Source organism: Hippopotamus amphibius, chromosome 13 (genome assembly GCF_030028045.1).
Source record: "Hippopotamus amphibius kiboko isolate mHipAmp2 chromosome 13, mHipAmp2.hap2, whole genome shotgun sequence".
Taxonomy (NCBI): Eukaryota; Metazoa; Chordata; class Mammalia; order Artiodactyla; family Hippopotamidae; genus Hippopotamus; species Hippopotamus amphibius.
The window spans coordinates 1,564,531-1,623,661 of NC_080198.1; the positions used below are offsets into that span (position 1 = coordinate 1,564,531).

A 59,131-nucleotide genomic window follows, 5' to 3' on the forward strand; every position below is an offset into this window, starting at 1 on the left:
GGAGTCCGCAGTGGGATACACGCGTCTGGAGTCAGGGGAGAGACGAGGGTTGGAGATGGCTCCTTTGGAAGTCATCAGCATGCACAGGTGTTTACAGACATGGGACTGAGTGAGATCCTACCTAAGAGAGTGAGTAGACAGATGAGAGGCCTGAGGGCTGAGTCCTGGGGCCGAAGTTTAGCATTCCAGGTTAAGGAGGAGCCAGCCTCGGGCCTGAATCAGAGCAGCCAGCGACGTCCAGGAGAGGCAGAGAGAGTGGGGTTCCAGAGCTGGTGAACCTGCCCACTGAACGTAGGTGATAGATAGACAGATAGATAGATAATAGACAGATAGATGATAGATAGATGATTGATAGACAGACAGACAGATAGATGATAGATACATGATAGATATATAGATAGATCCATAGACAGATGCACTGACTTGTAGTGTTTTCCAATTTCTATGGTGAAACACTCCCACCACGGTTCATTTCCAGCTATCACTGTGGTGTCATGGAACAGGCTGTTGGCACGCAATCAACTCTTGCAAGCTGATATGAGCTGGCTCCTGCTCAGCACTGCCTGGACACCAAGTGAAGAAAGAGTCACAAGAAAGAATTAGAAGAACGGAAGAGTGATCTTCATATTAAATGCTGTTGACATGTCAAATTAGAAGAGGACTTCTGCGGTGATGTATATAACATTTTGTTACACAAAAATGTTAAACTTAATTCAGGCAAGATGCAAAGATAGCATGACCTCATACCCTGTTTTTAAAGTCCAGTTCTCCCAATGTGACTTAAAAAGCAGAGAAAGGAAGAGAAATAACTGCTTAGCTCATTTACTTTCAACCTTTCCCTTTTTCTAATCTATGTAGTAAGGCTATAATTTGCCCTCTAAGTATGGCTTTAACTGCATTCCACACATTTTTATGTTTGGTATTTTATATCTCATTCTCTCCAAATATATTTTTCAGTGCCATAGTGTTTTTTTCTTTGCCCTTATGATTTGGGGTTTGGTTTTTGCTGTTGTTTTGCTGAGTTTTTTAAGTGAAAATCACTTAATTTTCTTAAATTGAGAGACAGGAAGAGGAAGTATTCAAAGAAACAATGGTTTGACGCCAGGCTGATTCATTTTTACCTTGGCCCACTTTCTCTTTCAGTTTCTTTCTTTTTGATGGAATTACTCCTCAAATCTTGCACTTAGTTAACATCTGGAACTTTTAGTCAGATTTAAACTGACACACCCAAATACTTCTCCATATTCTTTATTTTTTTATTTTTATTTTTTAATAAATTTATTTATGTATTGGCTGTGTTGGGTCTTCATTGCTGCACTCAGGCTTTCTCTAGTTGTGGTGAGTGGGGGCTACTCTTTGTTGTGGTGTGTGGGCTTCTCACTGTGGTGGCTTTTCTTGTTGTGGAGCACGGGCTCTAGGTGTGTGGGCTTCAGTAGTTGTGGCTCTCGGCCTGTAGAGCACAGGCTCAGTAGTTGTGGTGCACCGGCTTAGTTGCTCTGAGGCATGTGGGATCTTCCCGGCCCAGAGATCGAACCTGTGTCCCCTGCACTGGCAGGAGGATTCTTAACCACTATGCCAACAGGGAAGTCCTCCACATTCTTTAGATTGTTTTAGGACATACTGTCTTATTATTGCAAACACTCTGAACTTGTCTAATGTAAACACTAATAACATTTCAATTATGTGAGTGTCTACGTAATGAATGCATAACACTTCATTTTTTTAAAGGATTTTCATTTAGTTATCTTTTAAATCATTTTCTCTAACAATTATATTGTGGTCAGAGAACACATCCTGTAAAATTCCAATTGTTTCAAACTTTTTGAGACTTGTTTCCCAGTATGAGTACATTTTTGGTAAACTTCCAACGTGTGCTTGAAAAGAGTGTTTTCTAAAGTAGTTGTGTGTTCAAAGTACTACACGTGTCCATTAGGTGAAGTTCACTGATTCTGTTATTTGAATCTTTTATATCCTTACTGAGTTTTTTCTGCTTGTTCAACACATTACTGAGAGAGGTAAGAGGTGTATTAACACCTCCCACTATCTCTGTGGATTTAACCATTACTGCTTGTCTGTTTTCTGTTCTCTCTCCTGATTTCTGTGTGTGTGGTCTTTTTCTCTGTCTGGCCTAGTTAATTTCATCGTGTGCTTGATATTACAAATTTAAACACTGTTGGTAGAAATAATTTGAGTCCTCACATGCTGTTATCTTCTCTCAGAGACGTATGTAAAGGCATCAAATACCTCCAAACAGGCTTCTTGCCAGCCTTAGACCCTAAACCCTAAATCTAGTCTTGGGGTTTGAGATTGTATGAGACTGAGCAGCAGCTCCAGCAGGGCTGGTAGAGGTCTGCCTGCAGTTCACCCTCGGTCCCAAGGTGCTGCTTCAGGGCCCTGAACCAGCTCCACCAGTCCTTCTCCTCCTCACCTCCCCACGCCCCTACCGCGCCCCAACAAAGGCACCGCTCCGCTGAAAATAGGCAAACAGCCTCAAGGAAAAGGTGGTCCCAAATGCTGAACTCACTTTTTTTGGAATTTTGACTTTATACTAGATTCTTAGCCCAGTAATTCTTCACGATGTTGTTAGCTCTCCAGTGCCTTCAAGCAGGCGTTTTGCTTAGTTTTGCTTTCTTTTGTCCAGATTTTCTAATTGTCTTCGATCACTCAGTCTTCTTTATAAAAAAAGCAAAACTCTTGCCTCATTTTTCCAACGAAAGAGTCATGGCTTCCTATCCCCCAGAAGAAGGACAGCCTTATTTTCATTCCTAAAGAGTTCTCTTCCGTGATGAGTATCTCCACTGACGAAAGTTTGAGGGAAGAGCTTTGCTAGTAAGGACTCTTAGAGGCAGACACACCACTGGCAACTACCAACCAAAATGCTAAATGCAGAATTCTGTTTCCACACACAAAGTGCTAGGCCAATATCTTCAATTCCTGCAAACCTCAGCTACCGTTAAATCCGCGTAAGTAGGCAAGATGGAAATAGCACTGCCACTTGGTGACAGCATGTCAACTACAGGAGGTCCAAAATCAAGTCACAGTTTAGGATATCACTACGGGAGGTTTGAAAGCCAAACCCCTGCCTCAAAATATAACAGTGAAGGGATGATATATTATCTAAATGTGTGTGTGTGTGTGTGTGTGTGTGTGTGTGTGTAAGATCTGTCAATAGAAGACAGATCCTGAGAAGAGAAACGCGGCACAGCCCCGGCCAGCACCTCCCCTCCCCCACACCAAGCTCGGCCCGTCTCCCCACCACCGTCACCCCTTAGCTCTCACCAAAGGGGGTGCTTTATTTGCCGCTGAAACTCTAGGATCTCGGGAGAAATCTTGGTCAATGTTTTAGCTATTTCCTTACATTCAGCCTCATTCGAGGTCTCTCTTCTGGACAGCAGAGTCCTCACCCACTTTCCCACTGATAAAAATCCATTTCTAGTTCTCGTCCTCACAACCAGAGAAACGTGGTGCTGGAACTGCTACTGGGAAATCCCTAGCGACCCTTCCTGTTAAAAAAGGAGGAGGAGGGAATTCAGAGAGCCTGCCCAGCCTGCCCAAAGTCGCAGCCGCTGAGGCAGGGCTGGGATGGGGAGCAGGGCCAGGGCTGGGGGACTCAGCCGGTGGGCGCTGGGCTGGGAACTGACTTCCCAGGGGCTCTTTAAGAAGGGTCTGCAGAGACAGGACTCGGTGCGCTGAGAGCAAAGCAGAGGGTCAGACCCCCCCTGAGCCGGTGAGGGCCTCACGCTCCCGCCAGCCCGCAGCCCGGCCCCCCGCGCCGCCTGCCAGCGCCGCAGCAGGGACGCAGCTGGACGTCAGGTGCCCAGCAGCCCAGCGACGTGAGAGTCTCGGACCGACTCCCTCTTGAGCAAGACCCTTCCAGGCAAACAAGAGCCTGGCTCCGCGTGTGACCCTGTGTGTGGGTGGCTCTGGGCGGGTGGCTTCACCCCTCTGACCCTTCCTTCCCCTCCACCCACCCGTGGGTTCTTGCGTGTCAATCGCCTGGAGCCGCGCCTGGCTCACAGTAAGTGCTCCGTGCGTGGTGGCATCACTGGTCAAGGTCAGTGTCTTTCTCTCAGGGCTGCTGCGTGTTCGCTTCCTCAACAGCCCCTGCTGGAACACGCTCCGTGACGGGGGCCACTGCCGGGCGCCCCTTTCTTGAAGCCGTGATGGATGAGGCATTGTCTTCTCCAGGAGGAATGCACCACCTGCAGCTCACTGGCCCCGGCTCTGCCATCCTGAGCCACGCAGGTGTTGCCTCCATGTGAAATAACAACAACAGCAATAATAATAATAACATAACGGCGAGGATTTTTGCGTGAGTCTGGTGCGCGGATCGCGGTGCTGCGGCCTGTGCGCGTATCATCTCACTTAGCGCTGGAACCAGCGACTGTGCCCAACCCCCCACCCCAACAAAGACAGGAAGTTCCCAATTTATGAACTAATTGTGTTCCTAAAATTCTTTCCTAGGGCTGTTGTTTGGACGGCGGAACTGCTTTCCCACACAAACAAGCTCTAAATGGCTGTGGGCGCCCAAGGAGGCCCCCGAAGCCTGGCTGACCCACCACGCCCGCCGGACCACCAGGCATTTACAGGGACAGAACAGACTCAGCCCGGTTACAGTCGCAGCCATCAAACAATGCAGGGAAAAAGGACGTCGGGGGAAAGACGTTTGTTCACCTTCAGCGTGGCTGCTCGAGGAAGCGCCGGCCTGGGAGAGCACGGATGACTTTCCCCGTCGGGAACTGGCCCCAGAGCCAGCTCTCCATCACTGAGAGATGCGCAGGCAGCCAAGCTGCGAACTTTACCCAAATGCTGGCCCGGGGGTGGGGATGCCGTGGGGTCCCAGAGGAGTCGGCTGGCCTGGCTTTGCCACATCCTGCATGTGTGGCCCTGAGCAAACTTCCTGCCACCTCGAGGGTCCTGCGTGGAAAGGGGGGCCACCACAGTCCTCCCCGGGGGCCATGTTCACACGCAACGCAAGCACCTCTGACGCCCAGCCTGCTGGGGTACCTGGGCGACTGTGCAGCTGGGAGAACCCAGGTTTGCAGTCAGCAGGTCTGCACGACTCCAGTGGGTCACCCAGCCGCCCGGGGCCTCAGTCTCCCATCTCCGTGCCGGGCACAGACGTGCTCATGTGTGTAGGGCTAATTCTGAGGACTGGTGATCACGTCTGTAAGATGCCTGCTTGGGGGCCGGCGCACAGACACTCAGTAACTGGTACTTGCAGTTGGGACTCGGGGACTGGGACAGGCCGCCCTGGTCAGCACCAAACTGAGGGATAGCTGAGAGGTCAGCCCTCTCCCGGGGGCAGCTCCCTCCCAGACAGCGTCGTCCCACGTGCACAGGTGCTTCCTGGAGGGGGAGCAGCTCTCACCAGGGACTTGGACGTGGCTTGTCACTAAAGCTCTGAAAAACGGGATGGCAGCTGTCAAGAGGAAATTCCTTCTCACCAGAGATCAGCATAGAGCTGGGAAACCCTCTCCTCTTTCTCCCCTGCAACCTGGCTCTGCCTGAGGCTCACCCCTGATGCAGCCTCTCCCAGGAAGACAAGGAGGCTCACCTGGGGTTCAGAGCCTGCTGTGTGTTTTAAGTAAATCACTTACCCTCTCTGAGTCTGGGATCCTCACCTCTAACTATGGGGAGGAAGGTGACAACCATTCATTCATTCAGGAGATTTTTACTGAGCATCTATTAGGTTGGGCCCTCTACCCAGGCATGGCGGTGGGTGGGTGGGTGGGGCCTGAAACCACAGTGAACATGATAGAAACAGCCTTGTCCTCATGGCGGACAGTCCAGCGGGAGAGTCAGGCTTTAGCCAAATCATCTGCAAATATCTAATTGCAAAACCAAACATCTAGCGTAGAAAGTTGTGGTCAGGCGAAGGTCCTTCCAACAAGGTTTTCGCAGCAGGACCCTTTGTTCAAATAACGCCTTACACAGAAAGTGGGCACGGAAAGCAGGTCACAGGGAAGCTGCTCGGAGGGCTCCGGGGCGGGGGGGGAGGTATGTCCAGGACCCCGGGCCTTCGAGGAGCACGGCCGGGCGCTGTGCTAGGTGGGCGATCGGGGGAGGAAACGTGTGCAGGTGGCCGAGCGGTCCTGGCTCGGGGCGCTCGGGGATCACTCTGGGGAGAAGAGGGCAGCACTGCAAGGCCAGTGGGGGCGGAGTGCCGGGGCAGACTCGGGCCTGGAGCCCTGCGCCGCTCAGCTGGCCGAGGGTGCGTCCCCGGCGGGGCGGCGGGGCCACGGGGCAGCGGGGGCGCGGCGATGCAGGGGCACGATGCTGGTCCAGCTCCCGGCAGCGGCCGGTTATCTGATGGAGCGCTTCCTTCATCAGCGCTAATATCCATGTAGTGAAACAATGAAAGGGTTTCCTATCAGTTCCAAATAGGACGTGAAAAACTCTCAGTGCTAAGAGCAGAGGATGCGCGAATAGGGCAATGGGAAACGCCTGAGTCACCAGAGGGCTCTTTGATTCCAACGGCCAATCGGCGAAAGGACAGAGAGAGACAGACCGGGTGCCCCTCCGTGGCCGGGGTGGGGCTGGGGGGATGGGACAGGAAGGACGGCCCTTCAAGGGGGACACCCCCCACCGCCCGCCACGAGGGCAGGGAGCGGGAGGAGCCTGGCTGTGGGGACGCCAGCTGGGGAGAGGGACGGAGCCCCAGCCTCCCCGGCCCCCCCAGCCACGCCACGGCGGCTCCAGGCTCCTGGTTCAAGGAGGAACTTCCAGGACACACCTGTCTCAGAGCACCGCTCCCCCTGGAGCTGCACGGCCACAGGGCTGACCCAGGGCGAGGAGGCCAGTCCACCCATTACCTTGTCCTGGGGCTCCGGGCAGCCCCCAGGGCCTTACCCGCAGCTCAGATTTTCTGCAGGAAAGGTGGGAGAGCTCCTCAGGCCCCATTTCTGCCCAAACCTTTAGGAATGGACCTCCCAGCTCCCTCTGGCCAGACACGGGCACCTTCTCCCCCTTCTCTAAGAAGGCACTGGGCCGTTTTTCTAGAAGAGACGAACCGTGCACGTGCCCGGCCGGGCAGAATGGCTGTTGGCCTCATGGCTGCTGCGTGCGCCCAGATCGCGCTCCTGAAGTTAACCGTGTCAAAGCCGCACGCCAGGCCTGCCTGTCAGCCTGGGAACGGACAGGGGAGCCTGGCGTGGCGCGAGCCCACGGGAACCTCAGCCTTCACTTCACCTCGAGGGGCCGTCTCCACGGAAGCTTGCTTGGCCCGAGGAAACGACACGGGCCGGAGTCTTGCTTACGCAGTGATTCTCTCAGAGAATCTCAGAGAATTCTCTCAGAGCTGACTGTCACGAGTGACTTTCCCTTCCTTGCTGGTGACGTTAGACTGCACCCACCTTTAAGCTTCCCAGTGAGGCAAGAATGTCTGCACCTGCCCATGGGCGCATCCCCCGCGTGCCTGCCTACACCTGGGTGCCAGGGCGGGGCGCCCGTAAGCCGTGCTCTGCTCCGTGTCGACCACAGGGCGTAGGAAAAAGCTGTGGGTGACCGCCGGGCTCCAGTCCTGTGCACAGCAGGGGCTTTCTGAGCGCGCCGCAGATGAACCTGAGCTGAAGGGAGCTCACGTGACACGTATCATCCAGGGTCTCCTTCCCTGGGAAGTGGCGCGACGGGAGGGCAGGCTCCTTGGGCTCTGCTGCAGGTGCAGCTGGAGGCTCCTGAGAGAAAGGGGCCCAGCCCGGCTCCGGGCTCGAACAATGAGGAGCGCCCAGCACAGGGCAGGTGTGTGTGCTGGAAACGCCTTCCTGAAGCCTCTGCGGTCAGGGGCCGGGGCCCAGCGGGCCAGCTGCCTTTATTGTCCACGGTCCCGGCTGGGACAGGAAGCACTTTCCGTTCCCGATTGCGCGAGGAGCTCCGGGTCAGCGCGCCAGCACCTGTCTTCCCGCCGAGGGGCCCGCTTCCGGACTCAGGGGCTCTCAGGAGGGGCCCCCTCTGCACAAGCACAGCCTCCCCCAGATGCCCCCGCTGGGCGCCTCTGCCGCGCTGGCCCGTGGACCACTCGGCCCCGCGGGGCTGTGGCTGAGGCCGGGGAGCTCGCGGGCCTGATTCAGCGCTGCGCTGCTCTCCGAGCCCCCCACCCGTGGGGCACAGTTCAGCCCCACGGGGGACATGCCACACTGGACCAGCACGAGCAAGGACCACCAGACCTTAGAGGGTGCGCCCCGTCCTGTCCACGGAGGACCCGCTCCCGCGCCCGGCGCTCCCCCCTTCTCACCTGGCGGGACCGTGGGTCCACTTACACACTAGGAAACCGAGGCTGCGAGAGGATACTAGCCAGGAAGTGCTGGGCTTCAAGCGCACGTCTGCCCTGGGCCCTGGGCTCCCTCGCAGACTCAGATGCCTCCAGGGTCCGGGCAAAGCCCCCCACGGGGCCGAGGTGGGCCAGGAGGCCTGCTGGGTCTTTGAAGCAAGGTGCGCCTGCGTGGCCAGGTTTCCAGGTGGAGCATCCACGCGCTGCCACGTTAGTAACGGGCGCCAGACAGCGGGTAGGTCGGAGCGAGCCCGTGAGCCGTACCAGGGACAGCAGCGCGTACCCACGGTAGGCATGGTGGTCCCTCGGGCTCTCCGTGCCCCTGTGCCGCTGCTTCCCTATTGGAAAGACAAGGAGACTGAGGCCGAAGAGGCAAACCAGCTGACCGTGGGCACCAGCCAGTCCCGGCCTGCTCACTGCATTCCTGCCTGATCCAGGTGGCATCACACCTAGAAACCGGGAAGAGTGCAGGGCTCTGGTGGAGAATGGGAAGAACGCCGACCTGTTTCTGCAGGTCATTTTCACGTTCCCGTGACGGCCCTGAGGCCGGCACCCAGAGCCCACACTAACCGCCGGCTGGTACCGCCGGCTGGTACCGCCGGACTAGCCCAACAGAAGCCGGGCTCCCCAGCTCCAGTGACCCGAGAGGGCCGCATGCTCCGGCCCGCGCCCTGGCCTCTCCCACCCGAGGCAGGGTGGGCGCCTCACGGCATGCCGGATCCTGGTCCACCAGCCCCCCCCCGAGTGCGGGGCTGCCCTTTGCGGAGGAGGAGATGAGGGGCGGGGCGGGGGGCCGCGCAGCCCTCCCCAGATGACAGGAGCCGTCAGCCCCACACGCTGCGCAGCCGGAGTGAGGGAGGCTCGACAGGCCTGGAGGGGATCCAGGGGGAGCGCGGGGTAGGGGCGCAGCCCTCAACACAAAGGCCGGGCCTGTCTCCACACCTGCGGGAGGACCGAGCAGGGCTGGGGGGGGCAGCGGGGGCCGGGGGCGCATGAATAATTCTCTCTGAAAGAAGCATGTCACAGGGAGATAGCTCAGCCCGACACTTCAAATAAAGGCAAGCAGCCGCGGTGACAGGGGACATTCTTTGCCACCGACGCGCTGCTGGGACCTAAGTGCTGGGATGTCATGAAAGGAAGGCGTCTTGAACCCTTCATAGTTATTTTTATTTAAAAAAAAATGAGAGCGAGAGAGAAAGGATGGAAAAATACCACCACGATGCAGGGATGAGCCTCAGCCCGACAAAGGCCGGGTCAGGCGTGCGGCGCCTTCGTCCTGCCATGGCTGGGACTCTCGGGCTTCGGGTAGGCCCGCGCCCACGCCGACGCCCTCCCCACCACCTGCCCAAACTTGCAGACCACCCCAGCGACCCCCTCCCTCCTGCTTTAGAAGGACCACCCCGGCCAACCACCCCGGATGCCGGCATGTGGGGCTCAGGTGTGACCCCATCCACCCGGCCGAGCCCTCACAGCAAGGATGCCTTTCTGCTCCGTGTCCCCCGTCAGAGCACGGTGTCCTGTATGCAGTGGCCACCACTAAACGTCAGCTGATGGGGACAATGACAGTGGCTTCTTTTTTCTTGGGAAAATGAGGCAATAAGGCTACAAACACATCTACTGTAGTGAAAACTGACCCTCTCAGTGTCCATTCACAGAGGAATAAGTAAGTAAACAGCTGGACCCCAACAGGGGACCCTCTGGGGCTACCACGTCATCCCGTCCGGGAGAAGCCTGACCGGGCTTCCCTTCAGGGACACCCGCGTGCTGCCGCAGCCCTCGCCGCAGGCCCTCCTCTCCGGATGGTTTCCACGCCACACATCCACCCCCGAGCGGCTGCAGTTACCTGCTGTGCTTACGGCCTCTTGCCAGTCCCTCTGGAAGGCAGGGACGGCTGTCTCCTGGGTTCACTGCCGGGTCTCTGGGACTCAGAACTGCCCGGCAGACGGAATGCATATGGGACACGCCGCAGCACATGTGGTGACCTACAGCCAGCCTCTCCCCAGCTTCGTGTCCACCGTCCTCCAGCCATGACGGCGAGGAGGCCGGGAGGCCAAGACGCTTGTCCTGAGGAGGCTCCAAGAAGCCATCCTTCTTCCCTGGTTTCCTGCCTCCCCTCCAGCCCTGCGGGATCCTCGGTCCTGAAGGACCCTGGGAGGAGGCCTGCGGGATGTCCAGAGTCCAGAGTCCAGAGTCCAGAGTCCAGCCCACACCCCTGAAGAGTTCTTGCGGGAACCCAGCGGGCCAGGCTGTGAGGTCAGGGGCCCTTTTAATTCCTTTCACAAAGGATCTCGAGTTGAGACTTTTTTATATTATCTCCAGATGAGGTTACACCTGCAGAAGCCTTTTTGCTTGGGCATTAATCGGTGTGATTTCAACAATTCGTCACATGCTGTTCTGTCTTAACTTCATTGTTAATATTCTAGAAGGCTTCCCTGCTCCTGGAGAGAGGGGCCTTGGGACAGAGGTCCCAGGGTTCCCAGAGGACGCCTGCTGCTGGTACTCAGGGGATTGTTGGGCCCCGATGCCGTGCACCTGAGGCCAGGCCTGGAGCCACCTCCCCCCCCCCCCCCCCGAGAGCTGGGAGAAATCCGAGCCCAAGTGGAATCACCCCGAGTTCTCCTTTTCGGGGGAAGCTCATCCCCAAGCCACTGTCCCTTCACAGGCCACCAGGCCTGCCCTGGACGTAGAAGATGTGGCCCAGGCCGCGGGGCTGGGCCGTCTCTTCCCTGAGCGGTGGCTGCCCCCAAGAGGACAAGCAAAGCCTGGCGTTTCTGGGGTAGGGGAAGCTGGCTGAGGGGAGGGAGGGGAAGAAGGGTTCGGGGCTGTGACAGGGACTGAGCGGGGCCCTTCGCCTCGCGTGTTTTAGCTTAACAAACTGCAGCTGTTACGGGAAAGATCACAACATGCTGCCACGGGATCACGCGGACACAAGGTAACGAGGAGACGTGCAGAACTGTGTGCAGGTGCCCCGGCGGCGCTCAAAGCAGCGAGTGCAACTGTGGAACAGAGGTACGCTGAGTGAGGGACGGCATCTTCCTCCAGGCCGGTCAGTGCGCTTCTGCAATTGTGTTCAACCTTGTTTTTGTGTGTGTTTGTTTTTAATTTTTAAATGGCTTTTTGTTTTCAGCAGTTTTAGATGCATAGTGAAATTGAGTGTAAAGCACAGAACTGTAACGCAGATGAAGCCACACGGACACATCACAGGCACCCGCGTCCACCGCTTACACGCGGGCTCACTCTCGGTGATGTGCGTTCCACGTGCTTTCATAAACCTGTGAGGACACGTGTTCACCATCGCAGTATCAGACAGAATAGTTTCCTTGCCCTAAATTCTTCCGGGCTCCACCTGTTCCTCCTTCCCTCCCTGTGACCCCGGCGACGACTCCTGACCTTTTCACTGTCTCTACAGTTTTGCATTTTCAAGAATGAAATATAGCTGAAATCACACAGTATGTAGCCTTTTCTGATTGGCTTCTTTCACTAAAGAAGTGTAGGTTCATCGATTGCAACAAATACTCCACTCTGTTTTAGTGAAATGGACCACAGTTTATATATTCATTCACCTGCCGAAGGACATCTTGGTGGCTTCTATAATTACAAAGCTGCTATAAACATCCATATGCAGAGTTCTCGTGGACATAAATTTTCAACATCTTTGGGTAAATACCAGGGAGCACGACTGCTGGATCGTATGGCAAAAGTATGTTTAGTTTTGTTTTTTTTTAAACAATCCTTTTTTTTTAGAACTTTATTTTATTTATTATTTTTTTGGGTGCTTTGGGTCTGTTGCTGCACGTGGGCCTTCTCTAGGCTCGGAGAGCAGGGGCTCTTCATTGCCGTGCACAGGCTTCTCATTGTGGTGGCTTCTCTTGTTGCAGAGCACGGGCTCTAGGCACACAGGCTTCAATAATTGGGGCACGCGGGCTCAGTAACTGTGGCGCATGGGCTTAGCTGCTCCGTGGCATGTGGGATCTTCCCAGAGCAGGGCTTGAACCCGTGTCCCCTGCATTGGCAGGCGGATTCTTAACCCCTGCACCACCAGGGAAGTCCCAAGAGTATGTTTAGTTTTCTAAGAATCTGCCAAACTGTCTTCCAAAGCAGCTGCACCGTGTTGCATCCCCACCAGCAGTGAATGAGCGTTCCTCTTGCCGCACACCTTCCCCAGCATGTGGTGCTGTCGGTGTTCTGGATTTTGACCATTCTGACAGGTGTGTAGTGCTGTCTCATTTTGGTTTGAATCTGCATTTCCCTGATAACATATCAGGTGCAGCATTTTCCGTGAGCTTATTTGCCATCTGTAGATCTTCTTTGGTGAGGTGTCTGTTCAGGTCTTTTGCCCATTTTTAAATTGAGTTGTTTGCTTTCTTATCAAGAGTTCTTTGTATATTTTGGACAACAGTCCTTTATCAGATGTGTCTTTTGCAAAGATTTTATCAGTCTGTGGCTTGTCTTCTCATCCTCTTGTGGTCTGACCTCTTTCGGGGAAAGTGCTGAAGGCCTGACCCACCCACGTGCGGTATCAGTGGGACCCCACCCTCCTCAGGCCCGTGGTCTGTGAGGGGAGGGGAGGGGCCTGTGAAGGAAAGATCAGCTGGGGGTGGGCAGGGAGGCGGGGTGGGAAGCAGAGTCCCTGTGGGGCCTCTGTCCCGCATGCCGGGGTCCTGGAGGCAGCTCCTCGCGGACTCTCCTCTGCCAGGACAGACCCTGCAGCCCGGTGGGCAGGCGTGGAGGCGGCACAGCCCTACGCTGCCACCAGGGGGCCCTTCTGAGCTGCTCCGAAACCGCGTCAAGGTGCCCTTGTCGGCTGATTCCTCTCACTAAGCCGGATGGTCCAGGCCATCCCTGGCACTTTCAACGGTCAGACCCTAAAAGGGCCCATAACCAAATGCAAGGGTCAGGTTTTGCTAGGGTCACCCATGCCATAAACCTGGACATAAACCAGAATCCAAATTCAAACCATTCCTGGGGCCCAGGTTGAGGGGTGGCACTCCAGCGCTTACATACTCCCTGACTTGACAAAACAGGCCGCTTTAAGGACGTCCATGAAATTGCTGGCATTTGATTTCCCTTCTCAAAACCCACATCACCAAAAATAATCAGAGGTAAACCTAACGCCAGGCTGGAGCCCAGCTGGTCTCTTCGGGCCTGAGCTGTTGCCAATTTCACACACACTCATCAACTGTCAAAGCAGAACTGCAGCTCTATCTCCACCACCCCAGGAAGAACAGAAGTTGTCACCAGGCCCCGATCATAAGATCTCAAATCGGAAACCTTAGCCAAAGGTCCTCAGATCCCAGGTACCTGGAAATAAACCCAATAAGGGACTAAATCCTGACAATTCTGGTTTGGGACACCCTTTTCGATTCATTGGCACCTGGAGATCCTCACAGGACCTCAGATTTGGTGCCGATCACCGGGTGGGAGGATGCGAGAAGGAGAAGCTGGAAAAAGTGACGCGCAGAAAGGAAGTCAGATAAACCGTGAAGGGCCTCTGAGTCACCAACCTGCAGATGTCACGGGCAAGAAGCACGCTGACACCCCCGACAACCGGGCAGAGACCCCTGTGCCTCCAGGCACCTGACTTCGGTGGGTATGTGGTGCACAAGGAAGAAACTGGTTATCAGAGGGTCTCCAAGAGACACTGCTCAGGGAGAAAAATCAAGGTGCAGAACCGTGGTATAGGGAGCGGGGAGAGAAATGCTCCTCAGCCACAAACGAGAAGGACCTCCTGCTGTCTGCGACAACACGGATGGACCTTGAGGGCGTCATGCGACGTCAGATAAGCTAAAGAACAGACATGATCTCACATACGTGTAAAATGTTAAAAGCAAACGAAATAAACAAAAACAAACAAACAAAAACCCTGAACTCACAGAAACAGAGATGGGTGGTTGCCAGAGGTGAGAGGTGGAGGGTGGGCAACATGGGTGAGGGGGCGTCCAAAGGGACCAACTCCCAGTTACATAATAAAGGAGTCCTGGGACTGTAACTTGGACCACGGTGACTACAGTTAACAATACTGTGTTGCATATTTTACAGCTGCTGAGAGAGGAGTGCTTAAAGAAGATCTCAAGAGAAAAAATTTTGTAACTATGTGTGCGGATGGGTGTTAAGTAGACTTACTGCCGTGATCATTTCATAACACATGTATATGTTGAACCGTTACGGTGTCCACCTGGAATGAATATAATGCCGCATGTCAACCACAGCTCATTTCAAAAAGAGGCTCTATACCCACGTGTGCCTGCCCCTGGGAAAGCTGTCTCTGGGAGTCACCAGGGGCCAGGGACGCCGGCTGCCTCTGTGGGACAGGAGGAGGGGCTTCCCTGTGTGCTCTCTTGTACCTCCTGCAGCTTAGATTACCTTTGAAAATAGATTTAGATGTCTACAGGAAGGGCATGAGAGCGCTCCATGGAGAGACACTGAGAGTGCTACAGATTCATGGTTAAGTGACAGCTGCTAACGGGGCGTCCCGGGTGCGTCAACCTGTGTTTAAAAAAAAAAAAAAGAATATTCACCTGCCTTCCTTCCTTTGGGAAATCAAACTGACGGAGCAGGATTCTGTAGTCTCGGCGGGCGCCCCTCCCACCGTTCCTACAGCCCGTTCCTTTCAAGGCGGAAACACGCAGACAGACGCAGCTGTTCACCTCAAAGCATCACCCGCGCAGCCCTTCCCACGAAAGGCGAAAGGCGTCGCTGGGGCAGCTGCGACCCGCGCCGGAGCAAAGCCCGGCGGCCCGGCCCCACGCGTGCGCGTGCCCGCCCTCCCTACTGCACCCCGACAGTGCAGCGGGGCACCGTGCTCATTGCTAAAGGCCTTTACACTGTGGCTCTTCTTACGGCGAAGACAGCTCTTGGTACCACATCTCTATCAAACATTGGAAAATAGAAAGTAAACCAAAGGACCGTGGGCATCACTTCACGGACACGAAGAACATGCACATGGAGTCGGCCTGCACGCACCGTCCTGCCCCTGCTCGCCATGTGAGCTGCCAGCTCGCCAGAGCCGCCTTCTCAGGTTGTCACGGTTGTGCACTGCTCAGTCCAGGGCCCCGTCCAGGACAGTCTGCCCGGACGGCAGCGCCTGGAGCCCGCCACCCGCACCGCTAGCAGGGCAGAGGTCCAGGTCTCGGGCCCTGTTCCCGCTCATGCGCGCAGGACTGTCGCTCTGTGTGGCCCACACGCGCCCCCTGTGGTGTGCATCTGTCGCTCACGAAACCCCAAGGCCAGGATGAGTCCGGTCATGTGGGTCTCCACCGGGCCCTGGCGCTTCCTGAGAGGGCCGCAGATAACACGGTGCAGATGACCATGGCGATAGCGGCGCCTGCGACCTCGGCACTTCCCATAGGCCTCTGAGAAGTGATCTGAGATACAGCTTCGGATCGGGGACACCCCGCATGCGGCCCCCACAGATGGCAATTCCCTTGTTTAAGGCTGGGCTTCGCACGAGAGTGGCCAAGAGCCATTTAAAAAACTTTCTGTAACTTATCCCCCTTGCCTTGTTCACCTAAGTCTAGAAATCTAGCCTCGGAAAGTCATCAAAAAGAAAAAGAGACGGGGGGAGGGAGAGAGGGAGGGAGAGAGGGCAGGGGGAGAAACATATTCATGGAAACGTCCGCTGGGCAAAAACACGTCCAATGGTCGTGACAGGCATGTAGCTTTGCAGGCAAAGATTCTGTTTATTCATTTCACGCCTGTTCCTTTGAAAACTCTCTGCAATGTTATGTTAGCTTGACAATTCAGACTAAATGGCTGCAGCCTTACAACCTGACGTCTCTTAAGGACTCCAGGCCACTGGCGGTCCCCAAGGGCAGGACTCCAGAGCTGGATGGCCTGGGCCCCTGGTGGCTCCTCCACTCCCGGGCCCAGGGTCTCCAGAAGCCCCCTGACCTCTCTTTGGCTCGGTTTCCTTATTTTCAAATGGGCACAGTAACAGTAGCTATCTTGTAAGGTTGCCACAAACATCAAATAGTTAATCAAGGTGGAGCCACCAGCTCTAAACAAGTCCTTCTCAGTTGCTATTAGTGGTGACAACAGTGGATTGTGCCATCCTTTCGGACCCCAACCCCATCACACCCCAGCACCAGCCTGCCCATCCTCCACCCCCAGGGCGGCCCAAACGTGACTCTCCCATGAAACGCCCAAAGCACTCGCCTCCAGCTCCAGGTGACGGCTGAGGAGGAAAGACCCGGGTGCCGCGGGGCTGCCCCCACCTCCTGCCGCCCCCTGCCGGCCCTCTGCCCCTCCCCACTCCCCGCACCACCTCCTCAGCTCCCCACGCCCTGCCTTCCACAGGCGTCCCCTCCTCAGAGCCACCTCTGCCTCAGCCTGTCCCCAACCTCATGACCACCGTCCCTGGAGGATGACACTAAACAGCAGAAGAAAACTTTCCTTCCTTTACTTTTTTATGCTGATGTATGTCAAAGTGAATCACAGACCTCCTATCACCCCACCTCCACATACTCCCGTACACGTATGTAAGAAATACACTAAACGTTTTTCTACATGGTCAGAATATGTTATCACTGCTAAGAAAATAATATTCCATTAATGCCATTTAAGAGCTGATTCACAGGCAGGTTCAGAGGCAGCATTTTAAATGCTGTAATGCTTTTCTCCATTTTTCCTTTCAAACTTTGTCAGACACCAGTCATGCAAGCCAACAGAGGAACAAAAGCACGCAAAGACCCTGTGTGGGCAGGGCTGGGGGCATGTCCCACCCTCGGGGGGCAGGTGGGTAGGGCGACAGGGTGACGCTGAGGAAGAGTGCAGGCACTTCTTTTGATCCAGCGAGCACACTCTCAGGAATTTATTTGGGGGTGTTTACCCTGTCAACCAAAGGTGCGCCCACGAGGGCCACCACTGCAGTACTGCCGAGACGAGATTCACTCATTCAGGGTGGGGACATGCTCTGGAGCCTTTCACAAGCCCCAGGAAAACTAAACACAGCCCCGACCCTCGACTGGGTCTGTGTCTGAAGCGGGGACATGAAATAAGGGACGTCATCAGGTTGATACGCAGAAAAGGATCACGGAGAGTAAAGTATTGTACTGTGTTGCGTTTATGTAAAAGAATATCCTTGTTTTTAGGAAATGCACATGAAAGTTTGTAAAGAGTCATGACGCATGCAACCTATTCTCAAATGGTTCCAAAAGTATATATTAGATGTGCTTAAAACGCATAATATTCTCTGCTTAGGTACACAGAGACATACACATACAGAGAGAGAGAAAGGGGAGGGGAGAAGAGAGAGGAGAAAATGACCAAGTAAAATGTAAACAATGGATGAACTGGGGTAAATGGTATACAGGTGATTTTTATACTTTTCTTATTCTTAACTCTGTTGTACATTTGAATTTATTGCTAAATCAAAAGTTTAAAAATAAAAGAATCAGGCTGATGAATACAGCCCACATTCAGAAGACTGCCTACAGCCCGGGAGAAGACATCTGCCAACAACGTGAGCGACAAGGACCCATTTACCAAACGTGAAGCCGCTCGTGCAGCTCGGCATCAGAAAGCAAACAACCCAACCAGCAAGACGGGCAGAAGACCTAAACAGACACTCCTCCAAAGAAGATATGCGGATGGCCAAAAGGCACTCATTAGAGAAATGCTAATCAAAAGTACGATGAGGTAACACCTCACACCCGTCAGAATGGCCATCTTCAAAAAGTCTACAAATAAAAAATGCTGGTGAGGGCATGGAGAAAAGGGAACGCTCCTGCACTGTTGGTGGGAATGTAGACTGGTGCAGCCACTATGGAGAACAGTATGGAGGTTCCTTAAGAAACTAAAAATAAAGCTACCATGTGATCCAGCAATTCCACTCCTGGGCACATACCTGTAAAAAACTCTAACTCAAAAAGGTACATGCGGGCTTCCCTGGTGGTGCAGTGGTTAAGAATTGGCCTGCCAATGCAGGGGACACGGGTTCGAGCCTGGAGCCAGGAAGATCTCACATGTCTCGGAGCAACTAAGCCCATGCCCCATATCTACTGAGCCCATGAGGCACAGCTACTGAAGCACATGCGCCTAGAGCCTGTGCTCTGCAACAAGAGAAGCCACCACAATGTGAAGCCCGTGCATTGCAATGAAGAGTAGCCCTGTCCGCCGCAACTAGAGAAAGCCCATGCACAGCAACAAAGACCCAACACATCCAATAAATTTTAAAAAATAAAATAAATTTAAGAAAATATTTTAAAAAAAGATACATGCACCCCTATGTTCACAGCAGCACTATTCACAATAGCCAACTGGAAACAACCTAAATGTCCATGATCACACTAAGTGAAGTAAGTCAGACAGAGACAAATATCACATGATATCACTTACATGCGGAATCTAGAATATGATACCAATGAACTTATTTACAAAATAGAAACAGACTCACAGACATAGAAAACAAACTTATGGTTACCAAAGGGGAAACGGGGGGAGGGATAAACTGGAGTTTGGGATTAACAGATACACAAAATACACCACTACACACAAAATAGATACACAACAAGGACCCACTGTATAGCACAGGGAACTATATTCAGTATCTCACAATAAGCTATAATGGAAAAGAACCTGAAAAAGAATACATATATGTAAAAAAACTGAATCACTTTGTTGTACACCTGTAACTAATACAACATTGTACATCAACTATACTTCAATAAAAAGTTGTTTGTTTTGGAAAAACTACGTATATGTAACCAACATTCACATTTTCTCCAAAATAAAGGGACGGCGCCAGCTGCTCCAGGCTGTCCTGCACACACTTGTTTGTGGAAAGACCCGTAGCCACGGAGCTGAGCCCAAGGTGCACAGGGCAGCTGGGGAAGCGCCCTGAGGGTGGGGGTGGGGGCGGGTTGGGAGAAAGGGGGTGGGGCCTAGCCTCGCCAGCCCTCTGGACTTGCCCCCAGGACAGGACCCTGGGTCTGCCGGGACCACCCTGACGTCAAACGCTGCCTCCAGCACTCCTGTCAGTGCCCCAGACGTGGCCGGCTGCGACCTCAAGCTGCCTTGCAAACCGTGTTGCCGCAGTTTGGGCATGTGGCCACGTGGCCCCCACAAGCCCTGCCCTCCCCTCAGCCCCAGGCAGAGAGCAGGGCTGGCCCGGGGCCTGGCTCCGGACCCTTGTGGCAGTCCCCGGTGCTGCAGCCCAGCCGGGGCCATGCTCCCTGGCAGTGTCTGGCTGAGCACACGGACCAGCATCCTGCACGCCTGTGGGGAGCGTGTCCTGGGCCAGCCAAGCCCAGGCCTCGCCACGCGTGGTCAGCAGGAAGCCTGCAGAGGAGGAGATGGGACGGGCCCTCCGATCCCTGCCCTGCCAGGCCCCGCTGATGGCTGGCACCTGGTGGAGGGGCCAAGCCCTATCAGAGGATTTGGGGGAGCAGGACACAGAACGGGGGCCCCCTTGCCCTGTCACTTTTCACTCCCATCAGTTGGGGCCAGAATAACAAAGAAGCTTCCTCTCGAGGGCCTAGCGTGTTGGGTGGACACCGCTGCCTGAGCGCCCTGGTGAGGAGGACTCTGGGATGCCAACCTTCGGGCCACGTCTGCATGACGTGGCATGGGAAACTGGGAGAGTACAGACCGTGCATTTCCATCTGAGAACGGGGGTCTCTCCTTTTCCCCAAGTTGTAAGCATGACCTCAGGTGGGGGGGCGGGGGGGAGCAGAATTACCGTTACTGTGACCACAGGGACTACTGTCATTAGTACCAGGATCGCCTCTCTCACGCTAACCGCTACGGGCTGTCAGCACTGCTTCCAGGCAGGCGCTGACACGCGCGTCCCCGGAACCGTCCTAAAAGCCCTGAGAGTTGACGAGGGCTGGCGACACACTGGCTCTGATCACACCCCGCTTCCAGCTGCAGCAGTGTAGACTCATAGAGCACTGGCCCGGCTCCCACCATGGCAGGGGCCGCATCCTGGAGCAGACCCCAAACCTGGACACTCCCCGCTGCTGCCGCCTCTCCCCGGCCCACCCTTCCCATCCCAGGGCCTGGCACCCCGCTGCCCCTCCTGAGCCCCCCACCCTGCGCCTGAGCCCCCTGCAGACTTGGGGGACATCTGCCTGCAGGACCTCGGGTGCCGCTGGGGGGGGGGGGGGCCGCAAGATGGGCGGGAACTCCCCACCCCCACAGGCAGTGGACGGGGCCTCCCTGCACCCGTTAGGGCCCCGGCCCCGGCTCTGCTCACCACCCAGCAGTGATAGATAGTTTGTGAAATACCCCGAGTTTGCGGTTGACCAGAATTCTGAAATAATTCCATTGAGACCGGAATTCATGCAATGCTCTGTATCCTGATGTGGTAAAGAAGGCAGCCCCGCGGGGGGGGGGCGAGGGGATGTGAAGGCCAAGGACGGTGAGGCAGCCTCCAGGCCCTGCAGCAGGGGCTCCCCCCGCCCCTCCCTCGCCCACGGGCTCCGGAAGGCCCATCTGACAGGCGCGGAACCCTGATAAGCGCCACCTGACCAGGAGGCCCCAGGCAGAGAGACTCAAGCACAAATTGTCAACAGCCTCCCCCTGCCCCTGCCACAGGGCAGCAGGGGCAGGTGGGGGGCACGCAGGGAAAGGAGAGCCAGACGGGGCCTTGGCCAGAGCAGGCGGGAGGGCGGCCCAGCCTACCCCACCCCTGGGCCTCGGCCTGGCTGCCAGGCCCGGACAGCCCGGTTCCCTGCCGAGCTGGCCCTCCCTGTGCAGGGGAAGGGGTGGGAGCCTGCGGAGACCCCCTCAGCCTGGAAGCGGCCCGTGGCTGGGTTGACACCTGAGCCTTCATGCCCAGCACCGGGGCCTCAGGCCACCAGGGGCTCCCCCAGGCCCTGCCAGCTCCTCCGCCGATGTGCTGGGAGAGGATGGGGGCTTCTCCTTGGCTGGGTTCCCCTCCCAGTGCTGAAGAACACCCCTCCACCTCGGCAGCTGGGCAAGGACCCCACGTCCGGACTTGGCAGGAGGAGGGCAGGCCCGGGGTGGCTCTGGGGTCACCACATTTGGGGCCTCCCTCACACCGGTCGACAGATTCAGGCCGGTGACACCTTCTCTCCTTGCCGGGAAAGCAGAAGCCTGAGCGCAGCCCAGTGGGTTTTCTACAAAGCAAACACATTTGCTGAACAGGCCTCCCAGTCCTCTGAGACCAGGAGCATCCCCCTCTCGAGTGGAAAAGAAAGAATAAAACCTTGTCTCTGAAGAAATGATGGTACTAGCCAATCAGACACGGCAAACTGAAGGCCCACGGGTATATTTAGCTTGCTACATGGGTAACTGGGTTTCCATCTTTAAATCTCTGAGTCCACTCTTAAGTTGTATTTCCAGCTTTGTTTGGGAAGCTCTGAGTCCCAGGCCTCACCTCAAACTTTTAGAGAATATCTTCTGACTTTTAAATGTGGAAAACGAATTCAACTTTCATAATGATAACATTCTGCAAGAAAAGAAAGCACACCTGTGGCCCTCTGCAAGGCAACGCCCCAGATGCCAGGCTACTCACAGCCACTGGTGTCGTGAGGGTGCAAAACCAGCCTGGGTGACACCTTCTGAGCATCTTCTGAGCAGCCCTGGGCACCTGCGAGGCAGGCCCCATCCCAGGCCTTGGGAGGTTAGCGTGGGATGGTGGACAGAGACAGATCATTAAAGAGCAGTGGAACAGTGCGAACATTCCTGCGCTGGTACGGAGAGCCTCCTGAGGAATTCACAAGGAATGCCTAACAAAGTTTTCTCCTGGAAGGGAGGTTGGCAACTGGGGGTTGGTAGGAAGGTGGGAGCTTCCACTTTTCCTTTCTACTCTTCTGATCTGTTTGAATGTTTACCAGGAACAGGTATTACTTTTATAGTTTTTAAAACACAGGATACATTTTTTAATGAATCTGAATGCAAACCAATGCAGTGATACTGTTACAACACTGTAGCTCAAACGTACAGAAAGTCCAGCTAGGCAGTAACGGTCTCCATCTAGGAGAGAGGAAGAGAGTGGCATTAAGCCTTGCCAGGGGCAATGCTGGCGGCTGGGTTTTAGGGAACGAAGAGGAGTTTTTCCAGGCAGACACGGAGGGAAGCGTCCCTGCAGACCAAGGAAATCAGTGGCTGCTGTGGTCAGCCACCAGATAAGGTTTTGTGGAGTTTATGGAGGGGAGGACTTCAGCTGGAGCTTGACGGATAGAGAGGATTGGAATGAGAGAGCGATCAAGCTGGTGGGCACAGCCCAAGCCTGGACACAGAGGGAGGAGTGAGCCTGGCACTCGTCAGAGGCTGTGGGCTCTACCTGCTATCTAGGAAGGCCATCTCCCGGACCACCTATTCCAGCACTGCAGGGACTGCAGCCTGAGGACTTCCCTGGGTCCCCACAGAACCTGGCCCAGAGCTGCCACCCAGAGTCCAGGAGGCCGCCTCAGGCACCCTGCCCAGGTGTGTCTGCAGGCTCTCAGGGGAGCCTGGGGTGGTGGCATTGGTTATTGCAAAGGCCTGAGTGATGTGGCATGACCAGGCCCCAACTGAGAGCCAGTCACTGGGCCTGAATCCTACTGGGACCTGTGCTCACCACTCGGGACTGTGAGCTGACTTTCCCTACCCTCCAGGTTGCAGGTAGGAGCCTCCACCCACGGGGCAGCTGTGAGGGCCCAGGGTATGAGGGTCTGAGTTCTCATCGCAGGACCTCGCTGGGGACAGGCACCCAGTAGAACTGCTGACACGTACCCGCCACCCACTCCCCTACGAGCTCCGCCACCATCAGCTCGTTCAGGCCGCACAGAGGCCTGCGCAGTAGCTCCAGTGACAATCCCAGGTGACAGGCGGGGAACCAAGGCAGACAGAGCTGCACACAGCTGGGAGTGTGAGAGAGGGCCTGGCTGTCAGCAGCTCACCTGTCGGGCAGGCACCACGCTGCCTCACCCTCCAAAGCAGAACCCGCCCCCCACCCCCCAACAGAGCTCCTCGGGGCACAGGCCCCTGACAGGCAAAACACCCACCGCCGGCACAACCTGCGCGGCCTCTGTGCTCTGGGCTGTGCGGCCCCCCTGCGGGGACACGTGTGGATTTCCTGGGTGGGGGTGCCCTCTGGTGGCAATGAGGGCACAGTCCCCGTCGGCCTCGGAGGGTCTTTAGAGCAAAGCGGGGCGCGTCCAGCCCGTGCCAACCTCGCTCACCACACAGGGGCAGGGCCGAAACCAAGGCCCTGAAGACGCAGCAGTGACGCTTCCCAGAGGCCCAGAACACGCCTGTGGAAGAACGACAGGAAGCCAGACGGGTGCCCAGCGGCCTGGGGGCGAAGCGGGACTCCAGCATGTCCTGAGCGCCCACGGTGCGCTCTGCACGTATGCTGTCCCATGAGCCCTAGTAAAGAGAAGCTTACGTGAGGCCCTAGTTAAAGACACTAAGGAAGACTGTTAGCAAGGGGCGCCCTACAACAGGGGCCTGCAGTAGGAGAGTGACGGCACCTAACCCCAACACAAGGCATTCACAGGAAAAGGGAATTTACAGCCTCGGAGCAGGTGGGGCCGTGGATGGAAGATGACTAAGAGGAAACACCGGGGGACGGGGGCTCTGGCTACACCAGCCTCACAGGAGCCTCGCTGAAGGCAATCCGACAGCAGCTGCGGAGGGCGAGGACCCGATCCGGTATCCACGGTGGGGGAGTCCAGCCAGACTGACCTAGTAGGATTCTTGCTGAAATTGGACAGTGCAGAGAGGAACACCGAGGCCCGAAAGTCAGGGCCTAGGTGAGAAGAGGGGTCAGAGGAGCCCGACTAGAATGTGGTCACGGAGAGAGTCCTTGTCGCCCCACAGCAGTCCTGGGAGTCCCCCATCCTATGTTTCAGACCCCAGGCTCTGAAGCCAGGTTCCCAGAGAACTGCCCGTGTCCCCAGGGCGCAGGGGAGTGTGGCACATGACAAAAGGGACTCCGTTCCCCTCTGCATGGCAGCTGAGTCAGAGGGTGTTTGGCCAACAGTCGACTCCCCCTTCGCAGAGGTGCCAGGTGCTCCCATCCCTCAATGTTCCCGTAACAATAGACCCCACGCAGGGCTCACTGTCGGCACCCCCAGCTCACGTGAGCCTCACACCAACGGTGACGCTCAGCGTTGGGAATGACTATTACCCCAGCTTACACACAGGGACATCAAAGCACAGGGCAGTTCAGTGCCTTGCCCTTGGTCACACGTCTAGGTGAGGGCTAAGCCAGCAATTGACCCTGGCAGCCTCCCTAGATAGGGGCTCGCTGCCATCTCACCCCCTCCCTACTCTGGTTTGTCCCTCCTCTAATTGAGTTTCAAATGAAACTTTGTATCCCTGCACTAGTGCAAAACCAGTTTCACTTGCCTAAGTAAAAAGTAACTGTAAAGAGATACTGTGTTGCCGGGTATCAGACTCCCTTTCTCCAGAGACCCCACCCCACGAGTCAGTGTTTCTCTCGTCACCCAAGCACCGCACCCCCAGACGCTCCTTCCCAACAGCAGGCACGGCTGCTCTCTGGGGACTCCGACACTTCAGAGCAGCCCGGAGCTTTGCAGAGGGGACCCTGTCTTGGGCCAGATGAGGTGCAGCTCCTAGCGCTGGGCATTCTGCAAGTCCCTGCCACCAGCCTGGCCCCTGACCTGCCTGATGGTCGTGTGGGCCCAGAAGGCTGCTTCTTCTCCCTGGGGTCCTGTTCTCACTGGAAATGGAAGTGAGTTACACCCCAGGTCTACAGTAGGGACTCAACAGACACAAACTGCACAAAGCAGGGGGGACACCCCTGAGGAGGGGCATATCGTGGGCGTCCTGGAAAAGCCTGTGAGCTGCCAGGCCCCCCAGCAAGAAACAGAGTGAGCTCTAGAGCCAAGTGGACACACACGTGTGGAAACACACCACATACTTCACCAGGTGCACACACACCTGCACCGTGGGCCCTGGGCAAGGCCATGTCTCTGGGTACCTGTGTCCACGTCTGTCAGATCAGAGCCCTGCGGCAGGGCCGCTGTCCGTGCCAGGCCCACAGGCGGCAGCTCTGGGACCTGAATAACAGGTGGGCCACGCACCGAGAACCACAGGACGGCCACAAGGGGCCAGGCTTTCAAGACCAGCTCTGCCAGGCCAGCAGTTCACAAGCCTAGAAAGGTCCCCTACATCCTCCCCTGACCCCCCCCCCCACAAATATGTCACAAGTGCCCTGTCAAGATGCCTGCTCAAACACTTTTCATCCTCATAACACACGTATTACATGGTCTGTGGTCTGAGTCAGGAAATGAGTGGAAAGGACCCAAGTGACCTGTAGAACCAAGACTCAACCCCAGGCAGGTCTGATGCTCCCTCTTTAAACTAGTCCCACTGCTGCCCACAATTTGGCAAAACAAACAAAGCCCTGTGCCTCCTTCCTCCTCAAAAGAGCCTGGTCCAGCATGCATCCCAACGTGTCAGGGCTAGAAGGATCCTCAGATATCAGCTTGTGCAGTAAGACTTCAGGCCCAGGGGGAAGGGACTTGCCCACAGAAAGGGAGTGGGGGCCTCCCCGGAGGGAAGACCTGGAGGCAGGAGGTTCTGCCGCCACCAGTGCCTGGGTGGGTGGGGCAGGGGTGACAGCAGGCGGGAGGCAGCGGGACTTGGGGGGCCCACTCAGCCCTACAGCCACCCCACCATGCTGCCCTTCTCTGAGCCCTGTTTCCTCCTCCCAGGAAGCCTCCCCAACCCTGCAGGCTAACTCCATCTATCACATCACCCTAAGTTCACAGCACTCAGCACTACCTGCAATGATTTATTTCCCAGTTTCTTGTCCTCCTGAAAGTCACAAAGGACTTTGTCTGCTTACTGCACCCCCAGTGCTTAGAACCATGCCTGACCCAGAGCAAGGATCTCTGTGCCATGAATCGCAGCCTGAACGTGCTGCCTCTTCAACTCTGCAGAGAGTGAGCTCCTGGGTTAGGGCGGCCAGCAATTGCTGCACCTCAGAGAGCAGTGCCAAGTGGCCACCTGGGGAATCGGGAAGGCCACCCGGGAGGCAGAGCCCGACGGCATCTCTGCTGGCTTCCCCCACAGAGCTGCAGGAAGGCACGGCCAACTGCTCAGAGATCTCCTTTGAAATCCCCCTTCAGACCTCAGTCCCATCCAGTCCTGCTGTTTGGGACTCCCTCTCTCAGCTGGCCCCTTCCCTCCTGGATCTGAGACCTTTCACTCCCCATGGCCTCCTTCCTTCCCTCCAGCAATGAAAGGGGCTCCTGCCTTCATCAGCTTCAAACAGATCCTTCCGGATTCCACCTCCTGAAAGGAGGGCAAAAAGGGGCCTGGAGCCTGGGCCCCTCCCTCCTCATCACCCCCACCGGCAAATCCTCCAGACAGACCCTGTGACCGCTCCTCTTAACTATGCCCCACTCGGCCTGCTCTTCCCCATCCCCAGTGCAGGGGCTTTCTCTTCACTTCTGTTTCCCTGCACTTGGTTCTGGGCCTGTCACAGTGACCATGGAACCAACGACAGCAGGGACACTGGAGATGTAAAAGGCTGGGCCATGGCAGGGGGAGGACGCCCTCCGCTCTAGCTCAGGTCAGGCCCAGGCCGCAGGGTCCATGTCACCACCCCAGCTGCCCAGGCAGGTGACGGCTGGGTCCCCAGGTCTAGGTTCCGGTCCCCGGCCACTGGGCTCTGGCCTGGCCCCGCCGTCAGGGCAGCAGCCGGCGCAGGGAGGCCGCGGGCCCGGCGCGGGGGCCCTTCCTGTCTGAGCCGCGGCCCCAACCGCTGGCAGCGCTTCCGGCGGGGCTGCGGCCGGGCTGCACTATCAGCTCGGCGCCAGACGCCCGGCCAGGATACTTGTGGTGAAACTGTGAGGGCGCACTCGGCCCTCTGGGGTTTCTCCGTGTCAGCCTCCAAGACAAACGGCGGGGGAGACTGACACCCGGCCCTCTTCTTCAGCCACCTTTTCCTCCCTCTCACCACCCGTGGCCGTGGGGCAGCTCGAGGCCCGGCCGTGGAGCAGCCAGGATGGACGAGGGGGCTGGACAGCGGGGTCGGATGATGGGCTGGACGGCGGGTTCGAATGATGAGCTGGACGGCGGGGTCGGATGATGGGCTGGACGGCGGGTTCGAATGATGCGCCGGACGGCAGGCTGGCCTGGGTGTCCGGACCGTTAGTGGCCCAGGACAGCCCACTCCGCACCGTGGGCCCAGGGAGAAGGCTGGTCCGGGGCCAGTGGACGTGTCTGTGTCTGGGGCACCTCGCCGTGCACCACGGGCCGGGCCAGTCCACCCTCGCCCCGGGCTTAGGAGGGGGAACCAGGCCCCGCTGGGCACTGGGGAATCCAGGACCAGGGAAGCGCAGGGCGGCCCGCGCCCCAGTGCTGGGGATGCGCGGAGCTGGGGCGGCAGGCGCACAGGCCTCGCCCGGGCCCCGCTGGGGTGATGGACGAGGTCCTGGCTCCGGCCGGCCCAGCGCAGCTCTGGTCCAGGGAGGGCGGCCGCTCCCGGCCAGCGCCCCTAGGTGGCGCCACCGCCGGAGCCCTCGCCTTCACTGTGGGTGCGGCCTTGCGCATGCGCGGCTCCCCGCAGGCCTTCTGCGCCCGCGCACTCGGCCCTACTTCCCGGCGCAGCGGTGACGTGTCAGCGGGTTTCCGGGAGTCGCGAGGGCGCGGCCCCCCGGCCCAGCAGAGGGCGCCCGCCGGCACGAGCCCTCGGTGTGTGTCCCGGTTCCTCCTCCCCCGGCTCCACAGGGAGGGCCGTCTCCGAACGGGGCGGGCGGGGAGGCCGGGGGCGAGGCCGAGCGCGGCCCCGAGCGCCCGGCGCTGAGGCCGAGGGAGCGGCCGCGAGGCACCGTCCCCTGCTCCCTCCCGAGGGCGGGCCCGGGCCGCGCAGCCCCGCTCCGTCCTCCGTGCCCGCCCGCGCCCCTCCGTCTCCTCTCCCCGGCCCCGCAGCCTGCGGCCGCACGGGGGGCCTCGCCTCGGTCCCGGCCCGCCCGCCCGCAGCCCTCACGCCGGCGACCCGCTCCGAAACCGCGCAGCCTCCCCCCGGTCCACCCGCGGCCCGAGTCCGCGCGGTCCGGCTCGCTCACGCCGCGGCCGGCGTCCCGGGGCCCCACCGCGCCACGCCCTGCCCGGCAGCCGGACCCGCAGCCGTCTCCAGGCCGGGCGGCCCCCGCCCGCCACGCGCACGCCGGGCCTGCCCGCTGAGCTTCAGGCCCGAGGACCCGGCTCCCTCGGACGGTCCCAGCCGGAGGGCTCAGGCACAGCCCCTCGCCGGGTCTGACGCGGGCCTCGTGCAGACTTGCCCACGTCGGGGGAGTGGTCCAGCCGTCCCGCCACCCTCCCCACCAGGTCCAAGCCACCAACTGCGCGCCATGCGCTCATCTGAACATCTAGCGGATAACCCAAGGGTGAGCCTACCAGACAAAACCTCTGCCCTATCAGGGCTGGTCCAGTGATCGCACACTGGACCGTGTGGAGGACAGGTACAGCGTAGCGCAAGCGGGCACAACAGGATGGGTCCCAGAGGCCATGGAAGCCTCCCTGGGCGGTACTTAAGCTTTCCCTGAAGGATGCGCAGGACTGAACGAGGTGAGGATGAGGCGTCCACCCCAGACCGAGGGGAGAGTCCATCACTCAGCAGCCGATTCCCCCCATAAATCTTTCCACTCCCCCTGTGTCCCTCCACCACCCCCCTGGCCCATGCGTGCACCTTCTGCCTGGATTACAACAGGGTCTTGGGTTTTCTCCCACATCTACTTACAGCCTTCAGCTCATTCTCAGCCACAATCCAAGCTAAGCGTGTCTCTCATGCACTGGTCAGTCTTCCCTTGATTTCAGGGTACAGCCAAAAGCCTAGGCAGACTTATACAGCCCTGTCTTGTCTGGGCTCTTCCAGCACTGCAGCCCTAAGTCACACACTTTATACCCCCCTCTCCGGAGTCCCTTCAGGTCCTCAAGCCCTGGCCTGCCCCAGGGCCTTGGCACATGCTGTGCCACTTCCTCAGGGAAACTTTCCCCAACTCCCATCCCCGTCCAGTGCTCTCCTGTATTTACCATCAGAGGACCCTGTCCCTCTTCCTCACATGGTCTGTCAGTTTGTGGCTATGAATCTGTGGTCGTGGGACTGTCTGTTCTCCATGAGAGCCATCTCTGCTCCACTCATTGTTTCCTTAATGCCCAGAGGAGCCCATGACACAAGCACGCTGTTCTGGGACCTTACCTAGGCCACTTTACCTTTGTGGCATCAGTGTTCTGATATGTAAAATGTAACTGATACTTGCTGTGCAAACTTGCTCTCAGGACCAAGTCCATTACTTAATGGATAAAAAACACTTGATAAAAGGACTATTCCCAAAGTTTAGAAGTAAGTTATGAGAGACTTTCAACAGAACAAAACAAATATTCACAGTTCCAGCTTTATTTTCATTGGTCACATGCACTTTAAAAAACATACACACGCTTGTAAAATATCCAAACATCAGGAATTAGAAGGGCACAAAACTAAGGGCTTACAGGTGGAAAGAATATCTTAGGCTTCAGAACAAACAACCAACTCAAAAATTTCTTTGTTCAAAACACAAAGATACTTTGTTTTTAATGACATTTAAGTTTTTGGGTTTTTTTTTTTCTTTTAAACATTTTAGGGACAAAAACTAAGCTTCTTGTGTTGCCTGAGGCAGAGTGTGGCTTCTCTCTTCCTTGAAGGCCTTTTGTGAAATACAAAAGCCAGCATTTGCTGGCCTCGATGTTCACCACGCCCCCCTGCCCTCTGGAGGTGCAGGGCTACAGGGCATCCAGGATGTGGTCGATCTTGGTGACCAGCTCCTGGCGCTTTCCCGAGATGAGCTTCTCGTTCTCGACGTACGTGTCTTTCTTGAGCTTGCCAGCCACCAGCCGCTCGGCCTCCACCGCTGACTTCAGCACCAGCTCCTTGACCTGCGTGTCCAGTTTCTGCATTTCGCTCACCTGGCCGAGGCAAGAGCAGGGCAGGGCTCGAGTGTCCTCCCCACCCCCGCCCCACAGGCCCAGCACCTTCTGGGGCTGAGGGGCTGCTGTGGAGGGAGAGGCCAGCTTCACCCCCTCCAAGGCCTGTTCCTTCAAGCTCTGGCCACTGTGATCCAGGCCTTCACCACCCCCAGCCCCAGCTGTGGAAGAGACTGTAAGGACTGAGTGAGAAAATACGCGAGACCCCCACAGCACGGTGCTGGGCACACACGGGCACTCAGTAAACATTCGTTCTCTTCTCTCCCGCTGCCAAACTGGGTCAGGACTCAGGCAAAGACCAGCGACGGGGGTGGGCGACTCCCCTGTTAATCACCCACTGGGTGTCAGGCTGAGGCCTGTTACAGTTACACCCATTCAACACTCAACAAGTACTCGTGAGCCATGGCGCCAGGCACCACTCTGCGCTCTGGAAACAGCAGTAGACAGACGAGGCATCTCGCCCTCGGGAAGCTGACACACAATAAATACTTAAGCAGGTGAAGACACAGCTTCAGGAAGGGGCACACGGAGACGGCGGTCGGGGGCTCAGAGGGACACCCCGGGGCGCTCAGCCCCCCAGGGAACGGGCACTCATGCAGCAGGTCCCAGGCTGGGTTCCCAGCACCTCACAGGCACTAACTCATTTCTCACAGCCACTACGAGCTCTGTAAGGACTAACAGCCCCCCCGTTTTAGAGACGAGGAAACTGAGGCACACAAGGTAGGTAACTTGCCCAGGTTCACAAAGTCTGAATCAGCTCCAGGATTCAAACCTGCGATCCTAAGTCTGGGCGCCTCTCCCTGCAGCCCGAGCAGCCCGGAGCCTCGTCCAGCCTGGCCTCCAGGAGAGGAAGCAGCTGCTGTCACACTGGCCATGTGGACAGACAGCGCTGTGGAGGCCAGCAGTGCTTCCTCCAAATCCAGCTCACAACCAAGGCCCCAGGGGTTGGCACCACCCGACACGGCCACGACTAGGTGCACTCGCCCCACAGGCCAGCGGCGAGCAAGGCCACGTGGGGTGAGGCAGGAACCAGCCGGGTGACTTGGCGACGGCAGGCACTTACTTTATCGCACAGGTCAGAGCCCTCGGTCTTCAGCCTGGACTGCAGCAGCGCCACCTCGCTGGTCAAGGCCTTATGCTCTGTCTCCAGGCTCTTCTTGCCACTGTTGAGGGTGGACACGTCCCGGGACTGTTTGTACCTATTGACCGTCTCATCAAAGTGACGGTAGAGACCTAGTCTCTTGTTGACCAGAGTCAAGACCTGCTCTGTGATGCAGGCCACCTTCATCCTGGCTTCTGCAGCCGGATCCTGGGGGAGAGACACTGTGTGTGACAACACCCCAGGCCTGAGCCCACTCCAACCTTCTCCCAGGGAGCACCCACCACGAGCGTGCAAACAAAAGAGCCATCTTCTTGGAAAGTCAGGGAATCACACTCTCACACACTGATTCTGGAACAGTTCAGTAGTGGGCAGGACGGGACAGGAAGATGAAGCAGACGTGCACATCAAAGTCCAGCAGGACAGACAGACGGTGTGAAAGGGATACTAGTGGTAGTGAGGTGCTGAGGGAGGAGAAATTCAGCTCGGGCCGCGGAGGGCTTCCAGGACGTTTACTCTGTCTCCCTCCTTTACAGCGCCTAAAGGATGACGCCCAAGCTCCTCAGCCAGCCATGGCCCTTCAGATGCGGGTCTACGCACTCCCCAGAACCTCTCCCCAGGGGTCTGCCACAGAAGCCGGGCAGGCTTAAAGGCTGAATCCTGTCTGCAGAAGGTTGATTTGGCCCACAATTAGTTTTTTTTTCCTCAGCAAATTATCAAAGCTTTAAAGTAGAGATGTGTACATAGGAAACCGGTCGAATAAACGATGACCTATCCATACAATAGAGTCTGCTGCAGCTATAAAAAGTAGATAATAACGAAGAAAGCTCTCTTGAACTGACATGAGTGATTTTCAGGATACATTTGTTAAGTGAAAAAAACAAAGTGAAAAAGTAGATATACTGTTGCTACCTTCTGTGTACAAAAGAAGAAGAAAATAAGAATTAAATACCTGCCTATTTTTGAAAAATAAATCAGAAAGGCTACCTAGGGGACGGATGAAATCGTTCCCGACGAGGCAGGGTGGAAAAGGGTGGAGGAAACCACAGTGTGTTCAAGTTCTCGATTTAGAACTTCGTTCACGTTTTACAGGATCACACCCAGCACTGAACATCACCCGTGACAGAGGAGGAGAGCAGAACAAGATTCAAGCGTAAGCGAGGCTGACTACCTTTCAGAAGAGCGACACAGCAAGGAGGAACGGAGCAGCTACCTTGGGAGCGCAGCACTCGGATGCTGGAGTCGCAATCCAAGGATAGAAAGAACTGCTGACAAACCTGGTGCTCTACTGGTGGTTCGGTGTTTATAGCGCTCTGAGTGCAGCAACTGTGGAACTATTTTGCTATGTTTATAGACTTCAGCAAGCAAACACACGGGTGCTGGATCCAGGCAGAGAACCCTGAGGTGTTACACTGGAATGGACGGCGTCAGTACTAATTTGTACTGCAAGCTGCACATGTGTGTATCTCCCGGCTCGGTCTGCTGAAAGGGCTCCAAGGCAGGGACCACAACCAGCTCCCAGATCCTGGTCTCCGGGTGCCACTCAGCACTGAAACGAGCCAGAGCTCCTTGGAGAAAGGACAAGATATGCCCGAAACATGCTGCTGCCCCCAGCAATGAGGAAGCGCTCAAAAATAAGACGCAGACAGGAAGATAGTCAGACCTGGGACACTCCGAGCATCACGATGAACAGCACAGTGGGCAGCAATCCAATAACACAACACGCGAATCCACAGACACAGCGACCCGAACAGCCACCCACTCAGCCAACAAGAAAAGCTCTTGCTCACAGCTGAAAGGCAGCTAGTAACAGACTGAGGCAAGAATCAGTAATAAATCTCTAACTGCTGGGTGAATGTATGTGACACGTATATATACCCTCCAACAGATTATATATCAATTGCTAAGAGAAAAATATTAACTTTACGGAGAAGAAACCAGGCAGACACCAACTCAACCAAGGAGTCAACATCACCAGCCCTGGACCAGCCGACATCAGGGGTCTCCCGACGGGACGCAGTGCAGACACAGCACTGTATCATGTTCTTGCCAAAAACGCAGAGTCTGACTTTTCAGGGAGAAACGTAAGAAACCTAAACCACAGATGAAGGCTGAGGAATGTTCCAGGTTAAAGGAGACTAAGGAACTATGACAACTAAGTGCAACGCAGCATCCTCACCTGAGTTCTGAAGTATGCGAAGCAGCTGCTACAGAAGCCACCCCCGGGGCCATCAGCAAAACCTGGACCCGGGCCGCGTGCTGCCTGTCATTACAGCATCGCGTCCCCGCCTCTGGTCGCCACGCTCTGGCTGTGCGAGACGGTGCCCCTGGCGTCAGGCTGCGCACACGCATACGTGTCCAAGGAAGGTGGGCAACTCACTCTCACATGGCTCAGGAAGATTATTATACAGACAGAGACGCCACATGTTAACTGCTCCATCCAGGTCAAGCGTACACAAGAGTTATTTTTACTATTCTTGCAAAATGTCTAAATGTAGAATTATTTTACAACTCGGGACTTTTTAAATTAATAAAACAGAAGCAGTTTTATCCTCAGAAGACGGGGCTATGTCGTAATAAAATCTAGACTCAGCCCTTCCACACGGCAAGGCTAGCAGCTGCCCCGGCAGCACCCCCACCCCAGCGCAGCCCTGCTGGTCTACGCAACCAGCCGGATCAGCGTCCTTGCTCACACATGCCAACGGCCACGCACAGGCCCCACCGAAAGCCTACCCTGCTGGTTCATAAGCTGCTCCCTCCCGCCAAGTGCCCTTTTCCACCTCTTCTGCCTGTCACTTCCCCGGGAGCCTTCCTGGGCACACATCCTGCCCGCTGTCCTCTCCCCACGGTACTAGCAGCCGAGCAGCCAACTGCCCCCCTTAAGATCGCGCGTCCATGACCAAGCAACAAAAGGAAGGGGTCTCTACGGTAAGGACTGGCCGAGGCCGCGGGCAGGACAGAGGCTTCCAGGCGATGGCGTGTGCTGTGCAGACGGGCGCTGGGAAAGCCAGTCAGGCGCACGCTGCAGGCGGCCGAGTGGGTACCTTTGTGATGGAGAAGTCCAGCCTGACGTAGACAATGACGGTGAAGAACAGGATGTAGAAGGCGGCCACCACCAGCAGGGGCTCCTGCAGCATGAGCACCTTGTTGAAGGTGTAGTGCACCTGGGGGAGACAGAACACGCGCTGACACACGGGGCCACGTGGACTGGGAAAGCTCAGCATGCCTACACCTGTCCGGGCTGCCCACGCCATCTGCCCCCACCCCACCGCCAGTGGTGGCTGGGCCCAAACCACTGCAGGCAAGAAGGGGGAGAGGGCAAGTCCCCCGCCCCTGCAGCACTCTCCAGGGAGCAGGCACGGAAGGCAGGGCCACAGAGCTCGTACCACGATGTCCTGAATGTGCTGTTCCACCAGGTTTTTCTTGTGGGCCACGATCACGGGGCGGCCAAACGTGTCCAGGTAGGTGTAATGCAGCTCGTCGGGGGCTCGGCTGATCTCATAGGGACTGTCCACTTGGATGTTTCTGGAGGCAGATGGCGTGAAACTGAGCCTCAGACAAACTGCACAACCAACTAGGTGAGGCTTCCAAGGCCTGGGGGGTCTTCCAGGGTCACAAGTTCTCCTCCACTCTGCTCCCCTCCCGTCACAGGGAACAGCCGACCCCCTGAGACTGCGGACCCACTGCCAGAAAGCCCTGAGGAGGAGCATGTCTGTCGCCATGCCAAGGGCAGGTGCCCCGTGAGTGTCCACCGGTTTCTGCCAGCTGAATTCCTGGCAATGCTGTGGCTCTGTCCTTTCCCAAGCCTGGGTCTTCAGCTTAGGTCACTACTTGATGAGATCCCTGACCCTTCCAGATTACTTCCTTTCTGCTTAAACTGGCCAAAGACAGCTCCCTCAGTCTGTAACCACAGAACCCGATACACCATCTGAGGACCACCCGTGTTCTGAACCTCCTGTATTGAGCCCAGGACAATACAAAGCCATCTCCGCTATCCCTGCCCCTTCCAGGAGCTCACCCCACGGCCACCCAGCAGCCTCAACTCTGCGTTCTTTCCTTTTGCCAGTCACCCCATCGGACTAAGGCCATCACTCTGGCCTGCTGTGAATCCTGCCCCTGTCACACAAAGGACTGTGTTGGGATAGCTCATAAGTAAATCTTGTGCCCTGAGTCAAACGGCTCAGTTTCAGCTCCGCCAGATGCCCCTCCTCTGCACCCTGGACCCAGCATCCCCAAGGTACCAAGAGGGCACCACCAGGAAGGGGGACGGGAAGGGAAGTCACACGCACTTGGCCCCTTCAGGCAGGATGATCTTCACAGTCAGAGAGTCTATCACTTGCTCATCAAACACGTGGTCCACAAGCCTCATCTTCAGTGCATACTGGTCTCCTGGAGGGTCAAGCAGACACAGCTGTGACTGGTTTTGTGTCTTTCCAGTAAGTAAAGTACTAGAATTTAGGCCCTGAATGTCACAAAAGGAGACACCAGCCACCACTGACTGTGTGCCTTTCGTGAAAGAGCACACCAGCTGAGTCTCGCTGAAGGGAGCGACCTGAGCCTGATCAGGCTCGAGACAGCTGACAGAGGGCTAGAGGTACGGAAGCCAGAGGCGTGAGCTGGCCTGCACGCTGACCTGCATTCAGCAAGGTCCGGACTGTGGGCTGTACAACAAACAGTTCTCCAACAAGTGAACTGTGAGGGAAACAGAGGGCGGAGGAAAACTGTAGGTTAACAGAGGCTGATGAGTCCACTTTTTTGAAAAACTCAGAACAAGAGGAGAGTGTGTATCCAGAGACGTACAGGTGGGTGACAAAACCATGAAGAAACCCAAGAGAGTGGCTCCCCAAAGTCAGGACAGTGATTCACGGAGCCTGCTGAGTGGCTGGCAAATTTCAGTTTCTTGACCTGAATGATGGTTACCAGGTGTTCCTCTTATCATAATTTACTGAGCTACATACACATTTGTTTTGTGTGACTTTCTGTATTTTGTTTTGTATTAAAAAGATTTTAAAAAGAAAGACTTGAAAATATGACAAAATGTTTATAACCAGTAGTTCTGGGTGTCTGTGTAAAAGCGCTTACTGTTCTCTGAATTTTTCAAATATCTGAAATCTAAAGCATTTAAGCAGTTCCTTCGTATGACAAAACTGGGGGTAAGAAGTTTTTTACTGTCCTATGTGAACTGATCACCATTTGCAGGTATCACTTTTACAATAATAATTTGTACCCACCCATGAAAAGTTGTTCCTAATATCCCAGCCTTCCTAAGAATGACAGGAGAATACCTTCTCCCCATCTAAAAGAACTGGCTATGATCACTCACTCTCACACACACACACACACACACCCCACCACCACCACCACCACCACCACCACCAAAACAAACCCACAGGAAACTAAAGACAAAGACAGTTTTTCCCTTTTCTATTCTCTAACTATTGAAGACTGACCCAAATTATAGAGGTACTCATAGCTTGGGAGGTTGTAGCCAACGATGTAATGGGTCTTCCACCCGCCAAAAAGAGGAAAGCGAGGTCGGATTTCCATCTCTACGGAGTCATCCAAAATAAGGAGGTGGCTGGTGGAAACATTGCCAATCTCATCCCGGTAATACACGTCCTGTGCAGCGGCAGGAAGGATGGTCTGCAGGAGAGTGAACAGACCTTCTGAAGACTTCAGAAACCGACTCAGAGGAAGTGAGCCTAAGTCCAGGGAAGACCTCCTGCACCAAGCACTTCATCACAGTACTACTTCATTGAAGTCTCCAAACTGTAAACAACCTGAGGAAAGTGTAACCTCCCCCCCAAAGGCTTCAAAATGTCTAGATATCACATCTGTTTCTCAATCAAGGCTGGTAAATAGCCAAATTCTTCTAAACAGTAAGTAACAGACTCATAAATACCTTTGCAAATGCTAAAGACTTAATTTAAAGGTAAAAATCATCTGTAAGTTATTTTGCAGGAAATAAGACTAAAAATGGAAGAAATCACATCAAACCACTAGGTGCTTTATGGTTTATTTATGAAAGGGGTTTCTCCACCTAATATTTTTAACTTATTTTTTTTAAATTTTTACTTATTTAGTTATTTTTTAATTATTTACTTCCAAAGCTGTAAGGAAGCGTATTTTGATAATCGAGGGGAAAATGTAATGCCTTTGTTCGCACAGTGAGCCCTTCTGTGACTCGTAAGTACATGAAAACCCTTATAAGACTTCATTTATAAGACAAAAAAGATACAAAACTGTATATGCAATATGATCAAATGTTTTTTTTTAAAAAGTGTTATAAAAGAAAGAAAATATATAAGAGTGTCAGCAATACTAGGATCTGGGTCTGTTTTTCCTTTTTCCATTATTCAAATTTTCTTTAAAAAACATATTTACTTATATAAATGGGGGCCTTTTTTTTCTGGCCTTGCTGCTAAGTCCCTGGACCAGGGATTGAACCCACGCCACAGCAGTGAACATGCCGAGTCCTGACCACCGGACCACCAGGGAACTCCCGGGGGCCTTTTATTTTCTTAACATTCTGTTGGTTCTAACACCGACACTCAGCTACTTGACACCAGTCAGTCCCAATGACTGTCCATAATGAGCTACTTTCAAAAAGCAAAAGAAAGCACAGATGTGATAGTCACAGTTCCCCCCTCCCCGTGTCCAAGCCCAACACTCCATACCTTAAAAGAACGGATGGAGGAGATTCCGCTATCTGGCTGTCTCTGGTAATCATAGCGCGAAAAAGGCCCCTTCAGCACAGCCCCCGTGTGCTTCAGGTCCACGTTTTCTTCCACAGCAATATTGCCCCAGTGGGAGACCTCAATGACCCGAGTCATGCTGGGGATGGTCAGGAAAGGGCTGTTGTTCTCGGAATGTACTTTAAAAGTGTCCTGGAGAGGAAAGAGACGTGCAGCCGAGGTTGTGGTGACAGATGAGTCAACACTAGCTTAAAGTGAACTGGAAACGACCTATCCACCAGCACCAGAACGGTTATACAGCGACACGTCTGATGGAGGCAACAGAACGGTTAAATTAAGATGTCTCTAATGCAATGACAAGGGACCAGTCATGATATATTATTCATTGGAAAGACAGAATACACAAAGCTGTTTTAGGTTCCAACATAAACATCATTTGTTTTAAAAACAAAATTGTCTACACTTCACTTATTATTTTATAGCAACTATGTGAGAAAAAGAAAACTGTAACTACGAAATGCATATAAGATCTAATGAAGACATAATCTCTCACCAATGAGCTAACAAATAACTCAAAACTGAGGGAGACACATAGCATTACTGAATTTTTCTAACCTGGAGAAAATTCATCTGGAAAAGTTCACAAAAGAGACTGCTCAGCATCACTAATCATCAGGGAGATGCAAATCAAAACCACAGTGAGATAGCACCTCACACCTGTCTGAATGGCTGTCATCAAAAAGATAACAAATAACAAGTGTCAGTGAGGATGTGGAGAATAAGGAACCCTCGTGCACTGCTGGTGCGAATGTAAACTAGGGCAGCCACGATGAAAACAATATGGAGAGTCCTTAAAAAATTAAAAATACAACTACTATATGACCCAGAAATTCTACTCCTGGGTATGTATCCAAACAAAATGCAAAACACTACTTAGAAAAGATATATGCACCCCAAGGTTCATAACAGCACCATTTACAATAGCCAAGATACAGAAGCAACCTGAGTGCCTATCAGTAGGTGAATGGACAAGGAGGACGTGAGATGAATACACACACAGTGGAACACTACTCAGTCATAAAAAGAATGAAATCTTGCCATTTGTGACAACGTGGATGGATCTAGAGGGCATTATGCTAAGTGAAATAAGTCAGACGGAGAAAGACAAATACTATGTGATTTCACGTATGTGTGGAATTTAAAAAACAAGACAGATGAACAAACCAAACAGAAACAGAGTTATAGATGCAGAGAACAATCAGCTGGTTGCCAGAGGGGACGGGGGGTCAGGGGAGGAGAGAAGCAGGTGAGGGACATCGAGAGGTACAACCTTCCAGCTGCAAATACACGAGACAAGTATGAGATGTGCAGTGCGGGGAACAGTCAGTAACTAACTACGCAGTATCCTCGCACGGTGACACATCCTCACTGGACTTTCCGTGGTGGTCATTTTGAAATGCAGAGAAATATCGAACCCGTATGTTGTGTAACAGGAACTAACGTACTGTTGTAGGTCAGTTATACTTCGAAAACCAAAAACCAAACAAACTCATAGAAAAAGGTCAGCTCTGTGGCCACCAGAGGTGGGGGCCGGAGGGAGGGGGAGCAGGATGAGGGTGGTCAAAGGCACAAAGCTCCAGCTATGACACGAGTAAGCGCCAGGAGTGTGCGGCACAGCACGAGAAGCGCAGCCACGTCGCTGTACGTCACAGGTGCACCTCCAGACGGCAAATCCTAGTCCTCACACTGAGGACTTCCTGCCATTGTTTCTCTTTCTTTAATTTTTTTTATTTCACAGCCCCTTGTCCCATATAATTTATATGTGAAGCACCAAAACTGGAGCCAAAGTCTGAACAGGTATCTATTTCTTTAACCCTGTATCTGTCTATAAGGATGAATGTGCACTAAGCTCCTGTGCAGATCAGTTCAGGATGTAAGTCAACTTGTTGTGCTGCACACCCTGAACTCATGCAGGGCTGGATGTCAGTGTAATCTCCTTAAAACTGGAAAGAAAAAAGGAAAAGGACAAAAGGACCAGAAAAACACCTTTCTTCCCCAAAAGTCCAAGAAACGGACAAGTTAAGGTATATTTTAATTCTTATAGCTCTTGTTGTTTCATTCATTCACTCTATGACTAGATTTTCAAAAGTTCAGCTTAGTTCTCAATCGTATTTGATAGCATTTAATGCCAGTACTGGCACAGGTACGGGAAACTGGCAGTTTCATAGTGCTAGTGCCATAATACATTGGCTAAATTTCCTGAAAAAGCATTTGGCGATACACAGCAAGAGACCTTTAAATGTTCATATGCTTTGATTTGAAAACTTGTACTTCAGAAAATCTGCCCTGAGAGTATGGAGCAGAGAAGAGAGCAAGCAAGGACGGCGGAGGCCTCGTGGTGACGGCTTGATAACCACTGAGTCTCAGCGACAGACGGGTGTGAACTTACGATGCTGCACGCTATGCTTCTCCATGTCTTACATCTTCCGTACTAACAACGTCTTTGTCAAGTCTTGTTTGCCTTCAAGGCCCAGCCCTAGGCTCAGGAACACAGCCGGGAGCTAGCCCGGCAGCCCAGCTCGCATCTTCCCACCTCCGGACCTTCGTCCCTCCCCATCGCCTCTACCCAGAATGCCTCGTTTCCTTCTCCCCCAAGTCCCACGTCCTGCAAAAAGTCTTCCTCAAGCCCCAGGGACTCACTTCTCAGCAGGTTAAAATTTGGGGGATGACCTCATATAGCACTTTGGATGCCCCCCCAAGCCCCTCAAGGCCCACCTGACTGTAGGCTGGGATGTCGCGGAAAGGTCCGTAATCCAGGAGGTCCTCGGAGCGCGTGGGATTCCCCAGCTTGGTGTAGCTCTCCACGTTTCGGGAGGCGAGCTTCACACGCATGGTCTGTGTCTTGGTCGGGTAGGGAGAGTAGAAATAATGGTTCCCCTCAAACACCACAAACTGTTTCTCCGACTGGGTGATCTGGGTTGGATACGGCTGAAGCACATGGGTGTACACAGCTTCCACAATGACTGAAACCTTAGCTCCGGGATCAAGAGCAACCGGGAGCTTGACGGTGAAGAATTTCCCGCTGGAGGAAGAAAGGAGAAACCATTAGGAGAGATCAAGAAACCAAAGAGAGAACAGCAGCTCACAGTCACAGCGGAATGCTGTACCAAGATAAAAGCAGTCACCTCTACAAGATTACCTGCAACCCATTAATTTAAGCCTTTCAAGACAGATGTCTAGAGACTTACCTCGTTGCCTAGTGGTTAAGGTTCTGGGCCTTCACTGCTGTGGCCTGGGTTCAACCCCTGGTTGGGGAAGATCCCACCAGCTGTGCGGTATGGCCAAAGAAACAAAAAACAAACAAACAAAATGTCTGGATGTTCATCTCAAGGTTGTTTATAAAAGAGTGTAAAACAACCCAAATGTCCAACAATAGGATAATGGTGGAAAACATTCCAGCAGAGCCACACAATGGAATGTTGGCAGCCACTCAAAAGACACTTAGAGGTGTGTATACACACACACACACAAATAAAAGATTTCCACATACAATGTAAACAACAGAAATCAGCTTATAAATGACATAGTATGATTCCATTTTAAAATGTGTACATTGCCAAATGTCCCTGTGGGGGAAGGGCAGGGGGAGGCTGCTTCTTTAGCTCATGGAAGAACCACTGAGTTAAAAACTTCTCTTCTCGGACTTCCTAGGTGGCGCAGTGGTAAAGAATCCCCCTGCCAATGCAGGGGACACGGGTTCGAGCTCTGCCCTGGGAAGATTCCACATGCCATGGAGCAACTAAGCCCGTGAGCCACAAAACAAAAACAAAAAAAAACTTCTCTTCTCCCCACATCATTCATTCAACAAATACTTCAGTGCCTAACACATCCAATGCACAATACTGATAATGGTTAAAGGTGGGCAAGGGGATATACAGGAGTTCTTTTTACAATTCTTCCTGCTTTTTATGTGTGTTTGAAAAATATCCTTATTAAAGTGTTTTAAAATAAATAACAAGTGCCAGGCCCCATGCTACGTACTGAGGTTAAAGCAGAGAACAAGGCAAGTTCAAACCCAGCCTTCATGTTCAAAGAGCGCAGTCTACCTGCTGTGAAAAAGCATCACTTTCCGTGCCCCAAAGGCTGGTGTGGAGGTGCGGTAAGGCTGTCCATCCCTTGGAAGCAGGAAGGTAGTCAAGCAGCGGTGGGAGGATGTCTGCTGTGGCAAAGAGCCTGCAGGTCCAACCTACCATTTCCGTGTGTTTGCTGGGGAACCCTACCCCGCATGCGCTAGAGGCCTGAGCTGGCATGGGAGTGAAGCACACTGCCGCTCTCAGGGGGTCCAACCTCAGCACCAGCAGTCAGGAAGCACATCATAAACGGGTCCAGGCAGCCTGCCGCTTGCTACCACACACTCTACTAACTGAAACAGCCTCCAACACACTGGGCGTGTTCTAAACGACTCTACTAGTTATGACTGCAACCCCGATGTGACAACCTACAACCAGAGGAGGCAAGACAGGCACAGCTACTCTGACTGTTACCTTACCTTTTACCCTTAATTTTGGTTTCTCGTACTTCCAGAGTGTTCTCTTCCTCATCCTCTCCCTTCACCTGTAACAGGACAAAGGAAGTTATTCTTTTTTGTCTCTTAGCCTCTAAATTTTGAGTCAACAATTAACTAACTGCCTCGGAATGTCCACATTAAAGTATTCAAACTACAAGAACTTTGTAAAGATTAAATTCTCGTCTCAATAACAAATTTTCAACTGAAATACAAAAACGCTGTCAAAAGACCTACTTTTGCACTGAATAAGCTGTATAACATGCTCTATAAAATCATAATATTTTCCTGATCAAATACACACATACAAATTAAAATTATACTTCCAAGTAAACTTTACACTTCCAAGTATAAAGGCTGGAGAGGCTTCTTTCTGGATGTTCTCTTCTTCATTTAGTCCAACAGGCACACGCATAGAAAAACCCAGGGTTATTCACTGTTGTAGTGGAAACGTCTCATGCATAACCAAAACTGATTTTCCTTGCACAAAATAAAGGCCACTGCATGGCACACTGCCTTATTCCTATCCTTCACTGCAACCGGATATGCAACCAGGAGAAGGATGCCAACTCCAGCAGGCTACAAGGTCCTCTGAGAAAGAGTAGGCATCTTGAATGAGATGGTAGAGCAGATTAGAAGGGAAAAACTTACACACACCACTGATCTCTTTGCCAACCCAACCACCACCAAAAGAAAAAAAAATTTAAGACCACCTTTTAGGACTGGAGCAGTGATTCACAATAGGGTATACAAAGCTATAATGAGAAAGTTATTTGTAATATTTTAAAAAGCCTAAAAGTTATCATACAATCATCCTCAACAAAGTTGTACAGCCTAATAAAAACAACAAATTTCACTACGTTGACTAGACTCTTATCACGGTGGGAACCTTCTAGGATACTTGTGCTTACCAGGAACTCTCACTGTTCAGTTATATGTTGATTTATCTTAAGAAATATTCACTACCACTTACAAATGTTTGCTAGACTCACTATCTAAGCTAATAAAAGATTAGAGAGACAACATATTTCAAATACAGGATGCAAATGAAACATAATAAGATGGGTCTTTGGTAGTAAAAAGACAAGGAACCACTGGCTCCTAGTCAATAATCACCACGGTCCCCTCCACCAGTTCCTAAAATTCTACATGTAGGGTTGCAGATAATTCACTGAAAAAATTTATAGCAACCTCACCAAAGCCTCCCAGTCAGTTGCTGGAAAATACACATCTTCTTGGTTAAGTTCATCACCCAGTTATGCGTCCCATTCGGATAGGGGTAGAAGGGAGCATATACACCCATTTAATGGTCTCTCTCTTGGACTACAAATCAAAAAATGATTCTGAATAAATCTGGTGATGGGACTACAGGTTTTATACCCCAACAGAACCCTACGTCACACCATTTAGGACAGGAGAGGGAATGTCCTACATTGAAGAACACACACAAAGTCTGAAACAAACTAACCTACGCTCTCGCTCTGTATTCCACGGCGTGTACGAGGTTAAACTAAACCTCCCAGACGACCGTCCTCACCCGCAGTAACAGTACATCTCAGAGGGCTGTTACCAGCGTTAAATGAGAAAGTACTTAAAATACCTACCACGGTACCCGACACAAGGTAAATGATCAAAAAGACCCAAGGACAGTAACCCAGCTTGTAAGCGCTCTGCAATCTCTGGCATGGTGGCCAGATAGCTTCTGCTGTGGTCTTGTTACACTGTGGCAACCTCACTAAAGGAGAACTAGCTTTTACAAAAGAATGGGATTTGACACTCAGATGACGTTTTGATCCATCCTTCCACAAACCTTTAAGTAAACCTGCGTGTTTCATCACGGAGGAAGCACGAAAGAGAGCAGGAGTCATTCCGGCAGGATGGTCTCTATAAAGGCAACTTCGTAGCTCCGAATTCAGCAGTGAGGTGTGCTTGGTAGAAACACGAGTATTCTCCCAACCAGTAAGTAGGGAATCGCTAAACAGATGTCGTGTGATGCGAACAGGAACAAGAGGCAGGCCTCCGTACAGGCACGTCCCCTCTGTTCCCAAGGCCAGCACTGTTCCCTGCGGGGCGGGAACACGGCCCCTGGAGCGCCCGGGAGCCCCTCACCGCTCGGCCGTGAGCACCGGACCCGGGGCCCCTCTCCCGCGCCGGGTGCCAGACTCACTTCAAGGCGACGTCGTGGGGAGCGTTCGTTCGCACCCCGAGAGCTGCGCTATGCTAGGAGCGCTTGCAAACGCTGACACGCCCGGGAGCGGGGGACCCGCGCCACGTGCGGCCTTGCTGACGCGTCCCGGGCCCCCGCCGCCCCCGGCCCCGGCCCCCGGCGCCGCTCACCTGCACGCCGAGGTACGCCAGCCGGGCCTCCAGCTCGGGCTCCAGCGCCAGCAGGAAGGAGGCGACGCGGGCCGAGGCGCCGCCGCCCGTGTGCGCCAGGGCCACCTCGGCCGTCACCTTGGCCAGGTGGCTGCTCAGGTCCACCGTGCGCTTTACGTCCTCGTTGACCAGCGGCGGCGCCTCGGCGGACGCGCGGCCCGGCGCCGGGGCCCAGGCCGCGGTCAGCAGCAGCAGCAGCAGCAGCGGCAGCGGCGGCGGCAGCAGGCGGGCAGCGGGCACCTCCATGGCCGTGACGGAGCCGAGCCGCCGACGCCCGCCCGCCCGCGCGCGCGCGCCCCGCGTCCGCCACGGCGCAGCAGCCCATTGGGCCCGCCGGCGCCGCAAGATGGCGGCGCCCGGGGCCGAGGCCCCCGTCTCCGTGGCGACGGGCGGCCCGCCGAGCGCCTGCCTGCGTGCGTGCGTGCGCGCGCCGGCCGGCCTGGCCTCCCCGGAAGGCGTACCCCGCGGTGACCCCGACCGAGGCGGGGAGGGGGAGCGCGGGCCGCGTCTGCCCCCAGGAAGCGCTGCTGGGGCGTGAGCCCTACGTGGCTTAGAAAGTACGGCCTGAAAAGTTTCCGGAAGCACGAAGCCACCTCCGTTCCCTGCGTTCATTCGCTCGTTCCCTCCCTCAGGGAGCATTCCCGAGCTTTGCGCTGCACGCCCCTCCGAAGGAGAACATCTTCTCAGCAGAGAACCTAGCTTTGGTGAGGAAGAAGGAGAGGGAGGATGCCTGGTAGACGGGGAGCGGTCTGGGCCGCACGACTGCACAGTCCTTTCGAGGAACGTTCATTGGGTCCCTCCGGGGAGCAGCCCGTCAGCGTGCACCGGACAGCACCAGGGCAGCGCGGGGACGAGACCCACCAAGGCCAGACTCGCTCTCCTAGAAGCTGGCATCTGAAGGCAGCAACTGCCCCTGAACACTGCAGAACCGATTCATGTGCGCTGGGAGGCCGCGGAGCTGGCGGGGCTGTGGCTCGCACCCCCAGCTCCTCCGCGTCTGCTTCTTCAGAGCCTCCCTTGACTCTGGGAGCACAAGCTCTTCTCAAAAACAGAGGAGGAAGGAACTCATTCTACCAGGCCGTCGTTACCCTGATATCAAAACCAGACAAAGACATCACAAATGAAAAAAAACAAAAGTCGATTAGTGGGATACACTATAATAAAATAAAAATGAAAGAGAAATGAAGGTTCCCAGATAAACAAAAATTGAGAGAATTTGTTGCTAGCTGACCTGCATTCCAAAAAATAATAAAGGGAATCTTTCAGGCTAAAAAGAAATGACACTAGACAGTAACGTGGTTGCAAACAGGGGGAAAAAAAAAAAAAAAAAGAGCACCAGTCAAGGTAACTACATGGGGGCATATAAAAGACAACATAATGGTACTTTTTGTTTGTAGTTTGTTTTTTTATTGTATCTGTTTTAAAGGACAACTGTATAGGTAACTCCCTGGCCGTCCAGTGGTTGGGACTCGGCGATTTCACTGCTGGGCCCAGGTTGGATCCCTGGTCTGAGAACTAGGATCCCACAAGCAAGTGGCACAGCCAAGAAAAAAAAAGACAACTGAATAAAGCATTAATTATACACATGATGTGGATACAAGTGCAAAGGCTTGATGTTACTGTTTGCTTTGCTTTGTGTCGTCCAGAGTGAATGTCATTCATAACATTAAGGACGATATTAGACAATTTCAGTGTTCAACAGAAAAACGGGGTGAGGTTTCCTTACCTCATTTCTTCCACAAGGCAATAACATCTGTGCATTTGCACACCTGGCTTAACAGACCTTGTGTATTTACCAAGGACAGAATCGGCATCTTTCGTGGGTCCTGGACTGTGATGAGGATGTAAACTCTGACTCAGACATGCCCTTAACTACCATTCCCCCCCCCCCCATTAAGGTGCTAACTCATCACCCCTATGGAAACTGGTACCAGATACAAAGCAGTTCTTTGCATTTTAGAGAGAAGTCTCCTGAAGCCCTGGAATGCATCTGATTTCCAGAAACAGTAAGCTACCCTGATGGAATCAGAGGTGGTGCGACTGACGCTTGAAGCACATAGAGCAGGTAGTGTTATCTAGAGTCCCCAAACCACTGTATTTGCAACTTCTTACTTAAGACTATAAGTGCTATGTATCTTGGAAGTGTGAATCCCAAAGACATTTAGTCGTCCTCCTTCTAATGGAGGAGGACAAGCAAGAACTCTCCAAGGGAGGCCAGGCTGTCAGACTCCTGTGGCAGAGCCAGGACTGCCTCTGGGACACTGCCCAACCTGTCAGGTCCCTGAGGGCTGGGAGAGCTCATAGCCAGGCGGTACCAGAACACCAGCCTGTGACGAGCCATCACGAGCCACCGATATGGGCCTGGGACTGTGCTTCCCTGGGCCGTCTCCATAATCACCGCTGTCTGCTTCATGGACCACCTGGACACCCTCCAACGTGTCGCTGGCCTCGTTCAGCTGAGCAGGTATGTTCACGCCTTGTCTGCTCCGCGGCTGGCCCTCTGCAGACGCGTCCTCAGCTCTCGACAGCAAAGTCCCCACCCCGTGCGTCACGCTGCCCCCACTGTCCACCACTTCAACTCCCGCTGCCCTAGAGGATGCTGCAGGAGATCTGTGCAGGCCCCGAGCAGCGCAGGGCCCATCGTGCACGGGGTGGCTGTCATCAGTATAACCGATGGAGGAGGAACGGACATTGAGAACCGGGTACTGTCAACGGAACACTCAATCCCCGCCACCACCCCCCAGTTAGGTAATGTCTCCCATTTTACAGAAGTGGGGGCGGACCTCCAGGCCATCTTCACCGGGGTTTAGCAGTATTGGCCAGGAGGGCACGTGTTCTCACCCATGAAAGGTAAGCATAGCACGGGCCTCCCGGGCGGGGGAGAGGCAGCAAACCACGCAGACCCTCCCTCCGCCCGCGCCCCGTCGCCGACGCGCATGCTCCGATGCCACCTCAGCCCCGCCCCTGCTCGGCGCCCACGTCGACGCCCCATCCCCGAGGAGACCCGGAAGCAGAATTCCCCGCAGGTCGAAGCTGGCGGCGCTACCCGGACGCCGCCGCCAGAGGGCGCCGAGGGCGCCGAGGCCGCCTTTGTTGGCTCGCACCTCGCGAGTCCCGGCAGCGGCCGACGCCGGAAATGGAGGGCTTTGCCGTACACGATGGCGGCGTCTTGGGTGGCGGTACGGAACGCTGAGAGGCCGGCCCGTTTCTGGGGCTCGCGGGGATTGCAGCCGGCTCCCCGCGAAAGACGGCTCCCGCGGAGGTTCCCGGCGTCTTTGCCGTCGGGTAGGTGGCCGAGAGCACAAGATGGCGGCCCCCACGGCGCGGCCGGAAGTGGAGGCGAGCGAGCGGCGAGGCCCGCGGCAGGGCCGGCGGCGCGGGGCGCTCTCCCCGGGCGGCGGCCTCCGGGGCTCGGCTCCGGGCCGCCGACGCCCCGGGCCACGTCAGGGCTTCGCTGCAGCCCCCTCGGGCGGCCTCGCGCGGCCTCGGAGGCGGACCTTCCTGCCTTGCGCAGGAGGCGCCGGGGGACGTGAGCGAGCCCTGCTTTCAGGGGGTGAGGGCGCCGGGCGGCGCGCGGGCCGGGGACGTTCGCGGGTGTGAGGCTGTCCCGGCATAGAGCCAGAAGGCGAAGCTAAACAACAAAAGTAAAGAAAGTGGGCCTTCCCAGCTGGAAGCGCGATATTCAGTAAGGATTCCCGACGTCCGGCCTGCGAGGGTAGACGCCTGGAGGTCGGTACTGGAGTACTTGCTGCAGAGGTCCCGACGCGGTGCGACGACCCGAGCCGCCTCGGCGCGAGCAGGTGTGGCGTCTGGGGCTGGGTCAGCGATGCGGGGCGCGGGGAGCCCGGCGAGCTGGAGGCGCTCAGGACCCGTGTGTGGGAGGAAGGGCTAAGCGCCTTCGCTGGTGTATCCTCCTGTGTGTTCCGGTTAGGATGCCATGGAAAACGATGGCAGCGTCCACTTGGAAATGGAAGTAAATGCTGCGTGAAAATCACCCCGAACTGTTTTCTCGGTGAGTGAAAAGGAAAGCAGTAGCAGTGTCGGAATTGGTAGGGATCTTGGGAATCACCTCCTTGAATGTGAAAGAAACGGCCTCCTCGCTGAAGCAGCTGACCATCCCTCAGCTTCACCAGCAGCCGGGGGCTGGGCAGGCGGGCAGCCTCACGCGCACGTCTCCCGCCTCGGGCAAGTGTTCCGTGTGGTAGTGGAACTAGACTTAGCCAAGCTCCTAACCTGCACTAAGTGCTCAGTAAGTAGCAGTTACTCTTTGGGGGCAACCCTGAGTTGCTGGATACATTTTTGACCTCTGGGGCCTTTTAGGGGCTTTAAGAGTATGCTAGTTGCCCTATGGATCTTACTTGTATTTTGATCTTCTTAGAGGCCACAGGGTGTAATGGAAAGAATTTAGCTGCTTAACGTGTATCTTTGAGTGAGTTAAGACGAGAATCACAAAATCTTTTTTATAAGGTCACGGTGAAAGTGATGAGAAACAAAAGCATCGTGTGCAGGGCAGGCACTTAGTAGTGGTCTCTAGTTGTGCAGTATGTCAACCTCAGGGCTAAGGAACTAATACTGCGCTCAGAAGCGGGAGAACTCCGGAGGGGCAGGAGCGGGGGCCACAAGGTGACAGTTAACACAGGAAGCCAACAAGGAGAAGTGGAGGGCGGGCAGGTCTGCTGGCTTCAGGGCCACAGGCTTCCTGCCTCCACTGGGAGAATGCGGATATGGTCTGCAGGCCGTTTGCGGAGATGCCTCCTTGCCAACAGCCGCCTGTACTGTTCAGCTCACAGCCACCTCTTTGGAGCGTCTTCCAGTGCCTTCCAGAGGCATCAGCCTCCGGATCTGAGGCTGATTGCTCACACTTCATTCCTCGTTTAATATGAAACATGTACTGCATGTGTTTTAAATTTATTAGAAAGTTTAATAGTGATAATGTACACAGAATGTAGAATTTGCTATCTTAATATGTTTCAAATGTACATTTCAGTGGCATTAAGTACATTTACATTGTTGTGTAAGCAATCTCCAGAAGTCTTTTCATCTTACAAAAGGATGAAGCTCTGTACCCATTCAACAATACCTCTCCATTTTTCCCTCCCCCGAATCCGTGGCAACCACCATTCAACCCTGTGTCTGCAAAGCTGACTGCTCTGGGGACCTCATATAAGAGGAGTCATAGGGTATTTATCTTTTTGTGACTGGCTTATTTCACTTAGCATAATGTCCTCAAGGGTCATCCACTGTAGCGTGTGTCAGAATTTCCTTCCCTTTGAAGGCAGGTTAGTATTTTCTTGTGTGTGCAGCACTGAAGGGGAGCAGAGCATGCCAGCTCAGATGTGCCATTTTGTCATGTGAATTATCTTGAGCCAAAGGCAATCAAGACCCAGCACTTTCAGGAAAAACTTTTACCTCTTCTTTACTTGCTTAGAAGAATTTAAGTAGGGGGCCAGCCCCTAAAGAAAGCAGTTACCAGAAATAACTTTTTTATCTTGAAGATTTGACTTGTGTGGCAGGGCAGACATCTAATCGCCAGACCTCTGCTCTGCTTGTCGTCCGGTGAGTGGCCTCCTCCCCTCTGCAGCCCAGCTCCTACCCCTTTCCTTAGCTCAGGGAGGCAGGTAAGCCCCAGTTGTCTGACTGCCTTTGGGTTTCAAATTTTTATGGGGCTCCCATGCATATGAAATTGTCTGTTTTCCTCCTGTTAGTCTGTCTTACGTCAATTTAACCGTTAGATCAGCCAGAAAACTTAGAAGGGTAAAAAGAAAATTCTTCCACCCTGACACCATATTTTGTTTCTTCATCCATCAGTGAACATCTGGGCTGCATCTGCCTTTTGGCTGTTGTGAGTAATTCTGCTGTGAACATGGGTGTACACATAGCTTAACATGAAGTAATAGCCAATAGGATTATAGAGAGGAGGGTGTGTTTTATGTACTTACATTGGATGAAGTAATTCTGAATCATAAAAAATGCAATATTAAGCTGTTTACAAGGTCATTAGAAGATTTAAAAGATGTAGTTGGTCATCGTGCATCATAGGCTGTGACGTGGCCCAGTGATGGGACACAGGGTTAAGGTGCTATGATGATTGTGGGTTCCCTTCTGCCCTGCCCTTGGGTTTGGGGGATCTTGTGGGTAATCTTCTTTAGAGATGGCATTGAAAACCTAAGGAATGGGTGCACAAAGATAGGAATCAGAGACCTTTAACGAAGGATCGTGAGGTGAAGTGTTGAAAGCCCCTGACTAAGGCCTAATGTATTCATGCGTGAGGTGTGGTTAATATGAGTATTCATCTCAGGGTATGTTGTGGGGACAGTCGAGTCACGTGGATACAGGGGTCACCTGGCCAGCAATAACAATGTCCGTGGATGTGGAAACATGTTCATAGTGAGCGATAAGCATTTAGAAGGAATGCAGTAAATCTGGGTGAAGGGTACCCGGGGATTTTTGTACTATCCTTGCAACTTTTCTGTAAGTTTATATCAAAATAAGTTTAAAAAAAATCAAAATAACATGTAAAAGAGAACACAATTTTGAGGAAAAATTTATGAGCACAAAAAAGACATTTTATATCAAAATTGCTAATCGTGGTTGTCTCTGGGTAGCGGAATTACATATCTCCCCTCCCTTGCTGTTTTCTTGAATTTACCAAGTTTTGTGCTGTTGTCACTGTTGTTGTTTTGTGCATGTATCAGGTTAACAATGACGGAGAAGAAACACTGGTACACAGTTAAATAAAACTCTTGAGTCCGTTAGTTATCTAACACTCGTCTAGTAGAAATGTCTGAGACTTTGCATGAAATGAAATGCCATCCAGACGGTCTCTGGCGTCATGAAAGACCATGGCATCGGGGCCAGGGTGGGCACTGTGGCTCCTGGTCTCACTGTCGGGTGGGTCTTTTTTCCAAGGTTGACTACATCACACTTCAGAACCAAATTAGAGGGACTGTGCTGGTGGCGCAGTGGTCAAGAATCCACCTGCCTATGCAAGGAACACGGGTTCGACCCCTGGTCTGGGAAGATCCCACATGCTGCGGAACAACTAAGCCTGTGCTCCATGGCTACTGAGCCTGCGCTGTAGAGCCCGTGAGCCACAACTGCTGAAGCCCATACACCGAGAGCCTGTGCTCTGCAACAAGAGAAGCCACCACAATGAGAAGCCCGTGCACTGAGCCCCTGCTCTGCGCAACTGTAGAAAGCCTGTGCTCAGCATCAGAGATCCAATGCAGCTAAATAAATTAATTAATTAATAAAATGATAAAAAAAAAATTGGATGCTTAGAATATCAGCAGCTCAAGCTTTGAAATATGCTAAACAGCCGTGGAATCCACCTCCCAGTGCTCTGGGCCTCCCCCGGCCAGCGCCCAGCCTTTGCTTGCTCTGCTTAAGGAGCAGAGTCCTCCCTGCTCAGGGGCCCGTTCCTCTCCCGGACAGCTCTGACTACGGCAAAGTCTTCTTCATTTGGGAGTCCAGATCTGATCCCTGCTCTGTTCCCCAGGGAGGCACAGAATGTGTCTGTGCTCCACCCAAGGCTGGCAGTGAGGGACTCTGAAGTATCCACCCTGAATCCTCATTTACCCAGGACCAGAGAAGCGTGCACTTTGTTGTTTGTCTCTGCTCCACGTGATGAACAAGTTAGGGCTTCATTTTTCTCCTTTGTGAAAGAGATTTAGATTTCTGCCAGAGTGGGCACCCTCTGGGTCCATCAGGGACCCAGACTGCTGTCTTATGATGGAAAACCCAAGCCATAGTGCCTTGGCCGGACGTCCATCGCCCTGTTCTCAAGGATGGAAGCGTTCTGAGAAGCAGCTTTTGCTCACTCATCCTCTCCCTGTGGTTTCCCCTTCATGCTTGTCACCTCAGGGTCTCTAGGTGACTCCAGGCAGGATGAAGGGCAAGGGAGGATGGCAGACTGTGCTCAGTCAGCCTTCTGATGATGAGCTGCCCAGGAAGCTCCACCCAGCGGCCTCCCCCGCGTTGCCTGGAGTCCTGTCACCTAGCCACCTCTAGCCACAGGGACTGCTGAGAAACAGAGTTCTTTAGCCAGGCCCACTGTTGCCCCGAACAGATCGGGCTTCCATTCTAGGAGCCAAGGGGAGACTGGGCAAGTGAGCAGTGGTGTCTGTCCCAATAAAGCTGCCTTAAGCAATAGTAACTGTGTTGCCTAACCGCAGGATTTCTCAGGGCCTTTCAGATTCCAGGGAGAAGGCTGCGTCCACAGAACCTTGTCTTACAGTGGTCGTGTCTCAGGAATGGTTGCATGGTTCACGTTTTAGGAAACACAGAATAAGCCCTAGTCTCCCTAATTCTTTAAAGGAAAAGTTGGGGAATTCCCCGGTGCTCCAGTGGTTGGGACTCTGCGCTTTCACTGCTAGAGCCTGGATTGCCTCCCAGGTTGGGGAACTAAGATCCTGCAAGCCATGTGGCGTGGCCAAAACAACAAAAAATGTTGTATCTGAACTCAGGGCGGATTTGTTAATGCATCTGTGTTACTATTACATAGGAAGAGTGGCAGCTTTAATGACTTTGACAGTAATTGCGTCGTTTTCTTTCAATTTCCTAATCTAGAAAAACTTCTGGTCATTTTCAGCATTCCTTTGTCTTTCATGGTACTTAGGTTTCTTCTCTGGACTGTTGAAACAGAATCCTCACCCTTGGGACTTCCCTGATGGTCCAGTGGTGGAGAATCTGCCTTCCAATGCAGGGGATGCGGGTTCAAGCCCTGGTCAAGAAACTGGGATCCCACATGCAGCGGGGTAACTAAACCCGTGTGCCACAGCTGCTGAGCTCGTGTGCTTCAACGAGAGAGCCTGCATGCCACAAACTGCAGAGTGCATGCGCTCTGGAGCCCGTGCGTCACAACTAGAGAAGAGAAAATCCGCACGCCGCAGCTAGAGAGAAGCCCGCGCATCACAACGGAGAGCCTGAGTGCTGCAGCTAGTACCTGATGTGACCAAAAATAAAATAAATTTTTTTAAAAGAAAAAAAAGAATCCTCACCCTTAACGTGTTGAAGTATTTCCTTCTAGTCTTTTTTTCTGTGCGTGTGTATATGTATTTTTATAAGTGGTTGAAAGTATATGTGTATATGCAGCAGCAAGGACGGCGTTTGTTTCCCATTGTGTGTTCCAGGGCGCGGAATACGCTGAGATGACGGCAAGAGGGGGGTCTCTGGTCACGTCGTAGGCTCTGCTGGTTGACACTCCTCACTACCCCCAGGACACTCCTTCCTCCTGGCTGAGGCACGCTGGTGAGAAAGCTGAGTTAAGAAATAGATCCAGCTGCTGCCGCAGAGATGCAAAGTAACAGCGGCTTTCTTAAGGTGGAAGTGTATCTCCACGTAAAAGTCCAATCTCAGTGGCTCCAGTGGCCAAAGCCTGATGGGTCAGAGTCAGAGTGGTGGTCACGGTCTCGTAGGTGGAAAAGCATGACACAGACAAGAAAAAGAAATAAGAGCCTCTGGTACCAGCTAGACTGGGGGAAAAGGAAATAGGGACCACGTGCTCCCCCTCACACTCAGTGCTAGTTAAAATTATTGAAATTACAGGGAATTTAAGACTATGGTCAATGGTGGAAGAATTCATTAGAATTCAGAAGCAAGTGAAGCCTTTAGAAGAAAAGCAGCAGGAAGAAAGATGGAAGGTGGATGATCTGAGGGACTGCAGTGCTGACAGGACGCGTGGAAGCGGTGACTGGTGACCATCCGACGTCGCGTCTGTGACTGTGGGCCCAGAGCCCCGCACCAGCGTTCTTTCACTTGTAGACAGGGGTCTGCGGGAGCCGGGCTGCTGGGTCGTGCTCACCCACAGGTGCGTGCCACGCCAGGGGTGCTGGCGGGTGACATGCAGCCACAGGTCACAGTGATGAAGGTGGGGAAGGTGCCCCAGGAGACCTACACTGATACTGGGGGATGGACAGCCAAATCCGGGAGATTAAGGAGTCTGCGATGCTCTCATCCTGAGTATTAAGAGGAGATGGGTGTGGGCATATACCCAGAGAACACCATAATTCAAAAAGACACACGCATGCCAGTGTTCATTGCAGCACTATTTACAACAGCCAGGACATGGAAGCAACCTCAATGTCCATCAACAGATGAATGGATAAAAAAGATGTACATATGTACAATGAAATATTATTCAACTGTAAAAGGGAACGAAATGGACTGGGTCATTTGTGGAGACATGGAGGGACCTAGAGACTGACATACAGAGTGAAGTGAGTCAGGAGGAGAAAAACAAATATCGTATATTAACACATATATGCAGAATCTAGAAAAATGGTACACATCAACCGGTTTGCAAGGCAGAAATAGAGAGACAGATATAGAGAACAAACATATGGACACCAAGTGGGGAAGGCTGGGTGCGGGGGGCGTTGAGGGGGAATGAATTGAGAGATTGAGATTGCCATATATATATTACTAATAAGAAAAAAAAAATTGTACACTTTAAATATATGCAGTTTATTGAATATCAGCTGTATCTCAATAAAACTTCTTAAAGGAAAAGAAAAAAGAGGAGATGGGTGTGAAGTCCATCTCCGTGGTCGACCCAGCACAGGTGAAACCTCTCTAGCCAAAGCAACAAGAGCACATCAGAGCTCGCCACTCTCTGGGGGGCAGTTGACTCTGAACTTTACTCACAAGCACCTAGTGATGAGCCCAGACTCACGCAGGAATTGTTCCACGTGGCCAGAGAACACGCAGCGTGCATCCTGTCTGGATGAAAGTGATGCCGTTGGGACAAGAAGGTGTGACTCCAGTGCCGGTGGTGAGAGAGGAGTTCAGAGAACGAAGCGTAATCTGTTGAACCAGCTGCATGGATTTGATGCAAGGGGAGATGTGGAAGTTGTCAGGGCCACGAACTGAATAGAAACTTTGGATATGGCCCTGACCGGAACAGGCCAGGTGGACGGGGGATCGAGCTCCCTGGCCCAAGGAGCGGACTGAGCAGTGCCATTCACACAACAGCATGCAGCTGGCCAAGGATGTGATCCCAGATAGCCTGGCCGCGGCTGGAGGTGACCTCTCTGGTGCCCACAGCCAGGCACTCTGTGCCACAGCGGGTCTGGCGGCCTTGAGGGGACACAGGATGAAAGTAGCAAGGGAAGACTTTAAAAATCTAAAGAAAATTTTCTTTGTGAAAAACAAGACAGCACCCCTGAGGGCTCTCTCTCTAGTGAACCATGGTTGCCTTCGAGGAAATGGCTGGGAGTCCTCCTGGGAGGGATGAGGTTGGGGAGGTTGCCCAGAGGAATCCATGTTCCCATTGATCTCTTTCAGCATGGTGGGCAGGATGCCTGTTGAGCTGCCTTCATCTATTGGGCACATGCAGTTCTCTCTTTCCAATAAGGTGTGCTTTTTCTCGAAAGAGGGGGGAAAAAGCCCAAGCTTTCTCAGTAACTCCCTTTCACAAAATCACCAGGCACCCAAGTTCCACCTGTCTTGTTGCTTGGTGCTCTCCGAGGAGTTGCCATCATCTGAATAGTCTAAAACTGGTGTCACCATGTCCAGTTCCAGCCGGTGGAAGGAGGTGCACCTTAAAGGATCTGACCTAGAAAGCGCTCATCCACCAGCCACAACTTAAGGCTTTATTCTGAGCATCCCTGTATTCTTGACCTTTGCCTTCCTAGACTTTGTATTCTCCCGGGGACACAAGGAACAAACAATGACAGCAGCAGTACATGCTAGTAAGGAAACAGACTTAGGGCCGGGGGTGAAGATGGAGCTTTAGAGAAGGGGGACGGGAGCAGCCTCGTTGAGAAGGGGACGTGCACTGGGGTCTGAAGACAGGTGTCCTCCCTGGAGAGGGAACTGCAAGTGGAAATGCCCTTTCGTGGGAAGGTGTGTGGCACGTGTGAGGAGCAGCACCGTGTGGCCAGTGCACCTAGAGTTGGGTGAATTCAGAGAAGTGTAAATCACATCACGTAGAGCCCAGTAGGCTAGGTTAAGATAATGATTCTTAACTGTGTGAGAAGAGAACCACTGCAGATTTCTGAGCAGACATGATGGGATTCACATTTTTTAAAGATCACTCTAATTTAACAAGTTGTGGACTCTGCATACTGTGGATGAAAGACCTAAATGTAAGAGCTAAAACTACAAGACTCTTAGTATAAAACTCTTAGAACAAAACAAAGGACAAAAGCTTCATGACGTGGGGTTTGGCAGTGATTTTGTGGATGTGACACCAAAGACACAGGCATTGTCAGAAAACATAAACTGGACTTCATCAAAACGTAAAATGTTTGTGCATCAAAGAACACAGTCAACAGAGTAAAAAGACAACCTATAAAATAGGAAGAAATATTTGCAAATCACTTATCTGATGAGGAATTAATACCCAGGATATATAAAGAACTACTAAAATTCAGCAGTACCAAACACCCCAATTCAAAAATGGTAAGAGTTGCACAAAAATGTGGATGTATTTAATGCCACTGGTACACTTAAAAGTGATTAATTTTGTTATGTATATTTTACCACAGTTTAGAAAATGAATTTTAAATAGAATGGGCAAAGGACTTGATGTTTCACCAAAGAAGTTATACGAATGGCCAATAAACACATGAAAAGATGCTCAACATCACTAATCATTAAGGAATACAAATCAAACCACAATAATGATTCACACCCATCAGGAATTATCAAAAAAGCAGAAATTGGAATATACGCTGCTGGTGGGAATGTAAAATGGTGCGGCTGCTCTGGAAACCAGTATGGAGGTTCCTTTGAAAAAGAACATAGAATCTCTGTATGATCCAGCAATTCCATTTCTGGGCATATTCCCAGAAGAACTGAAAGCAGGTGCTCAAACAGGCATTTGTACAATGATGTCCACAGCAGTAGTATTCATGGTGGCCAAAGGGTAGAAACACCCCAGATGTCCGCCAGTGGCTGATGAATGGAGAACAAAACACTGTCCATAATATTGAATATTATTCATCTGTAGAAAGCAAGGAATTCTGGGACTTCCCTGGTGGCATAGTGGTTAAGAATCCGCCTGCCAATGCAGGGGATATGGGTTCAAGCCCTGGTCCAGGAAGATGCCACATGCAGCAGAGCAACTAAGCCCTTGAGCCACAACTACTGAAGCCCACGTGCCTAGAGCCCGTGCTCCGCAACAAGACAAGCCACTGCAATGAGAATCCCACGCACTGCAACGAAGCGTAGCCCCAGCTTGCCGCAACTAGAGAAAGCCTACATGTAGCTAAATTTTTAAAAACACAAGGAAATTCTGACATACTCTACAGCATAGATGAACTTTGAGGAAATTATGTTAAATGAAGTAAGCCAAAGGGACAAATACCGTATGACTCCCTCTTTTATGAGAGCTCTGGAGCAGTCGAGTTCTTAGAAACAGAAGTAGAACAGTGGTTCCCAGGAGCTGGGGATGAGGGTGGGGACTGGGGAGCTAGGGTTTAATGGGGACAGAGTTTCACTGCCGGACCCTGAAGAAGTTACAGGCGTGGGTGGTGGTGAAGGCCGCACGACAGTGAGAGTGCCTAACGCCACTGACCTGTACACCTACAAATGGTTAAGGTGGCCAGTTTTGTTATGTGTATTTTACCACACAAAAAAATTTAGTGTAAGTTTTAAAATTTAGATCTACCTACTCAAATTACCGTATGGTCATTGACAACATTGGAAGACCGTTGACATGCTGTTAAGTAAAAGAAGTTGAATGGAAGAAAAATCAAAGGCTGCCCAAGAGAGGCGATGTAACCATAGTGCACTGCCTGGTTGTGCAGGCAATACTGTCGTCCTAAGATATGGTTACGGGACAGCAAAACATATCTATTTGATGACGTAACGGAAGTAGCGAGGTGGGAGAGTGAGGTGAGGAAAAGGTACATAGCTGGAGCTCATTACCCCCAGAGCTGAAGTTACAGAAGGCCTACAGAGAGTGACAGAAACCCTTGGAAACAGTGGAGGAGGGTGTACGTGAACGAAATCCTCATGCAAAGCAGGAAGTCAGTGTACCATTTACATGCCCAGAAATAGCAGGGTAGGCGTACTCCTTAGAGCTATAAGGGTGAGCACCAGGAGGACAAACAGTTACGAGTGACTCCTCTGAGGGGCAGCCCTGGGGTCAGGAAGGGCTGGGGCAGTTGTTATTAAAGTCCTTCACTACTATTATACTATGTATTTTATTTTATTTTTAAGGACTATTATTGAGGTATAGTTGACATACAATAAACTGCATGTATTTAAAGTGTGCAATTTGATTTTTTTTCTTA

At 53.4% G+C, this 59,131-nt stretch overlaps 1 protein-coding gene and 1 pseudogene across 1 annotated transcript; one reads left to right on the top strand and one right to left on the bottom strand.

Moving 5' to 3' along the window:
* Positions 1–29,575: 29,575 nt before the first annotated feature.
* RPN1 (ribophorin I) lies at positions 29,576–45,518 on the bottom strand. Its single transcript, XM_057704711.1, has 10 exons — positions 44,853–45,518; positions 42,501–42,565; positions 40,727–41,033; positions 37,934–38,143; positions 36,707–36,899; positions 35,546–35,645; positions 34,643–34,781; positions 34,301–34,420; positions 31,221–31,466; positions 29,576–30,139 (listed from the first exon to the last, which is right to left on the bottom strand). Exons 1-10 carry the CDS (start codon positions 45,501–45,503, stop codon positions 29,957–29,959), a joined length of 2,214 nt encoding a protein of 737 aa, XP_057560694.1. The 5' UTR covers positions 45,504–45,518; the 3' UTR covers positions 29,576–29,956.
* Positions 45,519–55,334: 9,816 nt separating this feature from the next.
* Positions 55,335–56,198, top strand: LOC130835086 (26S proteasome regulatory subunit 4-like; annotated as a pseudogene).
* Positions 56,199–59,131: the final 2,933 nt, after the last annotated feature.

Excerpts from the sequence above, each read along its gene's own strand:
- RPN1 (XM_057704711.1), bottom strand. The coding sequence starts at position 45,503 with ATGAACGCAGGGAACGGAGGTGGCTTCGTGCTTCCGGAAACTTTTCAG. Across the intron at positions 34,782-35,545 it reads ATCCTGCCTGAAGGGGCCAA|AAACATCCAAGTGGACAGTC; the intron begins GTGCGTGTGACT and ends ATCTGCCTCCAG. Across the intron at positions 31,467-34,300 it reads TGGACTTCTCCATCACAAAG|GATCCGGCTGCAGAAGCCAG; the intron begins GTACCCACTCGG and ends TCTCTCCCCCAG.